Source organism: Scyliorhinus canicula, chromosome 15 (assembly GCF_902713615.1).
Source record: "Scyliorhinus canicula chromosome 15, sScyCan1.1, whole genome shotgun sequence".
NCBI lineage: Eukaryota > Metazoa > Chordata > Chondrichthyes > Carcharhiniformes > Scyliorhinidae > Scyliorhinus > Scyliorhinus canicula.
In genome coordinates, this window is record NC_052160.1 from 38,958,069 (window position 1) to 39,030,157 (window position 72,089).

At 49.6% G+C, this 72,089-nt stretch overlaps 1 protein-coding gene across 2 annotated transcripts; it reads right to left on the bottom strand.

Moving 5' to 3' along the window:
• Positions 1 to 6,382: 6,382 nt before the first annotated feature.
• On the bottom strand, positions 6,383 to 50,324 carry kdm8 (lysine (K)-specific demethylase 8). 2 transcript variants are annotated; one of them, XM_038820386.1, is made up of 8 exons: positions 50,237 to 50,324; positions 30,816 to 31,293; positions 26,758 to 26,930; positions 19,782 to 19,914; positions 18,763 to 18,813; positions 8,732 to 8,881; positions 7,489 to 7,581; positions 6,383 to 7,294 (listed from the first exon to the last, which is right to left on the bottom strand). In XM_038820386.1, the coding sequence occupies exons 2-8, from the start codon at positions 31,269 to 31,271 to the stop codon at positions 7,130 to 7,132; spliced, it is 1,221 nt and encodes a 406-aa protein (XP_038676314.1). In that variant the 5' UTR covers positions 31,272 to 31,293; positions 50,237 to 50,324; the 3' UTR covers positions 6,383 to 7,129. The 2 variants fall into 2 exon arrangements, with proteins under 2 accessions (XP_038676314.1, XP_038676313.1); XM_038820385.1 differs by having other exon boundaries at positions 50,197 to 50,248.
• Positions 50,325 to 72,089: the final 21,765 nt, after the last annotated feature.

The following is a 72,089-nucleotide window of genomic DNA, read 5'->3' on the forward strand; positions in this document are numbered from 1 at the left end:
AGCACCAAAAGTAGTGTGCTTTGCTGAATCCCCCTACCTCTGATTCAACAGCAATTTTGATTCACTTGTCATTTTTTAAAAATTTAGTGTACCCAATTGATTTTTTCCAATTAAGGGACAATTTAGCATGGCCAATCCACCTAGCCTGCACATGGATCATAGAATTTACAGTGCAGAAGGAGGCCATTCGGCCCATCGAGTCTGCACCGGCTCTTGGAAAGAGCACCCTACCCAAGGTCAACACCTCCACCCTATCCCCATAACCCAGTAACCCCACCCAACACTAAGGGCAATTTATCATGGCCAATCCACCTAACCTGCACATCTTTGGACTGTGGGAGGAAACCCACGCACACACGGGGAGGATGTGCAGACTCCGCACAGACAGTGACCCAAGCTGGAATCGAACCTGGGACCCTGGAGCTGTGAAGCCATTGTGCTATCCACAAGGCTACCATGCTGCCTTTGGGTTGTGGGGGCGAAACCCACGCAAACACAGGGAGAACGTGCAAACTGCTCACGGACAGTGACCCAGAGCCAGGATCGAACCTGGAACCTCGGTGCCGTGAGGCGACAGGGCTAACCCTGTGCCACCGTGCTGCCTTAGTTGTCATCTTTAACATAAAAATCCTGGTGACATGAAGAGGAAGAGGAACAGGATTTTCTCTGTTATTAATTCTCATATAGGCCAAAGAAAAGGTGAGCATCATGGAATGATATAGCACTGGTGGAAGCCATTGGGGTCTTGGTCATTTGAGAAAGCTATCCAATTAGTCCCACTCCCCTATCAAATCTTTTCCTTCAAATACTTATTCAATTTCCTTTGGAAGCTATTATCAAATCTGCTTCTATAACCGTTTCAGGCATAACATTCCAAATAATGCATTGGAAAACAGTTTCACCGTGGGCTGAATAATTTTGCCAGCACAATACTGCTCACCCCATTGGAAGAAATATTGGTGCTAGACTGACCAGTGTCACGTCTCCACCTCCCTTCAGCCTTTTAACCAGAAGAATTTAAAATAAACGCCTGCCCATATCACCCATATTATGATGTGGACAGTTTAATATTCAGGTTAACTGGCTTGTTAACAAGCTGAATTGCCATGCCCAAGTCCAGGTCATTAAATAGGATTCGATTAGATTATAAAATAGAATGATTATACATTATTGTGAAGCTGTAACTTGAGATGAGTTCGTTTCGGGATAATGATAAAATTATTGAAGGCTGTTGGTATCCAGGAACAATGCTCCCTGTACACTTCCCATCAAACACTCCTAGGGAGGTATAGCACGGATACAAAAGCAAATAAAACAGCAAAAAATGCTGGGGGGGGGGGAAATCGGCAAAGCATGCAGCGTCTGTGGAGAGAAACAGAGCTTTTCAGGTCGACGATCTTATATCAGAACTGAAGATAGATAAAATTTGGTAGCTATTAAGACAGTAGGAGGAATAAAATAAATTAAATGGTAGGGTGGAAGCCAGGGAAAATTAAACAAGATTTCATAATTCAAAAGCCAAAGAAAGTGATAATGGGTATAGTAAAGAAACAAAGGTTGCGTCCAGATGAGATGTGAATGGCTTCATAAAAAAAACTCTGAATACAACATGCAAGGATAAAGAAACAAGTTAGCAAAGAAAACAGAACAAGATGGAGTCAACGGTTATGATTTAAATTGATTGAATTCAGTATTGAGTCTAAAAAGCTGCAGAGTGCCAAGACGAAAGATACGGTGCTGTGTTCCTTGAGCTTGCGTTGGGCTTCATTGGAATAATGCAGCAGGCCATGGACATTAAAGTCAGAGTGGAAACAAGAGGGAAGAATTAAAATGACGAGAGCAGAGTCATGCTTGCAGACTGAAAGGTGTTCTTCTAAGTATTGTTAACAGTGACTACGATATACTAAAGTGGAACAAGTACGAGTAAATTATCGTTTCACTTGGAAGTATTTGGAGTCTTGAATGGTGAGAAAGGAGGAAGTGTTAGCAGTGAATGAGGAGTAGACAGTTCCTTCAGACCACTGAAAGGCAACGGCAGGGGATGCTGTCTTCAGTCACATGAGCTGGAGAAAATGGCAAAGGATGATATGTTGAATACAGAGGCTGGTGGGGATGAGGATAAACTTATGATTCTGGGAATTCTTGGTTGAGGAAATAGACATGTCAAAAGCATCGGTGTGGAAGGTTGTAACATCAACAGATGCGACGGAGAAACTGGGAGAATGAAATGGAGTCCGTGTAGGCTCCATCTGAGTTCTGGTTTATGGCTCTGTTTATCTTTGCACTGTTTAATGTTTATTTGCTCAGACTGTAATTGATTTAATTCTTACTCACAGATCATTGAGCAGGCCACAGAGTGTAATGGTAATGAACTCAAGAGATGTCTATTGATCAAGTATTTATACTAGTGACTGTCTTAACACTCCGGCCTCCTTACTCCAAGACCAGATCTTTCAGGCTCTGGTACCCTTGCCACAAACCACACACAAGATTTCAGATTTAACATGGTTTAACTATCACAGACAAACTAGTTCAGTGACTAGCTGCAAGTCTGGAGCTCACAGGCAGCATCCACCTATAACCTGCAGGACTGAAACACAGCCTAAAAGTGACTGGGGCAAAACTTTCTCATACGTAGATTGATCAGTGTCTAATGCCCACGCTGAGTGTTCTGGAGGCAGTGAGAATGACAACAAAAGGGAACAAAAGTAATTCTGAACAGCATGGACTGAATTTCAGCAACCCCATTCACTCCTTCCTGTTTTGCCTTCTGCAGTTTTTCTTTCATTTACAAGTTGTGGGCATCACTGGCTAAACCAGCATACATCGCCCATCCCAAATTGCCTTTGAGGTGGCCGTGGTGAGCTGCCTTCTGCAGTCCCAGAGGAGTAGCACACCCACAGTGCTGTTGTGGGATTGTGACCCAGTGACAGTGAGTAGCTTGGAGGGAGACTTCCAGGTGGTGGTGTTCCCTTGTGTCTGTTGCCCTTGTCCTTCTAAATGGTAAGACTCGTGGGTTTGGAAGGTGCTGTCTCAGAGACCTTGGTGAGTTCCTGCAATGCATCTTATAGATGGTGTACACAGCTGCCACAGTGCATCAGTGGTTGAGGGAGTGAATGTTTGTGAAAGGGTCAATCGAGCAGGCTACTTTGTAGTAGATGGCTTCAAGCACCTTGAGTGTTGTAGGAGCTGCATTCATCGTGCATGGACAGAGTATTCCATCACAATCCCGACTTGTGCCTTGTAGATAGTGGACAGGTTTTGGAGAGACAGGTGGTGAGTTGCTCATCGCAGGATCCCTCACCTCTGACCTGCTCTTGTAGCCACAGTAATTATATGACTGGTCCAGTTCAATTTCATTTTTTAAAAATAGAGTACCCAATCCTTTTTTTTTTTTTCGAATTAAGGGGCAACTTAGTGTGGCCAATTCACCTATCAGGCACATCTTTGGGTTGTGGGGGTGAATCCCACGCAGACACGGGCGAATGTGCAAACTCCACATGGACAGTGACCCGGGACTGGCTCTTTGGCGCCGTGAGGTAGCAGTGCTAACCAGTATGCCACCATGCCACGCTAGGTCCAGTTCAATTTCTGATCGATGAGAACCCCCTCAGGACATTGACAGCAATGGCAATGCCATTGAATGTCAAGTGGCAATGATTGTAGATGGTCATTGGCTTCCACTCGTGTGGTGAGAATATTACCACTCGTCAGTCCAAGCCTGGATATTGCCCGGGTCTTGTTGCATTTGGAAATGTAATGCTTCAGTATCTGAGGAATTGCAAACACTGCACAATCGTCAGTGAACATCCCACTGACAAAAGGAAGGTCATTAATGAAGCAGCTGAAGATGGTTGGGCCTAGGACAGTATCCTGAGGACCTCCTGCAGTAATGTCCTGGAACTGAGATAATTGACCTCCAACAACCACAAAGAACAAATTAAAGTACAGCACAGTAACAGGCCCTCCAAGCCTGTGCCGACCATGCTGCCCGTCTAACTAAAATCTTCTACACTTTCTGGGTCCGTATCCCCTCTATTCCTATCCTATTCATGTATTTGTCAAGATGCCCCTTAAATGTCACTATCGTCCCTGCTTCCACCACCACCTCTGGCAGCGAGTTCCAGGCACCCACTACCCTCTGTGTAAAATACTTGCCTCATACATCTCCTCTAAACCTGTCCCCTCGCACCTTAAACTTATGCCCCCGAGTAATTAACCCCTCTACCCTGGGGAAAAGCCTCTGACAATCCACTCTGTCTATGCCCCTCATAATTTTGTAGACCTCTATCAAGTCACCCCTCAACCTCTGTCGTTCCAGTGTGAACAAACCGAGTTTATTCAACCGTTCCTCATAGCTAATGCCCTCCATACCAGGTAACATCCTGTAAATCTCTTCTGCACCCTCTCTAAAGCCTCCACATCCTTCTGGTAATGTGGTGACCAGAATTGAACACTATACGCCAAGTGTGGCCTAACTAAGGTTCTATATAGCTGCAACATGACTTGCCAGTTCTTATACTCAATGCCCCGGCCAATGAAGGCAAGCATGCCATATGCCTTCTTGACTACCTTCTCCACCTGTGTTGCCCCTTTCAGTGACCTGTGGACCTGTACACCTATATCTCTCTGACTTTCAATACTCTTGAGGGTTCTACCATTCACTGTATATTCCCTACCTGCATTAGACCTTCCAAAATGCATGACCTCACATTTGTCCGGATTAAACTCCATCTGCCATCTCTCGTCCAAGCCTCCAAACGATCTAAATCCTGCTGTATCCTCTTGACAGTCATCATCGCTATCCGCAATTCCACCTACCTTTGTGTCGTCAACAAACTTACTAATCAGACCAGTTATATTTTTCTCCAAATCATTTATATATACTACGAACAGCAAAGGTCCCAGCACTGATCCCTGCAATTAGAAAAGCACCCTTCCATTGCTACTCTCTGCCTTCTATGACCTAGCCAGTTCTGTATCCACCTTGCCAGCTCACCCCTGATCCCGTGTGACTTCAACTTTTGTACCAGTCTACCATGAGGGACCTTGTCAAAGGCCTTACTGAAGTCCATATGGATAACATCCACTGCCCTACCTGTATCAATCACCTTTGTGACCTCTTCGAAAAACTCTTATCAAGTTAGTGAGTCACGACCTCCCCTTCACAAAACCATGCTGCCTCTTGCTAATACATCCATTTGCTTCCAAATGGGAGTAGATCCTGTCTCAAAGAATTCTCTCCAGTAATTTCCCTACCACTAACGTAAGGCTCACCGACCTGTAGTTCCCTGGATTATCCTTGCTACTCTTCTTAAACAAAGGAACAACACTGGCTATTCCCCAGTCCTCCGGGACATCACCTGAAGACAGTGAGGATCCAAAGATTTCTGTCAAGGCCTCAGCAATTTCCTCTCTAGCACAACCATCTTCCTTCGTCCTAGGTATTACTCCAACCAACAGTTGCCTCAATACCTCACCCAAGTGAATAACCAGCTTGTGGGAGTCTGAAGAGAGAGAGAGAGAGTTTGGGCTTGTTATTCAACCATGTGGAGTATCATGGTTCAGTCAAATTCCTGTCTTCACCCAATATTTTTAAACACAAACTATTCCAGGAGTGCAATTAGGGACCAAGAACCCTGGTTATTTTTACAACAAATCAATGACAGCTACCATGCATTTTACCATTCAGCTGGAAGTTAAGCACAAAGCTGAATACCGAATTGCTGGATACGAAAAATCAGTGTTCCACTGAACAAGCAGGCCTCAGGCTCTGCATGCAGAGACCGCGGTAATACCCACACCTGGCACCAGGTGTCAGTGCTGCATTGCTTTCAGGTTAATCCTTTCCATTCCATGCAGCTGAAGAAACCAAACTGTTATAACGTTATTTCTTGGTGAATCGCACAAACTATGGGATTCCAGCTCTGTGGCCAGTTGCTGTTCAAAATCAGCTCACTGAGCTGTGATAGCACGTGTTGCCTTTCTCCAAAATAAAGTTTAACTCAGCACAGATTGGGATGTGTCTGAGTCAGACCTTCTTAAAGTGGTTTATAACTGATTTTATAGTTCCTGTCGCTGATGTTCTGTGGAGAATTACAATGGCTAATTAACACAGCAAAATCCCACAAAACAGCAATGAGACAAATTACCCAATTAATCTGCTGGTTAAGGTGAGGGGAGGATTCTGTTCGTTGACTATTGCTAGGGATCTTTTATGTTTACCAAGCTGGGAGATGTTTGATTCCTTGGCCAAAGAATATTCCAATGGATACTGACACTGTTTAAACTGTGGCCAAAACTGGAAGAGGAAAAATGGTAGTCACCGTGGACCAGAGACCTTACAGGGAACTCTTTACCATATATTGCTGATGCGAAGAAGAACCAAACACGAAGCGTTTTATTGGACAGAATCATCTCCCAGTTTTACACACTTCCATTGGAGGGCGCCAGGGAAGCTCTCTGCATTTAAATACCTTTCCTCTCCCAGTAAGAATATTACATTCTCCTTTCGCTCTTCTGGGAGAAGATTTTGCAGTATCTTACATGCGCTGGACTCTCTAGCAGCTGCTTGGAGGCGTGACTGAAGAAAGGTTTGCTGTTAGTCCTGGGAGAATCTCTTCTGATCTTTGGCCCTCACATCCCTGAGCAGATCAAATGAGCTGCACTCATCTGTGATCTGGTCCAGATGAGATGTAGTTTAATCTGGGGGGAGGGTCAGTAGCTGCATTAAAAATTTCACTTTTTGATCAATAGCAGGCAAATGCTCAAAACTTGTACATGATGTGAAACAGTCTCTTATTCCATTTCTTCATCTGTCCCCTCTTCTGAACTGCTCACCGCCTCCTTTTTTCTTCCCTCTCTGCTCATCTTTCAGTCCTGGTTCTCTCTCTCCCCACCCCGTACTCCTCAGTCTGACTCTCTTTCTCTCTCTCTCGACGTTATTCCCTCTGTTGTTTTCCCTCTACGTTTCTCGCTGTCCCCATTCCTCCGTCCCTCGCTCTCTCTCAGTCTCTCAGATGTCCTCTCGGGGTGGTTGCTGGAATTCTCTGCTGCCACATTTCGCTCCAGGATTGAGAAATTGTCCACAACTCAATGTCCACATTCGATCCATTCCAGATAAAAATGGTCAAGACCACCAGAAGCTGACAGAAAAGCTGATGTCCAACGACCTCACATAATGCCAGTACTTCACCGGGATAAACAGGACGTCTCCTGGCCTCAGTGTACATTCCTGGAAATCAGCCAATTGAAATTCTGGAAAATTTACCAAATCCGGGTTCTCCACATCCACCTGAAAACAACAGAAATATTGGTAACCTGGTGCGGGGAGATGGAACGTGGATCAGACAATCAGCCCAACCTTGTCAGAAGAACACACTCTCAGTTAATAGCATCAACCAATTTTCACAAATGGGTTAGCATAGGGAGAGTGAAAGATTGGTCACCGTCTAATCACCCACTCCCTGTTGACAGCTGCTTTCCTACCTGACTGGTGTTGTGCAGTAGCTGTGTCGAATGAGGATGCAGCTTTGCAGTTTGTTCTGGGGAGTACAGGCGGATATATTTCTGTCCCACCACCTGCCAGAGAGAGGGAGTGGTTTCAATTTTCTCACACAGATAAAGGCAATTTACCAGCAGACTGTTTTACCTGCTCTCTTGTTGGGAGTCAGAGGCTGCCCCTCAGACCTAACAAAAATCTTCCTGTGTAAATTCAGGCAGAAAATGTGCTGGTGTGTGGAAAGAATTTCCAGCAATAAAATAAACTTTTCCCCTGCTTTGCTTCAATTAGTACCATCTCTTGCAGATTAATTTCTAATCCTTCTAGGATTCAGTAAATGATAAAATCTCCAACTGGATACACATTCAACATCATTCGAACAAATTCTTCGTTGTCATAAAACATGCCTGCACCAGACCCTGATTTACGTTTTATTGAAATCTTCAGTTCTCTAAGAGGACACCCGTATGATATACTGAATAGCAGTGCTCGCAATTCACAGCTCCCTTCAACTGGCAAGATTTGACTGGACATTGAGATTCAAGGCAGCCTCACATGACAGGCAGAGGGGAGTAGGCTTGTGTCTGCAGAAAACTAAACACAACACAGTCATTCCTTGAGAATATCAGGCCTGCAGCAGTGTGGATTGCAACCACCGCCTAGAGGAAGCCTGGTGCCCAGTAAATCATCTGGTTCAAATCAAAGTAGTGAGTCAGTAATGACACAGTGCAGACTGTATAACTTGACTCTATGCTGAGGAACTCCACACCTCCCTCACACTTCACTTCTGTCTCCAGTATACAGACGTTTAAATCCTTAGCATGGCGTCACTTAATCAATACTTTACTATATAGGCACAGGATAGACCAGCCTTCATGCTTCTCCTAGATCAACCATTCTGTTAAATGATTCTGGGGTTTTATTTGCACAATCCAGCTAAGATTCCTAACCAGCTGATCACTGTATGAAAACAATCCCTATACAATCCCATTCCTTTTATCCACAACCTGTCCCTCTCTCTGCGGTCATAAATTAATTTAAAATGATTTCCTTAATGCCTAACCTCAGCTTCTCTCCATCTCATTCTATCATTGGTCTGCCCCCAGCTATGGGTATAGGCAGTGCTTCTGGATCCTGACCATATCCTGGCCATTAGCTGAGATCGCTCACCATAACCTGACTTTACAATGCTGCTGTGTATTTGCAGTATCTGATTTGTTCCTCACTAACTTGTGTCAGGAAGTTGTGCTGTGGGTCCTGGTGTAAGGGAGAAACTGTTCCCTTTGGTCCAAACCAGGCATTTATAGTGATTTCATCTTCATTTCCAGCTCCTAGACAACAGTAATCTGGAATATCAATATCCCTCCGCAACTCTGGGATCTGTGGGAAAGAAAAACAACTGAATCAACTTCAAAGACATAGAGTCTGATCACACAGACAGGTACAACCCAGAGTCTGATCACACTGACAGGACAGGTACAACCCAGAGTCTGGTCACACTGACAGGTACAACCCAGAGACTGATCACACAGACAAGTACAACCCAGAGTCTGGTCACACTGACAGGTACAACCCAGAGTCTGATCACACAGACAGGTACAACCCAGAGTCTGATCACACTGACAAATACAGTAGTCTCCCTTTATAACGCGGGTGTTGGGGTCCAAGACAGCCACCATCCGAGCCACGGATATCCACGATGGTGGTTTTAAATTTATTTTAAAATCTATGCATGCGCTTCCCATTGTGAGTCTACGGGGGGGCGGGGGGAGAGGTCAGACCCCCGTAGACTCACAATGGGAAGCGCATGCATAGATTTTAAAATAAATTTAAAACCCCCATCGTGATCTAATTAAAACAACCCACAGAAACTTACCAGGAACTTACAAGGTCTTGCTATCTGCACCCCATCTGCCGCACGCGCTTGCACCCTGCGCTGCATGTCAGTTTCAAAGGCAAGGCTGGGATTCAGTTTTAGGTGTCAGGGCTGTCAACTTGGTGGTTTGGGAACAAGTGGCAGGGGGGTGTCGCATCTCTCCTCGGTCCCAAACCCCTGCAGTTCAGGCCTTTCTCCACACCGCCACCCCCCCACCCCACCCTACCTCAACCACTATGGAGGTACCAGCTGTAGCACTGCACTATCCACTTCCGGACGCTGTGTGAGCTGCTCCTCTCTCACTGAATCTCAGTGAGAGAGGAGCAGCCGGCAGTGTCAATTTCAGCCGGCAGTGTCAATTTCAGCGGCCGGCTCACTTTGATCCGGAGAGGGAAGCTGACAGTTGGGGTCCATAATATCCATAATGGGGGCCGTATATCGCGAACCGCGGTATTGCGGAGCGTGGTATAACGGGGGACTACTGTACAACCCAGATTCTGATCAGACAGACAGGTACAACCCAGAGTCTGATCACACTGACAGGTACAACCCAGAGTCTGATCACACAGACAGGTACAACCCAGAGTCTGATCACACAGACAATACAGGTACAACCCAGAGTCTGATCACACTGACAGACAGGTACAACCCAGAGTCTTATCACACTGACAGGTACACCCCAGAGTCTGATCACACTGACAGGTACAACCGAGAGTCTGATCACACTGACAGGACAGGTACAGCCCAGAGTCTTATCACACTGACGGGTACAACCCAGAGTCTGATCACACTGACAGGTACAACCCAGAGTTTGATCATACAGACAGTACAGGTACAACCCAGAGTCTGATCATACAGACAGTACAGGTACAACCCAGATTCTGATCATACAGACAGGCACACCCCAGAGTCTGATCACACTGACAGGTACAACCGAGAGTCTGATCACACTGACAGGTACAACCCAGAGTCTGATCGCACTAACAGACAGGTACAACCCAGATTCTGATCATACAGACAGGTACACCCCAGAGTCTGATCACACTGACAGGTACAACCCAGAGTCTGATCACACTGACAGACAGGTACAACCCAGAGTCTGATCACACTGACAGGTACAACCCAGAGTCTGATCGCACTAACAGACAGGTACAACCCAGATTCTGATCATACAGACAGGTACACCCCAGAGTCTGATCACACTGACAGGTACAACCCAGAGTCTGATCACACTGACAGGTACAACCCAGATTCTGATCAGATAGAAATGAAAATAAAATGAATGAAAATCGCTTATTGTCACGAGTAGGCTTCAATGAAGTTACTGTGAAAAGCCCCTAGTCGCCACAATCCGGCGCCTGTCCGGGGAGGCTGGTACGGGAATCGAACCGTGCTGCTGGCCTGCTTGGTCTGCTTTAAAAGCCAGCGATTTAGCTGAGTGAGCTAAACCAACCACTGACAGACAGGTACAACCCAGAGTCTGATCAAACAGCCAGGTACAACCCAGAGTCTGATCACACTGACAGGTACAACCCAGATTCTGATCATACAGACAGGTACACCCCAGATTCTGATCACACTGACAGGTACAACCCAGATTCTGATCATACAGACAGGTACACCCCAGATTCTGATCACACTGACGGGTACAACCCAGAGTCTGATCACACTGACAGGTACAACCCAGATTCTGATCACACTGACAGGTAGAACCCAGAGTCTGATCACACTGACAGACAGGTACCACCCAGAGTCTGATCACACTGACAGACAGGTACAACCCAGAGTTTGATCACACTGACAGGTACAACCCAGAGTCTGATCACACAGACAGTACAGGTACAACCCAGAGTCTGATCACACTGACAGGTACAGCCCAGAGTCTGATCACACTGACAGGTACAACCCAGAGTCTGATCACACTGACAGGTACAGCCCAGAGTCTGATCACACTGACAGGTACAACCCAGAGTCTGATCACACTGACAGGACAGGTACAACCCAGAGTCTGATCACACAGACAGGTACAACCCAGAGTCTGATCACACAGACAGTACAGGTACAACTCAGAGTCTGATCACACAGACAATACAGGTACAACCCAGAGTCTGATCACACAGACAGGTACAACCCAGAGTCTGATCACACAGACAGTACAGGTACAGCCCAGAGTCTGATCACACTGACAGGTACAACCCAGAGTCTGATCACACAGACAATACAGGTACAACCCAGAGTCTGATCACACTGACAGGTTCAACCCAGAGTCTGATCACACTGACAGGACAGGTGCAACCCAGAGTCTGATCACACTGACAGGTACAACCCAGAGTCTGATCACACTGACAGACAGGTACAACCCAGAGTCTGATCTCACTGACAGGACAGGTGCAACCCAGAGTCTGATCACACTGACAGACATGTACAACCCAGAGTCTGATCATACAGCCAGGTACAACCCAGAGTCTGATCACACTGACAGGTTCAACCCAGAGTCTGATCACACTGACAGGTACAACCCAGAGTCTGATCACACTGACAGACAGGTACAACCCAGAGTCTGATCATACAGCCAGGTACAACCGAGAGTCTGATCACACTGACTGGTACAACCCAGAGTCTGATCACACTGACGGGTACAACCCAGAGTCTGATCACACTGACAGGTACAACCCAGAGTCTGATCACACTGACTGGTACAACCCAGAGTCTGATCACACTGACAGGTACAACCCAGAGTCTGATCACACTGACAGGTACAACCCAGAGTCTGATCACACTGACAGGTACAACCCAGAGTCTGATCATACAGCCAGGTACAACCCAGAGTCTGATCACACTGACAGGTACAACCCAGAGTCTGATCACACTGACAATACAGGTACAACCCAGAGTCTGATCACACTAACGGGTAGAACCCAGAGTCTGATCACACTGACAGGACATGTACAGCCAAGAGTCTGATCACACTAACAGGTACTACCCAGATTCTGATCACACAGACAGGTACAACCCAGAGTCTGATCATACAGACAGTACAGGTACAACCCAGAGTCTGATCACACTGACAGGTACAACCCAGAGTCTGATCACACTAACAGACAGGTACAACCCAGATTCTGATCATACAGACAGGTACACCCCAGAGTCTGATCACACTGACAGGTACACCCCAGAGTCTGATCACACTGACAGGTACAACCCAGATTCTGATCACACTGACAGGTAGAACCCAGAGTCTGATCACACTGACAGACAGGTACAACCCAGAGTCTGATCACACTAACAGACAGGGACAACCCAGATTCTGATCAGACAGACAGGTACCACCCAGAGTCTGATCACACTGACAGACAGGTACAACCCAGAGTCTGATCATACAGCCAGGTACAACCCAGAATCTGATCTCACTAACAGACAGGTACAACCCAGAGTCTGATCACACAGACAATACAGGTACAACCCAGAGTCTGATCACACAGACAATACAGGTACAACCCAGAGTCTGATCACACAGACAGGTACAACCCAGAGTCTGATCACACAGACAATACAGGTACAACCCAGAGTCTGATCACACAGACAGGTACAACCCAGAGTCTGATCACACAGACAGTACAGGTACAACCCAGAGTCTGATCACACTGACAGGTACAGCCCAGAGTCTGATCACACTGACAGGTACAACCCAGAGTCTGATCACACTGACAGGTACAGCCCAGAGTCTGATCACACTGACAGGTACAACCCAGAGTCTGATCACACTGACAGGACAGGTACAACCCAGAGTCTGATCACACAGACAGGTACAACCCAGAGTCTGATCACACAGACAGTACAGGTACAACTCAGAGTCTGATCACACAGACAATACAGGTACAACCCAGAGTCTGATCACACAGACAGGTACAACCCAGAGTCTGATCACACAGACAGTACAGGTACAGCCCAGAGTCTGATCACACTGACAGGTACAACCCAGAGTCTGATCACACAGACAATACAGGTACAACCCAGAGTCTGATCACACTGACAGGTTCAACCCAGAGTCTGATCACACTGACAGGACAGGTGCAACCCAGAGTCTGATCACACTGACAGGTACAACCCAGAGTCTGATCACACTGACAGACAGGTACAACCCAGAGTCTGATCTCACCGACAGGACAGGTGCAACCCAGAGTCTGATCACACTGACAGACATGTACAACCCAGAGTCTGATCTCACTGACAGTACAGGTACAACCCAGAGTCTGATCACACTGACAGACAGGTACAACCCAGAGTCTGATCTCACTGACAGACAGGTACAACCCAGAGTCTGATCACACTGACAGGTTCAACCCAGAGTCTGATCACACTGACAGGTACAACCCAGAGTCTGATCACACTGACAGACAGGTACCACCCAGAGTCTGATCATACAGCCAGGTACAACCGAGAGTCTGATCACACTGACTGGTACAACCCAGAGTCTGATCACACTGACGGGTACAACCCAGAGTCTGATCACACTGACGGGTACAACCCAGAGTCTGATCACACTGACAGGTACAACCCAGAGTCTGATCACACTGACTGGTACAACCCAGAGTCTGATCACACTGACAGGTACAACCCAGAGTCTGATCACACTGACAGGTACAACCCAGAGTCTGATCACACTGACGGGTACAACCCAGAGTCTGATCACACTGACGGGTACAACCCAGAGTCTGATCACACAGACAATACAGGTACAACCCAGAGTCTGATCACACTAACGGGTAGAACCCAGAGTCTGATCACACTGACAGGACATGTACAGCCAAGAGTCTGATCACACTAACAGGTACTACCCAGATTCTGATCACACAGACAGGTACAACCCAGAGTCTGATCATACAGACAGTACAGGTACAACCCAGAGTCTGATCACACTGACAGGTACAACCCAGAGTCTGATCACACTAACAGACAGGTACAACCCAGATTCTGATCATACAGACAGGTACACCCCAGAGTCTGATCACACTGACAGGTACACCCCAGAGTCTGATCACACTGACAGGTACAACCCAGATTCTGATCACACTGACAGGTAGAACCCAGAGTCTGATCACACTGACAGACAGGTACAACCCAGAGTCTGATCACACTAACAGACAGGGACAACCCAGATTCTGATCAGACAGACAGGTACCACCCAGAGTCTGATCACACTGACAGACAGGTACAACCCAGAGTCTGATCATACAGCCAGGTACAACCCAGAATCTGATCTCACTAACAGACAGGTACAACCCAGAGTCTGATCACACAGACAATACAGGTACAACCCAGAGTCTGATCACACAGACAATACAGGTACAACCCAGAGTCTGATCACACAGACAGGTACAACCCAGAGTCTGATCATACAGACAGTACAGGTACAACCCAGAGTCTGATCACACTGACAGGTACAGCCCAGAGTCTGATCACACTGACAGGTACAGCCCAGAGTCTGATCACACTGACAGGTACAACCCAGAGTCTGATCACACTGACAGGACAGGTACAACCCAGAGTCTGATCACACTGACAGGTACAACCCAGAGTCTGATCATACAGCCAGGTGCAACCCAGAGTCTGATCACACTGACAGACAGGTACAACCCAGAGTCTGATCATACAGACAGGTACACCCCAGAGTCTGATCACACCGACAGGTACAACCGAGAGTCTGATCACACCGACAGGTACAACCGAGAGTCTGATCACACTGACTGGTACAACCCAGAGTCTGATCACACTGACGGGTACAACCCAGAGTCTGATCACACTGACAGACAGGTACAACCCAGAGTCTGATCACACTGACAGGACAGGTACAACCCAGAGTCTTATCACACTGACAGGTACAACCCAGAGTCTGATCATACAGCCAGGTGCAACCCAGAGTCTGATCACACTGACAGACAGGTACAACCCAGAGTCTGATCAGACAGACAGGTACAACCCAGAGTCTGATCATACAGACAGGTACACCCCAGAGTCTGATCACACCGACAGGTACAACCGAGAGTCTGATCACACTAACAGACAGGTACAACCCAGAGTCTGATCACACGGACAGGTACAACCGAGAGTCTGATCACACTGACGGGTACAACCCAGAGTCTGATCACACAGACAATACAGGTACAACCCAGAGTCTGATCACACTGACGGGTACAACCCAGAGTCTGATCACACAGACAATACAGGTACAACCCAGAGTCTGATCACACTAACGGGTAGAACCCAGAGTCTGATCACACTGACAGGACATGTACAGCCAAGAGTCTGATCACACTAACAGGTACTACCCAGATTCTGATCACACAGACAGGTACAACCCAGAGTCTGATCATACAGACAGTACAGGTACAACCCAGAGTCTGATCACACTGACAGGTACAACCCAGAGTAGATCACACAGACAGGTACAACCCAGTGTCTGATCAGACAGACAGGTACAACCCAGAGTCTGATCACACAGACAGTACAGGTACAACCCAGAGTCTGATCACAGAGACAGTACAGGTACAACCCAGAGTCTGATCACAGAGACAGTACAGGTACAACCCAGAGTCTGATCACACTGACAGGTACAGCCCAGAGTCTGATCACACTAACAGGTACTACCCAGATTCTGATCACACAGACAGGTACAACCCAGAGTCTGATCATACAGACAGTACAGGTACAACCCAGAGTCTGATCACACTGACAGGTACAACCCAGAGTCTGACCACACTGACAGGTACAACCCAGAGTCTGATCACACTGATAGACAGGTACAACCCAGAGTCTGTTCATACAGCCAGGTACAACCCAGAGTCTGATCACACTGATAGACAGGTACAACCCAGAGTCTGATCACAATGATAGACATGTACAACCCAGAGTCTGATCATACAGCCAGGTACAACCCAGAGTCTGATCACACTGACAGGACAGGTACAACCCAGAGTCTTATCACACTGACAGGTACAACCCAGAGTCTGATCATACAGCCAGGTACAACCCAGAGTCTGATCACACTGACAGGACAGGTACAACCCAGAGTCTTATCACACTGACAGGTGCAACCCAGAGTCTGATCAGACAGACAGGTACCACCCAGAGTCTGATCACACTGACAGACAGGTACAACCCAGAGTCTGATCATACAGACAGGTACACCCCAGAGTCTGATCACACCGACAGGTACAACCGAGAGTCTGATCACACTGACAGGTACACCCCAGAGTCTGATCACACTGACTGGTACAACCCAGAGTCTGATCACACTGACGGGTACAACCCAGAGTCTGATCACACTGACAGACAGGTACAACCCAGAGTCTGATCACACTGACAGACAGGTACACCCCAGAGTCTGATCACACCGACAGGTACAACCGAGAGTCTGATCACACTGACTGGTACAACCCAGAGTCTGATCACACTGACGGGTACAACCCAGAGTCTGATCACACTGACAGACAGGTACAACCCAGAGTCTGATCACACTGACAGGACAGGTACAACCCAGAGTCTTATCACACTGACAGGTACAACCCAGAGTCTGATCATACAGACAGGTACACCCCAGAGTCTGATCACACCGACAGGTACAACCGAGAGTCTGATCACACTAACAGACAGGTACAACCCAGAGTCTGATCACACCGACAGGTACAACCGAGAGTCTGATCACACTGACTGGTACAACCCAGAGTCTGATCACACTGACGGGTACAACCCAGAGTCTGATCACACAGACAATACAGGTACAACCCAGAGTCTGATCACACTGACGGGTACAACCCAGAGTCTGATCACACAGACAATACAGGTACAACCCAGAGTCTGATCACACAGACAGGTACAACCCAGAGTCTGATCACACTAACGGGTAGAACCCAGAGTCTGATCACACTGACAGGACATGTACAGCCAAGAGTCTGATCACACTAACAGGTACTACCCAGATTCTGATCACACAGACAGGTACAACCCAGAGTCTGATCATACAGACAGTACAGGTACAACCCAGAGTCTGATCACACTGACAGGTACAACCCAGAGTAGATCACACAGACAGGTACAACCCAGTGTCTGATCACACTAACAGACAGGTACAACCCAGATTCTGATCATACAGACAGGTACAACCCAGAGTCTGATCACACAGACAGTACAGGTACAACCCAGAGTCTGATCACAGAGACAGTACAGGTACAACCCAGAGTCTGATCACAGAGACAGTACAGGTACAACCCAGAGTCTGATCACACTGACAGGTACAGCCCAGAGTCTGATCACACTAACAGGTACTACCCAGATTCTGATCACACAGACAGGTACAACCCAGAGTCTGATCATACAGACAGTACAGGTACAACCCAGAGTCTGATCACACTGACAGGTACAACCCAGAGTCTGACCACACTGACAGGTACAACCCAGAGTCTGATCACACTGACAGACAGGTACAACCCAGAGTCTGTTCATACAGCCAGGTACAACCCAGAGTCTGATCACACTGATAGACAGGTACAACCCAGAGTCTGATCACAATGATAGACATGTACAACCCAGAGTCTGATCATACAGCCAGGTACAACCCAGAGTCTGATCACACTGACAGGACAGGTACAACCCAGAGTCTTATCACACTGACAGGTACAACCCAGAGTCTGATCATACAGACAGTACAGGTACAACCCAGAGTCAGATCACACTGACAGGTACAGCCCAGAGTCTGATCACACTGACAGGTACAACCCAGAGTCTGATCACACTGACAGGTACAACCCAGAGTCTGATCACACTGACAGGTACAACCCAGAGTCTGATCACACTGACAGGTACAACCCAGAGTCTGATCACACTGACAGGTACAACCCAGAGTCTGATCACACTGACAGGTACAACCCAGAGTCTGATCACACTGACAGGTACAACCCAGAGTCTAGTCACACTGACATGGTAGGTACAACCCTGAGTCTGATCACATTGACAGGAGAGGTACAACCCAGAGCCTGATTGTGCTGCCAAGGCAGGTACGACCCTCAATGTGAGACCATGTCAGAAACTCCCAGTACTGATGTTTGGGTATGAACAGTTTCAGGTTCAGTCTGATGGTTTGAGTGATCAAATAGTCTGGCAACCTCACTGTCTAGACTTACACAGACAGTGGGTGAATTGGCGAGAGGCTGCTGGTGCCCAAGGAATTACATTCTGTAATTAGAAAGCAATCAGGTGAAAGTGTGGAAGGAACTATTATAAAAATACAAAGGAACAGACACAAAGATGAGAAAATATGACTGGTAACTGTACCTAACCACTGCGCAGTCTTATTCCATGATGTGGAAAGGCAGAGAAAGTGACTCACCTGCTCAAATAGTTGATGCTGAGCTAGATATCCAATGGGGTTCTGATCCTCCTGTCGGGGTAAAACAGCAAATATAAAATGCACATTACAGAATGGGCATGCAACACAGGATGGAACACACATTCCCCCAGTTCCACACCTACTCAGTGACTAAAATCCCCATTTATGTAGAACAAGTTCCAGAATACGCACTAATAGATTTGGCTGAACATAATTTATGTTCTAAATAAATGGTGATGCTCCGATGATTGTGCCTGCAGAGTTTGCAGTTTTGGTGCAGACAGAAAAAGTAGTGTCTGACAGCTCTGAATGTGTTTGTAGATGATCCCCATTTAGGTAGAACTGGTTCCAGAAAATCCTCTCAAGGCCCTTGGCAAGTTAGAATCCCTTGCTCACTGAGAGCTGCAGAAGAATCCCATTGGCCTTTGTGCAAGGCTGGGGTTTATACGGTTAAGAAACCATTCTGCATTTGCACTACAGTGCTCTTCAAGACAGAATGGCACATTGGAGTCGATGGCAACTGAGCAGGAGAGGTGAAGGGCAAACGTGAAAGATGTTAGTGAAGCAGAGCCAAGACTATCAATGGGGAGCTGGAGTTCAGGAAGCTCTGCAAAGCAAGGTGCTGAGCCAGAAGGTTACAGGGTGAGAATTCTAGAGGTCAGGGTATAACCATGAGTATGTAATGAGTGGGCAGCAGAGAGGGGCTTATATGAGGGGATGGAAGGCTGGGGGAGATTTCTGGAGGAAAAGTGGTTAAGCCTTGAGATAGCAAAGGCCTGGGCTAGGTCAAGTGTTATTATGATAATTCCAGTTTAAAAAATGTGTCCTGGCAGTGTGAGGAGTCCACACTCTGAAGCTTTTCCATCAATAACTCATTTTTTAAATCTGCAAATTCTGCCCACAGAGCTCAGCAGCTCTGAAAAGTATTGTGTGACTGGTAACTGCAAATAGCGTGAATACGTGTAATTGACTTTGAAAATTATTGGGTGGGAACCGAGTGTTGATATCAGGAGACTAACCTGATCCAAAATATACTTTTCAATGAATTCATCCACAGTCATCAGGGTCTGGGACCATTGCTCATCTGTGTAACGAGAGCCCAGCTCTACCGGCACAGTGCGACAGCCTGCGATGTTCCGGATGTATTCCACACTGTGAAGAACACAGTCAATTTCTCAATAAAACTCAGGAGCATATATTTTGGACAAAATATAAGTCACCTAATAAATTGAAGAACTTCAATACTGGGAATACTTATTTTCTGTTAACATGAATCAGTACTCCCAGGATAGGTACAGCACAAGTTAGATAAAGTAAAGCTCTCTCTACGACTTCCGGTTGCGGCTATGACCAGATAAGTCGCACGTTTGGCTGCTCCTGCTACAAAGGTGTTTTCGGGCCGATTGGAGGGCCCCAACGGCGCTGTAAGGACAAATCCCGGTGGGGGAAGGCTCCCTGAAGAGAACCAGACCAACTTTATGGTCGGTACCCGGAGTGGGGTGGTAAAGAAAGCAACAGCAGCTCCCAAAAAAAAGCGGGGGAAGAAGACCAAAATGGCGGCCGGTGGCGCACCCGAGGAATGGAGGAAATGGGCGGAGGAGCAGCAGGCCGCTCTCCTGCGCTTCTTTACGGAGCTGAAAATGGAGCTCTTGGAGTCAATGAATGCGACGACCACCAGGCTGATGGGAGCCCAGGCGACCCAAGAGGCGTCGATTCGGGAGCTGCAACAGGAGATGACTGTGAGGGAGGAGGAGGCCACGGTCCTCGTGGGAAAGGTAGAGGTGCACGAGGCACTCCACCTGAAATGGCAGAGCCGTTTTGAGGAGCTGGATACCCGAATGAGGCGGAAGAACCTGAGGATCTTGGGCCTGGCAGAAGGCCTGGAGGGGTCAGACCTCCCGGGATATGTAGCAGAAATGCTGAGCTCCCTGATGGGGGCAGGGGCCGTCCCTTCGCCCCTGGAGCTGGAAGAGGCCTACAGGGTCATGGCTAGGAGGCCAAGAGCAAATGAGCCCCCGAGGGCGGTGCTGGTGCGGTTCCAGCGACTCAGCGATCGTGAGAGAGTGCTGGAGTGGGCCAAGAGGGAAAGGAGCAGCAAGTGGGAGAATTCGACGGTGAGGGTCTACCAGGACTGGAGTGCGGAGGTGGCAAAGCGGCGGGCCCGGTACAACCGGACGAAGGCGGTGCTACATGCAAAACGGATCAGGTTCGGAATGCTGCAGCCAGCGCGCTTGTGGGTCACCTACAGGAACCAACACCACTATTTTGAGTCCCCAGAGGAGGCGTGGGCCTTTGTACAGGAAGAGAAACTGGACTCGAATTAGACCCAGGGGATACTTGGCGGCCGTAGCCGCTCGGGTACTTTCAGCTGAATTCTTTGTTTGGATTTTGAACTCTTGCTGTGGTTTTTCTTCTGATGTTTTTTCCCCCTTTGCCAACTTCCCTTAGTTATTGTTATTGTGGTTATTCATGGTTATTTATGGTTATTTATGCTGTTTGGTAGAGGGCGACTGTTAAGTACATTGGTATTTGTTATTTATCTGTTATTTATAATGTTAAGTTGGGGAGGTGGGACGGGGGGGAGAGCAGATCGGGGATATGGGCTCCTAGGGGGGGTTCTTTTACAGGCATGGACGGGGATGGGGGTGGAACTGAAGATGGTGGGGTGGGGTGTGGCAGGGCGAAAGCGCGGGCTTTCCTCTGTTTTCCCGCGCGCGGGGCAGAGGAGGGGGGAGGGGAGGAGTGCGGGGCGTGGCTAGCAATGGCGACCTTTCCCGCGCTGGAGCGGGGCCAGGGAGGAGTGGCAAGGGGGGGGAGGCCCCCCCCCCCCGAGCCGGGGGGAGTCGGAGTGTGGCAGGAGCAGCCGGGTCAGCGTGAACCAGCTGACTTACGGGAGTACGATGGAGGGTACATCGCGGCTAGGAGGGGTCCTAGCCTGGGGGGGGGGGGGGAGGGGGGTTAGGGAGGGACACCGGGTTGCTGCTGAAAAGACCAGAAACGGGAAGTGGAGGACTGGAGAGGTGGGGGGAGGGGGACATCGTCATGGGGAGCGGGTTAGAAGGGGAGGGTCGACCCGGGGCGAGCAGGGAACAGGACATGGCTAATCGGCAGGGGAAGGGGGCGGGTCGTCCCGCGACCCGGCTGATCACTTGGAACGTGAGGGGGTTGAATGGGCCGGTCAAGAGATCAAGGGTATTCTCACACCTGAAGGGACTGAAGGCCGATGTAGCAATGTTACAGGAGACCCATTTGAAGGTAGTGGACCAGGTTCGCCTGAGAAGGGGGTGGGTGGGACAGGTGTTCCACTCTGGATTGGACGCAAAGAACCGGGGGGTGGCGATTCTGGTGGGAAAGAGGGTGTCGTTCGTGGCGGAGGAGGTGGTGGCGGATAAGGAGGGTAGGTATGTGATGGTGAAGGGTAAGCTGCAGGGGGAGAAAGTGGTGATGGTCAACGTATATGCCCCGAACTGGGATGACGCGGGTTTTATGAGGCGCCTATTGGGCCTCATTCCGGGACTGGAGGCAGGGGGCTTGATCATGGGGGGGGACTTTAACACAGTGCTGGACCCCGGGCTAGACAGATCGAGCTCAAGGACCAATAGGAGGCCGGCAGCGGCAGAAGTGCTGAGGGGGTACATGGAGCAGATGGGAGGAGTAGACCCATGGAGGTTTGGTAGGCCGAGGGCGAGGGAGTATTCCTTTTTCTCCCACGTCCATAGAGTGTACTCCAGAATCGATTTCTTCGTGTTGAGCAGGGGGCTGATCCCGAGGGTACGGGAGGCTGAGTACTCGGCCATTGCGATCTCTGATCATGCACCGCATTGGGTGGATGTGGAAATGGGGGAGGCGCGGGACCAGCGCCCGCTGTGGCGGCTGGATGTGGGGCTGTTAGCGGACGACGAGGTGTGTAAAAGGGTCCGGAAGAGCATTGAGAGCTATCTGGACTTGAACGACACGGGTGAGGTGCAGGTGGGGATGGTTTGGGAGGCCCTGAAGGCAGTGATCAGGGGAGAGCTGATCTCCATAAGGGCGCACAGAGAAAGAAAGGAGAGGCAGGAGAGGGAGAGGCTGGTGGGGGAGCTATTGGAAGTGGATAGGAGATATGCGGAGGCACCAGAGGAGGGGCTGCTGGGAGAACGGCGCAGCCTGCAGGTCAAGTTCGACCTGCTGACCACCAGGAAGGCAGAGACGCAGTGGAGAAGGGCACAGGGCGCGGTCTATGAGTATGGGGAAAAGGCGAGCAGGATGCTGGCACACCAGCTTCGCAAACGAGATGCGGCTAGGGAGATTGGGGGAGTGAAGGAGAGGGGCGGGAAGGTAGTGCAGAAGGGGCAAGAAGTGAACGGGGTCTTCAGGGATTTTTACAAGGAGTTGTATCGGTCTGAGCCGCCGACGAGGAGAGGGGGAATGGAGGACTTCCTAAACAAATTGAGGTTCCCAAGGGTCCAGGAGGGGCTGGTAGAAGGGCTGGGGGCGCCAATAGGGCTAGAGGAGCTAGTCAAGGGAATAGGTCAGATGCAAGCGGGGAAGGCGCCGGGGCCAGATGGGTTCCCGGTGGAATTCTATAAGAAAAATGTGGACTTGGTGGGACCGGTACTGGTACGAGCCTTTAATGAGGCGCGAGAGGGGGGGGTTCTGCCCCCGACAATGTCGCAGGCTCTGATCTCCCTGATATTGAAGCGGGATAAAGACCCCGTGCAGTGCGGGTCCTACAGGCCTATCTCGCTTCTGAACGTGGATGCCAAGTTGCTGGCAAAGATCCTGGCAGCTAGAATAGAGGATTGTGTGCCAGGGGTAATCCATGAGGACCAGACGGGGTTCGTGAAGGGGCGGCAGCTCAACACGAACGTGCGGAGACTGCTGAATGTAATTATGATGCCGGCAGTGGAGGGGGAGGCTGAGATAGTGGTAGCGCTGGACGCGGAGAAGGCATTCGATAGGGTGGAGTGGGAGTACCTGTGGGAGACGTTGGAACGGTTTGGGTTTGGGGAAGGGTTTATTAAGTGGGTGAAGTTGCTCTACTCGGCCCAGACGGCGAGTGTAGTGACAAACGGGAGGAGGTCGGAGTATTTCGGGCTCCACCGAGGGACCAGGCAGGGATGTCCCCTATCCCCCCTACTTTTCGCACTGGCGATTGAACCGTTGGCGATGGCACTGAGGGGTTCAGGGGGGTGGAGAGGACTGACTAGGGGAGGGGAGGAACATCGAGTATCGCTGTATGCGGATGATCTACTGCTGTACGTGGCAGACCCAGAAGGGGGAATGCCGGAGATAATGGAACTATTAGCAGAGTTTGGGGACTTTTCGGGGTACAAACTAAATTTGGGCAAAAGCGAGGTTTTTGTGATACACCCGGGGGACCAGGGAGAGGGTATTGGGAGACTCCCCTTCAAGCGAGCAGGAAAGAGCTTTAGGTACTTAGGGGTGCAGGTGGCAAGGAACTGGGGGACCCTCCACAAGTTGAACTTTTCCAGGCTGGTGGAACAGATGGAGGAGGAATTTAAGAGGTGGGACATGGTACCGTTGTCGCTGGCGGGGAGGGTGCAGTCAATCAAAATGACGGTCCTCCCAAGGTTCTTGTTTTTATTTCAGTGCTTGCCCATCTTCCTCCCTAGGGCCTTCTTCAAAAAGGTGACGAGTAGCATCATGAGCTACGTGTGGGCGCATGGCACCCCAAGGGTGAGGAGGGTCTTTTTGGAGCGGAGTAGGGACAGTGGAGGGCTGGCACTGCCCAATCTCTCGGGGTACTACTGGGCGGCAAATGTGTCAATGGTGCGCAAGTGGATGATGGAAGGGGAGGGGGCAGCTTGGAAACGAATGGAGAGGGCGTCCTGTGGCAACACAAGCCTGGGGGCCCTAGTAACGGCACCATGGCCGCTCCCCCCCGCGAGGTACACCACGAGCCCGGTGGTGGCGGCCACCCTCAAGATATGGGGGCAGTGGAGGCGACATAGGGGGGAAATGGGAGGTCTGTTGGCGGCGCCAATAAGAGGGAACCATAGATTCATCCCGGGGAACATCGACGGGGGATTTCAGAGCTGGTACAGGGTGGGCATACGGCAGCTGAAGGACCTGTTTATAGAGGGGAGGTTTGCGAGCCTGGGAGGGCTGGAGGAGAAGTTTGAGCTCCCCCCGGGAAACATGTTCAGATATTTACAAGTGAAGGCATTTGCTAGGCGGCAGGTGGAGGGGTTTCCCCTGCTCCCCAGTAAGGGGGCGAGTGATAGGGTGCTCTCGGGGGTCTGGGTCGGAGGGGGGAAGATATCAGACATCTACAAGATAATGCAGGAGGCGGAAGCAGCATCAGGGGAGGAGCTGAAAGCCAAGTGGGAAGGGGAGCTGGGAGAGCAGATAGAAGACGGGACGTGGGCGGATGCACTGGAGAAGGTCAACTCTTCCTCCTCGTGTGCGAGACTGAGCCTCATTCAATTTAAGGTGCTGCATAGAGCTCACATGACGGGGACAAGGATGAGCCGGTTCTTTGGGGGTGAGGACAGGTGTGTCAGATGTCTGGGAAGCCCAGCGAACCATGTGCATATGTTCTGGGCATGTCCGGTGCTGGAAGGGTTCTGGAAGGGGGTGGCAAGGACGGTGTCGAAGGTGGTGGGGTCCAGGGTCAAACCAGGATGGGGGCTTGCGATCTTTGGGGTCGGGGTAGAACCGGGAGTACAGGAGGCTAGGGAGGCCGGAATACTGGCCTTTGCGTCCCTAGTGGCTCGACGAAGGATATTAATTCAATGGAAGGACGCGAGGCCTCCAAGCGTTGAAACTTGGATTAACGATATGGCTAGCTATATTCAGCTAGAAAGGATCAAATTTGCCCTGAGAGGGTCGGTACAGGGATTCGCCAGGCGGTGGCAACCTTTCCTTGACTTTTTAGATCAGAGATAGACGTTCGGGGTCGTGGCAGCAGCAACCCGGGGGGGGGGGGGGGGGGGGGGGGGGGAGGGGGGGGGGGAGGGAGGGGGGGGGGAGGGAGGGAGGGGGGGGAGGGAGGGAGGGGGGGGGGAGGGAGGGAGGGAGGGGGGGAGGGAGGGAGGGAGGGGGGGGAGGGAGGGAGGGAGGGGGGGGAGGGAGGGAGGGGGGGGAGGGAGGGAGGGGGGGGAGGGGAGGGGGGGGCAGCAAGGGTCGTGGGGGGACATGCACGACTGTAACGCGGGCAAGTCTGCTCGCTGCTCATGTCTGAAACTGTAGGCTGCCTTGTTTGTTAAGGTTGCCTGGGGGGGGGGGGGGGGGGAGGACTGGTGCGCGCGAGAGGGCGGGCGAGGGAGGGACATTTGCCTAGAGGGATTGTGTTGTAAATAATTTAAAAATTAGTAGGGGTAAATGTTTGTATGGAAAAACTCTTTCAATAAAAATTATTTAAAAAAAAAAAAAGCTCTCTCTACGCTATTTTATCAGTCCAGCAATGGGGAATGGACTACTCTATCCGACAGAGGGGTAGCAGTGCTACACACACACACACACACACGCACAGCCACCCTCCTCACCCCCAAGTTAAGTAGGCAATTTCATTCCATCAACCTGATCCGGAAGCCACATCCCAAATAGAAAAATTACCGTTTAACTCAATACACCACCTAGTCTCTGTTCCACCTTCTGTGTTTTCCCATCACAGTACAAGGGCAGCAGTGACTGTCTCACTGCACCTGCTGCTTTGCTTGAATTGAGGGGGCCTGGATATTATTAACAGAAGAAAAATGACTGGGTTGTTGTTACCATGATGCATGGCATCATTACGTTGGAAGGTTACTGCAGATAGGGTAATTATTGCTCATTAATCAAACTCCTACCCAGAAAAGCTTGCAAAGGTGCACTGCACACAGCTTCCTGACAAATGTCCTTTACATCTTAACACTGGTACAGAATTAGTACTGTATCATTGCAATAACATCCCAGTTTACTCATTTGATTTAATTTTGAAGGATGGAGCTTGCTGACAGTTTATCCAATTTTTAGTACATTGAAATTCTCGATTGGCAAGCTGGTACCTACCTCCATTTGCAATCCCTCACAGCAGGCCAGTGATCAACAATGCCCTCTAGTATGACAGGTTTCTGTGGAACAAGGTACTGGGCTCTGAAATGTTCCAGTGAAGGGCATCGGACTCTTGGAATTGCCATTCCAGGTCTGATTTCTTGCGTCGAAGGAAGAACAGCACTTAGCTTCTGAAAATACAAAATCAATTACATTTTTCAACAAGTTTGCAACCTGTCAACAGTTACTGTTAATTCCGTGTTTTGATTTCTGCTGAATTGCCTGTAATTCATCAGGAATGCCCCGAGTGACTGGCCTTGGCCAGACTTCTCCATCCTTCAGTTTTTCCCTCTCATAGGATCACAGGAGTCACTGGATGGATAAAGATCAAGGTTCATCAAATTCTATCATGCAGGGTGGCACGGTGGCGTAGTGATTAGCACTACTGCCTCACGGCACCAAGGACCCGGGTTCGGCCCTGGGTCACTGTCCGTGTGAAGTTTGCACATTCTCCCAGTGTCTGCGTGGGTTTCACCCCATAACCGAAAGATGTGCAGGGTAGGTGGATTGGCCACGCTACATTGCCCCTTAATTGGGAAAGAAATAAAAAATAACAAAAAATTCTATCATGCTAGTCATCAAATGATGCAACAATAATTGACTTTCTGGCCAATCATAACTATGAATCTTGATCACTTAGTTAAAAACTCTGCCTCCACCAATCTTTTGAGGAAGAGAGTAGCAAAGACTCACAACCCTCAGAGAAAAAGTTTCTCCTCAGCTCGGTCTTAAATGGGCAACGTCTTGTTTTTAAACTGACCGTCCCCCCACCCTAGTTCTAGATTCTTCAACAGGAGAAATCCTCGCCGCATCCATCCTGCCAAATCCCCTCAGGATCTCGTATGTTTCAATCAAGTTGCCTTATTCTTCTAAAATCCAGATGATACAAACTTAACCTGACTAACATTTCCTCGTAAGACAACTCGCCCATTCCAGGTTATCAGTCCAGTAAACCTTCTCCGCATTGCTTCCAATGCATTACATTTCTTCCTTAAATACTGTGCTCAGTACTCCAGTTGTGATCTCACCAATGCCTTCCATAACCTCCCTACTCTTGCATTTAATTCCTCTCGCAATAAACAATAACATTCTATTTGCTTTCCTAATTACTTGCTGTATTTGCAGACTAACCTTTTGCGATTCATGTACCAGGACACCCAGATTCCTCTGCATCTCAGAGCTCTGCAATCTCTCTCCATTTAGAGATAATATGCCTCTTTTTTATTCTTCCTGCTAATATACACAATTTCATATTGCTGCCTCCAGTACCTCACCCAGCTGACCGCTAGTCACTTGACAGCTAAACGTACTGAGATTAACTGAGGTTTGAGCTTGGCCCTGTTCAATCGATCTTTTTTTAAATTTGTTCGTAGAATGTGAGTATTACTGACAAAGGCCAGCATGTTTGCCCATCCCTTGAGAAGACTGTGGTTAGCTGTAGTCCACCTGGTATGGATACACCCACAGTACTGTTGATGAGGGAATTCCAGGATTTTGACCTAGTTACTGTGAATGAACGGTGATATAGTTCCAAGTCAGGATGATATGTGATTGGTGGTGTTCCCATGTACTTGCCACCCTTGTTCTTCTAGGTAACTGAGGTCGTAGGCTTGGCGATGCTGCAGAAGAAGCCTTGGTGAATTGCTGCAATGCATCTTGTAACATTTAAAGTGGTGAATGGGTTATCAATCAAGCGGGTAGCGTTGCTCAGGATGGTGTTAAACCTTTTGAGTGTTGATGGTGTTAAACGTCTTGAGTGTTGTTGGAGCTGCACTCCAGGCAAATGCATTCGACTAACACGTGAGATTGAGCTTTGCAGACACTGGACAGACTTTGGGAAGTTAAGAGACGAGTCACTTGCCATAGAATTCCCAACATCTGACCTGCTCTTTTTCTGGCTGATCCAGTTAAGTTTGTGGTCAGGATGTTAATGGTGGGGATTCAGAGATAGTCATGCTGCTGAACTGCAAGGGGAGATGGTTAGTTTCCCTCTTGATGGAGATAGTCATTGTTTGTCACTTGTTTGGCATGAATGTCACTTGCCACTTATCAGTCCAAGATTCAGATATTTGTCAGCAAAGATGGCTGGATCAGGAGCTGATCACGGTATAGAAGCCAATGTAAAAATCCTACTGCCTTCCCCAACTTTGTGATAAGGGCTTCTGCCAACTGACATAATTATTTCTCACCGTGATTTTTCTGATTTCAGCCCATCTGGGAGAACACCAAATGGGAGTGGCATGTCCCTAAGGCATTTTAAAATATGTAAATCAAATTAGATTTTTTTTTTGCTTATTTAAAAATGAACTTTGCTGAGTCAAAAGATGGTCACAAGCCACCTGTTATTGTAAGGTGGCCATTAGGGCATTATATGGATTGCAATTGAAACATGTCCTGACATGTTCCTCATGGAATCTCACACCTGGGACTGTCACGGTCAATTTCAAAAATAAACTATTGAAAGAATATGGATGCCACTTGCATCTTTATCAGCTTACTCCTCCAGCAGAATCCAGGCCAGTAGCTACCCGGATATAGGTCATCAATATGGATAATGACTCTTTCAGAGGCTGGGACATTGTAAGACACAAAACAAAAGCCAGATCCAGACTCCAGATAAAGGTCCCTTAATGAACTCACTGTGGAGAGAGGAGGTTACGTGACTTGAGCGACCATTTTGAAATCACCACGTACAGTTGAAAACTCCAAAGCAGAGCGTCTGCTGATTTAACCTGCAAATATCTGGCTGACCAAGCAGCCTGCAACAAACCCTCCTCAAAGCTGGTTTATTTGGAAATCACTGGCTATTGCCTGCCTAGGAGACCAAGTTTCTGAATATCAACATCATCTCAATGTGTCGGCATCATCTTTTTAAATGTAAATTTAGAATACCCAATTTTTTCCAAATAAGGGGTAATTTAGCGTGGCCAATCCACCGACCCTGCATATCTTTGGGTTGTGGGGGTGAGACCCACGCAGACATGGAGAGAATGTGCAAACTCCATACGGACAGTGACCTGGTGCCAGGAACGAATGCGGGTCCTCAGCGCTAAGAGGCAGCAGTGCTAACCACTGCGCCACCTTGCCATCTGTGTCAGCATCACCTTTAAATTAATTCTACAATTCTGCCTTCAGGGAGGGATGCGCCCAAATTGGAACTTCTCTCTTCTCTTCCCCACCCCCCCAAAACAACCGCCCAAAATGGATTTGGACATTTTAGACACTTGCAAACATTGTGAACAGATATCTATTTCTGTTGTTCTTTTATTGTTAAATTATTCATTGTTGTAAAACCCCTCTTTCCTGACGCCTTACTGTATACTTGTGTCTATGTTTGAACTTGCAATCATTCCACATCCCCCACCCACATCCCCATTGTGCTCTGATTACACTGGGCAATAATACATGTCACTATGTGCTCTAGAGATAGGAAACATTATGAAGCAAAGTAAATTAATTTTTAGGTGTAGGATTGTTGATAACTAATGCTGCGACTTGGCAGTTTCACATTTCCATTTCCCATACCACCCATCATTTCACTTCTCTCATCGCTTTATAGCCAATTAGTATTGAATTATGGGCAATTGTGTCTTAGATTTGTGTTGTGAGAAACTGGTTTGAAATTATCACAAGCTCATTTCCCTTATGATCACCATACGCAGCAGCCTCGTCTCCCATTAGTCTACTCTTATCTGAATGCATCACCAATTCCGGGTCCCATCCCTGTAGGATTGAAGTAAGGAGAAAAACTGACCAAATTGTACAGCTACAATGTCATATCCAACACAGTTTCCCTCTTTTGGTTCTGATGAAGGGTCAAAAAACTTGCTGAGTTTTTCTGACGGGGGTGCCTCCCGACTGGGAATCAGGTACCGGGTTCAACTCTTTCGGTGCTACCAACTCGTGCCGTCAAACAGTATTTTGCTCATTTTATTTGATCAAATTGTTGGCTTATTGTCTACATTTTAAAAAATAATGATAAAACAGACAGAAATTTGGTCGAATAATAACAGTACCTTTCTGCTCGATTCCTGATGGGATGCAGCATCTTCTAAAGGTCTCTTCCCAGTGTTTTTGTGATGCTGAAGAATGTTGACTAGCCTGATGAGAATGTTGTCCAATATGGTCGCCCCCATCAACAATCCCATGTCACACGTTTTAATCGCCTCTCTAACAGCTGTCTCCTCCTTGCACAAACAGGCAGCTTTAAAAAGACAGCCATAAGAATAGACCCGTCTCCACTCCTTGTCCACCTCCCTCCAAGTTCCAATGTTGAGCTTTTCCCAGGAGAAGTCTATAATCGTCTGACTGAGCTGCAGACACTTGGCTATGTCCCGATCTTCATACAGTAACTCCACTGTTTGTCTCAATAAGAAAACAAGGCTCTTATCCACCGTTTTGTTGAACTCCAATCTTAAATCTTCTAACCTGGGTGGTAATACTGCCAGTACTTCATCCCAAAGACAAGGCATCTGTTAATGAGTTTCTCTTAATCTGTAAATTCAGTAAGAAAATAGACCTATGTTGTCATTTTAGGAGTTGATTGAAATACATTTCAGGAGTTTAAAACAATAAATAAATTATCCCAATTGTTTCAGGGACTCACACTTGGGTAAAGGTTTTGTCACATTCAGTAACTATGATGAGTTAAATGTTTGTGGGTGACTGTCCTGATCTTCACAGGCTCACTAGATATTCACTGCAGATATGATCCTCAACAAACCAGAACAAATTTTGCAAATACCGTTTTGATAAAATGGCAAAAGACAATGAATCAAGAGTTATGGATGGAAGCTATAGAGAGATTATCCACAAGATTCAAACAAAACTGGAATTACCCGTGCTCTCTTCTCAAGTTGTGACATTTTAATTTCTCCTGGAGACACTTTTGCTGGTGTCCCACAGTCTCAGACATGGTACCTTTTCCACATGGTCTTTTATCAGAGTATCTTTTGCTAAAACATTTGTTCATCCTTTGATGCATCCTCACATTAATTATTAATACACAAGGATTAATTGTTGATATCATGTGTTGTAAAGAGCTGTCCTTTACAACATTCAATGTTACTCAGTTAGCTATCAATATTTCAAACCAGAGGTTTCCTCGTTGGGATTGCCAACAAGCTCTGTTTTCGGAGGAGAAACTAGGATCCAGGAACAGGAATAATCCCTTTCTACCCGTCTCGTTTTTAAAAATCTCTTTTTGCTAGCTCCTTTTCTCAGGTTACAGCCAGTTTTCCCCTCTCTCTGCGCTAACATGCTGAGGTTGGCAGCTGCTTTCAGAGTTGAGAGTAGGAGCACGTTGATTTCTCTCTAATGGATAGAGATTGACCTGCAAGCTGTGACCCACTGGTGACAGCAATAATATTGCTGACATGCCAATCTGCACCAATTCAGTTGATGGACATTCAAAACTAATTTGATTACATTGTATATCAGCCTGTTAGAAGGGCATGTGTTTGAACTATCTCCTGCAATGCGACATACCAAATGACTCAGAGGAGGATTTTAAGAGGATGCATTTTACAGCTGAGTTCCTGTCTCATCCTCTGTCCACTTATGCTGTTTAAAAGGATAATTATTAATTCTAGCAAGCTGAAATAACAGAAGTTACAGCTCCTTCAGCTGGTAGATGCGCCAACCTGCAAACAACTGAGCCACACAGAGCAGAGATATCCCATGTTCGCTGCACAGCCAATGCCATTAGCTAATGGTGGGAAGGCTGATGGTAGGGATGCTGTTGCATTATTTACTCTGGGTTTGAGGGACAAATGAAGCACAGGCAAGGGCTTCCCTTGATGCTGATCACTATCTTTCAGTTCTTGAGGCAGGATAGTAGCAGAGGATTTGCATTTATACGGCACTTTCGAGAGCCTCAAGTACTTTTGAAGGGTAGTTACTGTTACAACTTGTATACCAGAGGTGAGATGAAAGCGACTTTGTTTGACATCAAGACAGCAACTTAGTGAGCACCAAGTAGCTTTAACAAAACTGAATTCAGTCTGGGGTGATAAAAAGTGGCACGTAAATGTTACGCAATGACCATCTCCAACAGGTTAAGATCTAACCATCACTACTTGACATTAAATGGCATTACCATCACTGAATCCCCCACCATCAACCAACATTCTGTGACTCACTTTTGACAGAAACTTATGCGGATCAGCCATATAAATACTGTGGCTCCAAGAGCAGATCAGAATCTGGGAATTCTGTGGCAAGTAACTCATTCCCAAAGCCTGTCCACCATTTACCAAACACAAGTCAGCAGTGAGGCGGAATACTCTCCACTTGACTGGATTAATGCAGTTCTCAAGAAGCTCAATTCCATCCAGGACAAAGCAGTCCGCTTGATCAGCACCCATCCACCACCTTAAATATTAACTGCCTCCACTACTAGCGCACATTAACTGCAGCATGTATCATATACAAAATGTACTACAGAAACCCGTCAAGGCTCCACAGAAAGCACCTTCCAAACCCACAACCTCTACCATCTGTAAGAAAAAACGCAGCAGGTGAATGGGAACACTACTGTCTTGCAAGAAATCCTCCAAGTCACACAGCATCCAGACTTGGAAATTTATCACCATTCCTTCGCAGTTGCCAAGTCAAACTCTTGGAAATCTCTCCTTAACAGCACTGTGGATGTACCTACACCATATGGACTGCAGTGGTTGAACAAAGCAGCTCATCACCAACTTCTCAAGGGCAATTAGGAATGGGCAACAAATGTGATGATCACATCCTACGGATGAACAAACAAAAATTTACAAAAGGCAGCAACTCTGACATTTCAATACTCCCTCAGTACTGCACGAGAGCAGCAGGTTTGATTTTTGTGCTCAGCAATGCTCATGCACTTTAGAAAAGAGCAAGGCATCACTTGAAATTCTGATTCCACCCAAAAAAAAAGCAGTCAGGGCAAGAGATGAGAGATGGATGGTCCTCCCCGTGTGATATAGAGATAGTACCCTGCAGCAACGCCTGCTCCCATTTTCTGTGGCTATTAACAACACAGTAAAGCACAGCAGTAACAGAGGAATCTGCTCCCTTTACAGCAATTAGGATCATGAAGCAATTCAGCAAATTCCCTCTATTAAGCAACATATTACCTAACTACACATCATAAAACTGGATTCTGAAAAGTTAATGGAATGATTACAAGGGTAATAATGTGCAGCTAGGGAACAGGTCTCTCTCTTTGCACAGCCCCACACATGGAGTCATTGTGCCAGCATCGGCAGGTAGTCTTCTAATTATACTAGGACTGTGTGAAAGTTAGTTAGGGCCTGTCTCAAGTCATCTTCAAGAGTGTCTGAATTAACAGAATACAACTGCTGGCAATTCAGCACAACCCTGCAGTCGACCGGGGCTACACGCACAGCACATTGGGGGATAGTTTAGCTCAGTTGGCTAGACAACTGGTTCATGATGCAGAGCAAGGCCAGCAGCGCAGGTTCAATTCCCATACTGGCTGAGGTTATTCATGAAGACACCCCCACCCCTGAGCACGGTGATCCTTAGGTTAAATTAAATCACCGCCAGTCAGTTCTTCCTCCTCAAAAGGGGAAGACAGCCCATGGTAATCTGGGACTATGGCGACTTTATCGTACCTTGTTACAAGCACGGCTGATGTGGGAAATGGAAAGAGAACAGACTTGCATTTATATAGTGCCCTTCACCATCTCAGGATGTTTTAAAGCATTTTACAGCCGATGCAATGCTTGTGTCAGTATTATGATGTAGGAAGCACTGCAGCCAGTTTGCATACATGCTCCCACAAACAACAATGTGATAGTGATCAGATAATCTGTTTTTGTAATGTTGATTGAGGGATAAATATTGGCCAGAACAGCAGGGAGAACTCTCCAACACCTCTTCGAAATAGTGTCATGTTTACATCCACTTGAGGGAAATTGAGGCACTATTTAACTTTGAAAGACTGCATCGTTGACAGTGTAACTCTCCCTTCGTATTGCACTGGAGAGTCAGCCTAGATAGATATGCTCTGAGCCGAGAGTGCTACCAACTAAGCTAGAGCCGAATGAAGTCTTAATGGTGACTTTGGAGGTGTTCTTTCGAGTCTGGAGATGGGAATTACTTTGCATCACGGTTACAGAAAGCCTAATTTTATGCTTTCTAGCTGACATAGGGCTGCTCGAGAACTGGCACCGAAAGTCACTAAATAAATAACACAAAACTGGCCTGTCAAGTGAACTGGGAACTTCTTGTATAGATTCCTTTTTGTGAGTGGATTGTTAATCTCTATATTTGTTTGTCTACGTTGTATGACACTTCCAATTGCAATATAGTATAAACAGATGTTCTTATCCGTATGTTCCTGGTTTATTCTAATACGTTTGACCTTCTCTCATTTGAGGGCTTCATTTATTCTGAAATTTGCAACATGCTCAAGTTTGCAATCGTTAAATTACACTTTGTTAAAATTATACATTCAGAATGTCAAGAAAGAGAAAGATATTTAAAGAAGTACTGAGCCAAAATGAACAGTGTGGTGTATTGGCCAGAAGTTGGGACTGTACCCTACTCTTTGAATCCTTGATGTTTTTTGTCGCTCAGGGGTGCTAGGGTCACTATGCCAAAAGGGCCAGAGTTTAGCCACTTTGTGAAAAACAAAACCATTTTGTAATGCACTTTCCACTCAGGATCCTATTTTGTTTCCTTGTCCTCTTCTAGCATTTAATGAAAGAACATACTGATTCTAGGGATGCCTGCAACTTTTATTGTTCTCCCAAGTGTTCTCTTAGAGGTGAAAAACTCAATAGCAATTCAACTGTGGGGGTGGGGGAAATCACAGCTGGGTCCAATTCTGTCCTAACCTGACATCTACATACATGCACTTTCAAGCAGGATTCACGGGGTTAATGATCTGAAGGACTAGGCTTCACAGATTTCCTCTCTGCCCGACCCAGATGTTCGAAGGGAAATAGGTACACTCAGATTGAGGTAAGCAAACTTAGTACAGAGCAGGAATTGAACCAGGGCTACTTCTGGTCTGCACAGTAGACCTATCCTCTGAACTAATGCAGCCGCCATGACAAATGATCCAGTGACACGAGTTCACAGCAGCTACGGAATTTTAACTCCAGCATAAAAAGTTAGTATCAGCCATGTGACCATGAAACTACCAGATTGTCACAAAAACATATCTATCTCTTTGGGAAAGTAATATGGCATGCCAAGCCAATCTGACCTATGTGTGCCTCCAGACCCACATCAATGCAACTGACTGTTAACTGTGTTCTGAAATGTCCTAGAAAGTCAATCAGCTGTATCAAACCACCACGTTAGTTCTAATAAGAATAAAACCGGACGATCCACCATTGACTTAGACACTGGACACAACAAAGGCACACCCAACCCAGTCAACTCTGCAAGGTCCTCCACACTATCAGGGGTTAATTGCCAAAATTAAGAGTGCTTGTCCCTCAGTTACGTCAAGGAACTGAATCATACCTTTTAACCAATGTTAACCAGACTCCTCCAATACCACCCTGGATACATCCCTGTCCCCTGACGGAACAGATGGCAAAAATGAAAATTAGCGAGGAGAAAGTGACGCTGAGCTCCTCAACATCGACTCTGGATTCTGTGAAGTCTCATGATGTTTAACTAAACATGGACAAAGAAACCTCCTTGTTACCACCCTCCTTCAGCTGATGATTCAGTGCTCCTGAAGCACTGAGCTTAGCAAGAGGACAGTATGTAGTACTCTGCATATGGGACTTCAGTGGCCATTACTAAGAATAACTTTGCAGCACAACTACTGACTAGGAAGTAGAGGATCAGAGGGACCTTGGTGTCCATGTGTTTATTTCTCCAAGACAGCAGTTGAGGTAGATAAAGTAAAGTAAGTTGAGGTAGATAAGGTGCTTAAGGCAAATGGGATACTTCCCTTTATTTGCTGAGGGATAAAATATAACAGCAGGAAGGTTATGATGGAGCTGTATGAAACACTGGTTAGGCCGTAGCTGGAGTACTGTGTGCAGTTCTGGTTGCCATACTATAGGAAAGAAATGATTGCAATAGAGAGGGTGTAGAGGAGATTCACCAGGATGTTACCTGGACTGGGACTATTCAACTATCAAGAGAAACTGGATAGGCTGGGGTTGTTTTCCTTGGAACAGAGAAGGCCGAGGTGCATGATATAATGGGAGGCACAGATAGGGTGGATAGGAAGCAACTTTTTCCCTTAGTGAAGGGGTCAATAATGAGGGGGAATAGAGGGAAGTTTAGAGGGACACGGGGGGGGGGGGGGAACCTTTTCACCCAGTGGATGGAACTCATGGCGGGTCCCCTCATAACATTTAAGAAGTATTTAGATAAACATTTGAAATGCCACAGCATACAAGGTTATGGGCCAAGTGCTGGAAAATGGGATCAGAGTTTTTAGGTGATCGATGGCCAGAACGGACACGATGGCCGAAGGGCCCGACTCTATGACTCTCATAAGTAGGAGGGCATGCCAATCGCAGCGCCGGGTACACCTAAAAATAAGATGTGAAGCTACACACAGGACTACATACATGCTAAATAGTGGAAGCAGCAAGCTTGGACAGGGCAAAGTGATCCGGCAACTAACATATCAGCTCAAAGCTCTGCAATCCTGCCACATCCAGTTGACAATTAAACAAATAATGGGAGGAGGTTGTTCCATGAACATCCCTATTTTCAATAATGGGAAATCTCAGGAGGTGAGTGAAAAATACAAGACTGGGTGGCATGGTGGCTCAATGGTTAGCACTGCTGACTCACGGCGCTGAGGACCCGGGATCGATCTTGGCCCCGGATCACTGTCTGTGAGCAGTTTGCACATTCTCCCTGTGTCTGTGTGGGTCTTACCCCCAGAACCCAAACATGTGCAAGCTAGGTGGATTGGCAATGTTAAATTGCCCCTTAATTGGGAAAAAATTGGGTATTCTAAATTATTTTTAGAAAGAAAAATACAAGACCGAAAGGTTTAAAACCCACTTCAGCCAGAAGTGCCAAGTGAATAATCCAACTAGGCTTCCTCCTCAGCTCCACGATGCCAGTCTTTAGCCAATTCCACATAGCAGCAAGGAACAGCAAACACACTGAATACAGCAAAGACTATAGGCTCCAACAACATCTGACTACAGTGTCAAATAATTGTGTTCCAGAATTAGCTGGGTTCCCAGCCAAACAGTTCCAGTGCAGTCACAACTTTGGCATCTACCTGACAAAATGAAACATGGCCCCAATATGTCTTGTTCATAAAGCAGGACAAATCCAATCTGGCCCCATTAGTCTACTCTTAATAATCAGAAAAGCAATGTAACGTATTATCCATCAACTATGCAACCCAGCAACATGACTAATGAATAATTAACTCTTAACTGATGTCCACAGTCTCAGAACTTTATTAGTCCTAAATAGATGAATAGGTTGGGAATAGAGGGATACGGACCACGGAAGTGTAGAAGATTTTAGTTTAGACGGGCAGCATGGTCGGCGCAGGCTTGGAAGGCCAAAGGGCCTGTTCCTGTGCTGTACTTTTCTTTGTTCTTTGTCCTCATCTCACCCAATAAGGACTTTCCAGGAGAGGTTACTCAGCACCAGTAGTGAGTGGGAACCCTGGCTGATTGTCCCCTTGAGAACCCACTAACACTGAATGCCCTTCAACCTTCCTCCACAATGCCACCCAGCTGAGATCAGGTAACTGAGCATAGGCCAAGAACTAAGCCTAGAACCTTCAAGTGTGTATGGCTTAGTTTCACTCTGCTTTAAATCTCTCCTGTTTCAGATCGATTAGATTTATAAAATCAACTCTACACTGTCCCAATGGAATGAATATGAAAATGAGACTGATAGCAACAAAGTCCATTTTCTGGAGACTCCTTATGCTTAAACTCGATAATTTGCTTGAAATGGCACTATACAAAGCCACAATGCTCTGATTAGTTTCTCCACAGTAGAGCATCAGGAATTATTGAGCAACCACACTGATTCCAGAATCAATGGTTTCATTCTAAAACTGTTCTTTCTAAAAGGCAAACCACATAATTTAATGCAAGGTAACTAATCTGCCAAGAGTCGGAACAATAACGCATGGTGTCAAAACTCACAACAGGATTCGAGCACATAATCTAGAGCCGATCATGTTGGTGTGGGGCTAGAGTAACATATAGGTCAAGCTAGGTAGTGTCAACACATTTCCTTCCTAAAGGACATTAGTGACAAAGAAATAGACAAGCTGCAAAAAAAGGTTTTGGATTGGGGGAAAGAGTAGATTTTAACAAAATAAGGCAGGATCTGACCACTGGAAAGAGTTACTTGTGGAAAAATCTACAGAAGAGCAGAGGAGGGGGGCGGCATTCAAAGATGAAATAGGGAGGGTACAGTCCCAATACGTTCCCTCTAGGGTAATAGGCAGGTGTAACAAACTAGAGAACCATGGATGACCAGAGACATTCAGGATACGATGAGAAGGAAAGGACATTAGTGACAAAGAAATAGACAAGCTGCAAAAAAAGGTTTTGGATTGGGGGAAAGAGTAGATTTTAACAAAATAAGGCAGGATCTGACCACTGGAAAGAGTTACTTGTGGAAAAATCTACAGAAGAGCAGAGGAGAGGGGGGGGGGGGGGGGGGGGGGGGCGGCATTCAAAGATGAAATAGGGAGGGTACAGTCCCAATACGTTCCCTCTAGGGTAATAGGCAAGTGTAACAAACTAGAGAACCATGGATGACCAGAGACATTCAGGATACGATGAGAAGGAAATGAGAGGCTTTTAACAAATATTGATTGATTGATACTTATTGTTACATGTACCGAAGTACAGTGCAGGGGAAATATATGGGGAGCAAGTCGGCAGGGGCATTAGTGGAGTACATAAAGTGCAGGATGGAGCTTAAGAAATCAGTTAGGAGAGCAAAGAGGGGATATGAGAAAGCTCTGGCTGGTAAAAGTAGGGAAAATCCCAAGATATTCTATAAATATATCAATGGGAAGAGGATAACCAGGGAGAAAGTAAGGTCCATTAAGGACCCAGGGGGAAATCTGTGAGTGGAGGCAGAGGACATTGGTAGAGTGTTGAATGAATATTTCACATCTGACTTCACCCAAGAGAATGAGGAGATAGTTATGGAACTCAGGGAAAGAGAGCCCGAGGTCTTGAGCAAATTGTCATAGGGAGTGACAAGGTATTAACGAGTTTAAAAGTGGACACATCTCCAGGCCTGATGAATTCTGTCCCAGGCTGCTGTGGGAGGTGAGGGAGGAGATTGCCAGACTCTGACACAATTTTTTTATTCCTCTCTGGCCACGGGGGTGGTGCCAGAGGACTGGAGAACAGCTAATGTTGTCCCACTATTTAAGGAAGGTTGTAGAAACAAGCCAGGGAACTACAGACTAGTGAACCTTATGTCAGTGGTTGGGAAACTACTGGAGGAGATTCTGAAGGAGATAATCTATCTCCACTTGGAGAGGCAAGGTTAGATCAGGGATAGTCAGCATGGCTTTGTCGGAGGGAGTTCATGCCTAACAAATGCTTTGAGCAAGTAACCATATAGATGAGGGTAGTGCAGTTGATGTAGTTTACATGGATTTCAGCAAAGCCTTTGACAGGGTCCCACATGGGAGACGTATTAAGAAGGCACATGGGATACAGGGTGATTTGATAAAGTGGATTCATAATTGACAGGAGACAGAGGGCGATGATAGACGGCTGCCTTAGTGTCTGGAAGCCAGTGACCAGTGGCGTACCACAGGGATCCATGCTGGGCCCCCTATTGTTTGTCATTTGTATAAATTACATAGATGACTACGTGGGGGGTAAGATCACTAAATTTGCGGATGGCACAGAGATTAGCCGGGTAGTTAACACTGAGTTTTCAAAAAATTTAGAGTACCCAATTATTTTTTTCCAAACCCTTTGGGTTTTCCTTTATTCTACCCGCAACGCTTTTTCATGCACTCTCTTGGTTTTCACCATTTCCTTTTTATCTTCCGCCCTGCACTTTTCATATTCCTCTTGGGACATATCGAGCCCTCTGTATCTGCCAAAAGCTCCTCTTTTTTCTTATTAACCCTGAGCTTTATGTCCCTTGACATCCAGTGTTCTCTGGTCTTAGCCTCACCCTTTGTCTTTACGGTAACATATTTGCCATATATTCTTGTTACCTCCTTAAAGGCCTCCCACTGATCTGACACAGTTCTATCTGCAAGTAACTGCTCCCAGTCCACTTGGGCCAAATCTTATCTTCGTAAAATTGGCCTTTCCCCAGTTAAGAACTTTTATTACCAGACCATCCTTATCTTTTTCCATAACTATTCTAAATCTATCTGAATTATGATCACGGGCGGCATGAAAGGCGCAGTGGAGTTTGCACATTCTCCCCGTGTCTGCGTGGGTCTCAGCCCCACAACCCAAAGATGTGCAGGGTACAAAGAACAAAGAAAATTACAGCACAGGAACAGGCCCTTTGGCCCTCCCAGCCTGCGCCGATCCAGATCCTTTATCTAAACCTGTTGCCTATTAAAAGGGTAAGCAGATTGGCCATGCTAAATTGCCCTTAATTGGGGGAAAAAAGAATTGGGTAGTCTAAATTTATATTAAAAACATAATTATGGTCACTATCTACAAAATGCTCACCTACTGATATCCTTCCATCTGACTCGGCTGATTTCCAAACATTAGGCCCTTCTTGGGCGTTTTATGTACTGGCTAAAAATGTCATCCTTGATGCAATTTAAGAATTTTTCTCCCTCCCTACCTTCCACACTTAAAACTATTCCAGTTGATATTTAGGTAGTTAAAATCCCCTACTACTACTGCCTATTTCATGTTTGATCCTCTATCTCTCCCTGACAGTTTGGGGGCCAATAGTACAGACCCAACAGCATGGTTGTGTTTTTTTACTACTATAATATAGCCTCATTTGATAATCCTTCCAGGATATTGTCCCTCTTCACTGCTATAATTGATTCCCTGATCAATATTGCAACCCCCCTCCTCTTCTGTCCCCCTCTTTATCTTGTCTGAATGCCCCATAATGAATAATGTTGAGTTGCCAAATCTGTCCCTCTTTCGACCAAGTCTCAGACATAGCTATGATATAATAATAATTGCTTATTGTCACAAGTAGGCTTCAATGAAGTTACTGTGAAAAGTCCCTAGTCGCCACATTCCGGTGCCTATTCAGGGAGGCCGGTACGGGAATTGAACCCGGGCTGCTGGCCTTGTTCTGCATTACAAGCTAGCTGTTTAGCCCACTGTGCTAAACCAGCCCCTATTTATACTCTCACGCGCCAATCAGTGCCCTCAGCTCACCTGTCTTATTTCTCAGGCTTCTTTCATTAAAATATATTCCATTTAACCTTGCTAGACTCACTCCCAGAAGGGTCACTGCTTAAGGTGAAGTTTGAACCAGTGCCGGGAGACGGTTAACACTGTCCTCTGAATCAAATGCTGAAATTGCCAATCCCTATAAACAGTGCAGCTTTCCATTCCAATAAGATTCTCTTTCCAGAAACATAATGTTCATAAATTAATAAAGCGCAGGATATAAAATAGCAAAAACCTCTTCCCGGTCTTTCCACGCAATAATTTTCTAATTCCATTTTAAATAAATCGGTGCAGATTTTAAATGTGCATTGTTGTTTTATAAAATCTTATTAAGAGCTGCAGCAAACGTGCATGCTGAAAGGATCTGGAAATAAGATTTAAGTACTCGTTTTTCTGAGATGAATTGATTTTTTAAGTGACAGCATCTGTTTGTTTATATTTCATTTGCAGCTAATTCGTCCCAGGGTGGCTGTTTCTGGCTGTTTGGTGAATATTAACCAGCTGTCACAATTAGGCACGGCAAATCCAATGAGCTCATGCATAAAGGAGTTTCTGGACATAGTTTAGAAGTGATAAAACATTTTAAAACTGCTGCCCATTTGTACTTTCCAAAACTGTGATAAATGAATCTTATGTTGGTTAAAGAGATGGAGATGTATTAAGGAACATGGTATAATTTGAAGTGTGTTAAATGCTCCTGGCAAGCTTTTCACTGTAGACCACAGCTCAGTGCCACTCATCCGCTACACCACTTCAACAGAATCAGTTTCTTTTGCCATCTTTCCTTTTCATCTCACAAGAGCAGACCCTAGATGGCATACAGATTCATGAGTAGTACCAACCCAAATCATCATGTGTGATGACAGACAGGAGCATAAGCAACCACAGACAGCATTATGGCTTAGCATGCTCTTGCCCTTGCAGGGTCCCCATACATATTTTTCCAGTCAGAGTCTTTGGAAAGCAATCAGGAGCTTGGATTCTAAATTATATTTTTCTTCTCTGTGGTTTAGAGGCATTGAGACTAACTGTCCTGGCCACGACACTGTTTACTGTCTCTTCCAGTTTAATGTCCCTTCCAATTTAGTGTTATTTGCAAATTTGGATACGTATTCTACTAATCCCTCATCCAAGTCATGAATATATATGGTGAAAAGCTGAGGCTGCAATACAGAATCCAAGCAGGGAACAAAGCTTGTCACATGTATCACTTAGTATATGTTATATTATCCCTAATCTCTCTCTTCTACTTCCAAAGGAATTACCAGCCCAGAATTGAGTGGTTTTATACCCATTAAGAAAAATGAAGATGCTGGGGTTTGTTTCTCTAGAAAAGAGAAGCCCAAGGGAGATGCTGACAGTGACTAGGATTATGAAAGTGTAGTTTTAGAGAAGATCTAGAGTTGAACTAGAGATGATCTAGAGTAGAAGTTGTAGAGAAGTTGCAGAGAAGGATCAGGGGCTGGTTTAGCACACTGGGCTAAATCGCTGGCTTTTAAAGCAGACCAAGGCAGGCCAGCAGCACTGTTCAATTCCCGTACCAGCCTTCTCGAACAGGCGCTGGAATGTGGCGACTAGGGGCTTTTCACAGTAACTTCATTTGAAGTCTACTTGTGACAATAAGCGATTTTCATTTCATTTCATTTCAGATACTTCTACTTATGGGGAGACCAAAACTAGGATAATTATATAAATGTAAATAGTCACTGGCAATCACATCTTTTAAGCTGAATGCTATTCTTATTCAAGTATTTTATTTTTTCTGACACATTCCTGTACAGAATTCTTAGCTGTAACGCGCTGTTGGGCTTTTTAATCACACCATTTGACATATTGTGGACTCACCTCCTGCCCATGGTACTCCATCTTTATCCCTCCGACTAGTAAAGTTTTGTCATAGACAGGCAAACATTTTCATCATCAACAGCCTCTACTCTTTATTTTTGTTCTTCTCAAGTTGACTCTTTTCTTCCCCTAATTTAGAACGGGCTTTTCCTTTCATGTTTCTCTGTTTTCAAGCAGCCAGAGAGGTAGATTTTGCAGGCACGTTTACCATCAAACCCCTGAATGATGAGGAGCACGCTCACCGCCAAGCCCCTGAATGATGAGGAGCACGCTCACCGCCAAGCCCCTGAATGAGGAGGGAAGCTTTACCGCCAAGCCCCTGAATGAGGAGGGAAGCTTCACCGCCAAGCCCCTGAATGATGAGGGCAGCTTCACCGCCAAGCCCCTGAATGATGAGGGCAGCTTCACCGCCAAGCCCCCGAATGATGAGGGCAGCTTCACCACCAAGCCCCCGAATGATGAGGGCAGCTTCACCGCCAAGCCCCCGAATGAAGGCCAGCTTTACCGCCAAGCTCCCGAATGATGAGGGCAGCTTCACCGCCAAGCCCCCGAATGAAGGCCAGCTTTACCGCCAAGCCCCTGAATGAGAGTAGCTTCACCGCCAAGCCCCCGAATGATGAGGGCAGCTTCACCGCCAAGCCCCCGAATGAAGGCCAGCTTTACCACCAAGCCCCTGAAAGGAGGGCAACTTTACCGCCAAGCCCCCGAATGGAGAGGGCAGCTTTACCGCCAAGCCCCTGAATGATGAGGGAGACTTTACCGCCAAGCTCCCGAATGATGAGGGAAGCTTCACCGCCAAGCCCCCGAATGATGAGGGCAGCTTCACCGCCAAGCCCCCGAATGGAGAGGGCAGCTTCACCGCCAAGCCCCCGAATGATGAGGACAGCTTTACCGCCAAGCTCCCGAATGATGAGGGCAGCTTACCGCCAAGCCCCCGAATGATGAGGGCAGCTTTACCGCCAAGCCCCCGAATGATGAGGGAAGCTTCACCGCCAAGCCCCCGAATGAAGGCCAGCTTTACCGCCAAGCTCCCGAATGATGAGGGCAGGTTTACCGCCAAGCCCCTGAATGATGAGGGAAGCTTTACCGCCAAGCCCCTGAATGATGAGGGAAGCTTCACCGCCAAGCCCCCGAATGATGAGGGCAGCTTCACCGCCAAGCCCCCGAATGATGAGGGCAGCTTCACCGCCAAGCCCCCGAATGAAGGCCAGCTTCACCGCCAAGCCCCCGAATGAAGGCCAGCTTTACCGCCAAGCCTCCGAATGAAGGCCAGCTTTACCGCCAAGCTCCCGAATGATGAGGGCAGCTTTACCGCCAAGCCCCTGAATGGAGAGGGCAGCTTTACCGCCAAGCCCCTGAATGGAGAGGGGCAGCTTTACCATTAAGCCCCTGAATGGAGAGGGCAACTTTACCATCAAGCCCCTGAATGGAGAGGGCAGCTTCACCGCCAAGCCCCCGAATGAAGGCCAGCTTTACCGCCAAGCCCCCGAATGAAGGCCAGCTTTACCGCCAAGCTCCCGAATGTTGAGGGCAGCTTTACCGCCAAGCCCCCGAATGGAGAGGGCAGCTTTACCGCCAAGCCCCCGAATGGAGAGGGCAGCTTTACCACCAAGCCCCCGAATGATGAGGGCAGGTTTACCGTCAAGCCCCTGAATGGAGAGGGCAACTTTACCGCCAAGCCCCCGAATGGAGAGGGCAGCTTTACCGCCAAGCCCCTGAATAGAGAGGACAGATTTACCGCCAAGCCCCTGAATAGAGAGGACAGATTTACCGCCAAGCCCCTGAATAGAGAGGACAGATTTACCGCCAAGCCCCTGAATAGAGAGGACAGATTTACCGCCAAGCCCCTGAATAGAGAGGACAGATTTACAGCAAAGCTCCTGAATCAGGAAGACTGGTTTGCAGCGAAGCTCCTGAATTGTGAGGACAGGTTTACAGTGAAGGCCCAGAATGAGGAGGGCAGGGTTACAGCTGAGGTGATCGTACTGAAATATACAAGATTCTGATAGGTCTGCGTGGGCTGAATGCTGAGGGGATGGTTCCCTTTGTGAGAATAACAACAGCAGGAGGAGTTCCTTTTGTGGCCTTTAACTGGCACCACACTTTAGGAAGGATGAGAGCGCACAGAGGAGATTCACAAGAATGGTTTCAGGGATAAGGAACTACTTTTAAAAAGGGGTTGTAGCTGTGTACTTGGAAAATCTCAATGCTATCATGCACAATCACCATGTTTTTGTCAAAGGGAAATCGTGTTTGACTGTTTTGCAGAGTTCTTTGAGGCAGTAACTAGCAACGTGGATAAAAGGGAACCTGTGTGTGTGCTATAATTAAGAGTTCCACAGAGCATTTGACAAGGTGTCACATCAAAATTTACTAAACAGATAAGAGCTCATGGTGTAGGGGATAATGGGTAGAGGATGGGTTAGCTAACAGGAAACAGAGAGTAGACATAAATAGATATTTTTGGGGTTGGCAAGATGTCATGAATGGAGTATCACAGCAATTAGTGTTTGGGCCTCAAGTATTTACAATCTACATAAATTATTTGGATGAAAAGACCGAATGTATAGTTGCTAAATTTGCTGATGACACAAAGATGGATGGGACGTAAAGCGTCTGCAAAGGGACATAGCTGAAGTGAGTGGGCAAAAACTTGGCAGATGGAATATAATGTGTGAAAATGTGAACTTGTCCACTTTGGCAAGAGAAGATAATCAGTATATTATCAAAATGGAGACTGCAGAACTCAGAAATATAGAGTGAGGGTGTCCTGATACATGAATCACAAAAAAGTTAATATGCAGATGGGGTGAGTCATTAGGAGGGCTGTCATGTATTGCAAGGAGAATGGAATATAAAATTAGGGATATTTTGGTACAGTTGTAGAGAGCATTGGCGAGACCATGTCTGGAGTACTATATACAGTTTTGGTCTCCTTACTTAAGGAAGGATATAATTGCATTAGAAGCAGTTCTGAGAAGGTTACTTGACTAATTGTTGGCATGAGGGGGTTATCTTATGAGGCAAGGCTTGACACGTTGTGCCTGTATCTACTGGGGTTTAGAAAAATGAGAGGTGATCTCATTGAAACAAGATACTGAGAGGGCTTGACAGAGTGGATGCTGAAAGGGTGTTTCCCCTTGTGGGAGAGACTATAGCTGGGAGAGGGGGCGAAAGGAGTTCAAAAATAAGGGGTCTCCTTTATTCAATGGAGAGGAGGAGCCATTTTTTTCACCTGAGGGTCAAGAGTCTGTGGAATTCTCTCCCCAGAAAGGGATTGGGATAGGGTCATTGAATATTTTTTAAGGCAGAGGTAGACCGATTCTTAACTAATTATGGAATAAAAAGGTGTCATACAAAATAGGAGCAGGAGGTCACTTGGCACTTCGAGCCAGCTCTCCTATTGGAACATCCTTCTTGTATCTACCCAGTCTAGACCTGTTAGAATGTCATAGGTCTCTGTGAGATCCCCCTCATTCTTCTAAACTCCAGCGAGTAGAATCCTAACTCTCTTCATACATCTGTCCTGCCATTCCAGGAATCAGTCTGGTAAACCTTCTCTGCAATCCCTCTAACGAACATTCTTCCTCAGCAAGAAGACCAAAACTGCAAACAATATTCCAGGTGTGGCCTCACCAAGGTCCTGTATAATTGTTGCAAGACATCCATGCTCCTGCTCTCGAATCCTCTTGCGATGAAGGCCAACATACCATTGGCCCTCTTTACTGTCTGCTGGACCTGCTTACTTACCTTCAGTGACTGGTGTGCGAGGACACCCACGTCTCGTTGCACATTCCCCTCTCTCAATCTATAGCCATTCAGATAATAATCTGCTTTCCCTTTTATGCTACCAAAGTGGATAACCTTACATTTATCCAAATTATACTGCATCTGCCATTCATTTCCAAAACACTCAACTTGCCAAAATCATACTGACGATCTCTGCATCCATCTCCCAGCTCACCCTCCCATCCAGCCATGTGTAATCTGCAGATTTGGAGATATTTAGTTCCTTCATCTTAATCAATAATATATATTGTGTAGCTGGGATCCCAGCATCGATCCCCACGGTACCCATAGTCGCTACCTTCCATTTGGAAAAATACCCATTTATTCCTACTCTCTTTCCTGTCTGCCAATCAGTTTTCTAACCATCTCAATCTACTACCCCTAATCCCTTGTGCTTTAATTTTTACACATTAATCTCTTATGTGGGACTTTGTCAAAAGCCTTCTTCAAATTCAAATAAACCACATCCACTGGCTTCCCCTCATCAACTCTCCCAGTTACATCCTCAAAGAATTCTAGTAGATTTGTCAAGCATGCTTTCCCTTTCATAAACCCATGCTGACTCTCTGATCTGGCCACTGTATTCCAAATGCTCTGCTATAGAATCTTTGATAATAGATTCTAGAATTCTCCCCACGACCGACATCAGGCTGACTGGTCTATAATTCCCTGCTTTCTCTCCCTGCTCCCTCTTTAATTTGCTACCCTCTCATCTATACAGTAAAAAGTCTTACAACACCAGGTTAAAGTCCAACAGGTTTGTTTCAAATAACTAGCTTTAGGAGCACTGCTCCTTCCTCAGATTTACCTGAGGAAGGAGCACTGCATCTCCACATCATGGCTCTAATCTAGGAACTGTTCTAGAGTCTATAGAATCTTGGAAGATGACCACCAATGCATCCACTATTTCTAAAGCCACTTCTTTAAGTACTCTGGAGGGTAGATTATCAGGCCGTGGGGATTTAGCGCCCTTCAATCTCATCAGTTTCCTCATTTCTCTATTAATACTAGTATAATTGCCTTTTTAAATTTAGAATGCTCAATTACTTTTTTTTACCAAGGGGCAATTTAGTGTGGCCAATCCACATAGCCTGCACATCTTTGGGTTGTGGGGGGAAACCCACGCAGACACGGGGAGAACAGATTGACCCGGGCCAGGATCGAGCACGGGTTCTCAGCGCCGTGATGCAGCAGTGCTAACCACTGCGCCACCGTGCTGCCAGTACTAACAATAGCATGGGTAGGCAGTACCATTGGGGTCACAGACAAATCAGCTATGATCTTACTGAATAGTACAGAAGAATCAAGGGGCCGAACGGCCTACTCCTAATTCTACATTCAGTTTTGTGGTCAGATTGGAGATGATGAGGTTGTACTTCTCAGAGAAAAGAAGGTTAAGGTGAGATTTGATAGGAGGTGTTCAAAATCATGGGGGAGTCCTGGACAAGGTAGATAGGGAGTAACGGTTCCCATTGGTGGAAATGTCAAGAACCAGAGGAAATTGATTTATGATGACTGGCAAAAGAAGCAACAGTGACATTAGGAAAAACATTTTGTGCAAGTGGCTAGGATTTGGAACGCACTGCCCGAGTGTGCCATGGGAAAGATTCAACCAGCTTTCGAAAGGGAATTAGATAATTGCTTTGACAAAAAGAGACTTGCATGGTTACGAGAAAATTGCTCGATAAGTGCGACTAGGTAAATTGCTTTTTACTGACGTCTGTCACAGACAAGACCGACTAAATGGCATCCTGTGCTGTAACCATTCTATGTCAAGTCATGGCATGTGTAGGGGTGGGGCAGCATACTATGAGGACATGTCAGGTGACCAATGGCTGGAGAGACAGGCAGAGACAGCATCATTTGAATTTACATGTTAATTGACCAATAGCAGCAGTGTGGGCTCGGGAACCACAAGAATGTCAGGTAACTAATAGAAATCAGTGTAGCACAAGGGCCCTGTGAGGTCCTGTTGGGCAGGAAGTGATGCAATGAAAACCAGGCTTACGTCCACCCAGAGTTGGGAACCTTACAAGCATAAGAGGAAATGGGCAAAATAAAACATGACAGATATAAATTAGAAATCAATAATGTTTTTATGACATTATGTTTCATCATATCATAGCTACCAAAACTCTAATTGTGTTATATTATTCCAATAAGATTCAGAAACTGTTCATTGAAATGTATACGAGTGCCACACCACTCACTACTGTACTACAGTCTGTCAAACTAATGACCAGTCCTCTGTACATGGTGTGATCTGAGCGATGTATTTTACACATTTACAGCAGGAGTCTAAAAGTGTGATTATTTCGAACTTATGGAAACCAGAAGACATAATAAAACATTGACATGTGTAGCATTAAACATCCACATTGCGCTCAGATATTGAAAATAGGTTTTCTGTTCTCCCACCCCACTATATTACCAGCCTCTATCACCGGCGCCATTTTACTATTCAACTCTACCTTTTCCTCTCGCCCCGCGCCACAAATTGAACGCAATTTCTGATGATGTCATCCACCTCTGTGCACACGTTCCGTTCACGCCGCGGCTCGGCGCGCCAGAGTGGGTGACGCACGCTGCGGCCTGACGCCACAGGACCGCCTGCGTAGGCGGTCGAAGGGTGCGTCAGAGGGGACGTGCTCGTGCACGTTCGTGGAGCAAAGCCTCTGTGAGGTTCCTGAGCAGAACCAGCAGGGGCTTCAGTCAAAGAGCCCTGTCGAAAAGAAAAACATCAAATGTTGGAAATGTCAGGGCAGGGAGTGAGATGCCCTGTTGGGTTGTCTTTTGCTAATTCAGTGGCTAGGCATTCCTAGCCAAACATTACTCCCTCTTTTCAACTAGACCACACAGCACAGTCTGCACAGATAAGCTCCCTCCTGTCTTATTGCCTACAATTCAGCATGCTTCACACTTAATTCGCTGCAAAGCAATAGGATCACGGAAGATGTTGTATAAATGCAAAAATAAAATGCAAATCTTTCATACATGACAAGCATCTTATGTTTCTATTTTAGAACTTCAACATTTACTTCCCCAGATACACAATTCGGCGCAATTCAGAAAAGAGCTGAATATGAAGAACACAAAAAGCCTTTTTTTCTCTTGATTGTAGTATACAATCACTCCACTTAAGCACCCAGGCCTTACCAAAAAGAAGTGCTCAGTTATAGATTTGGGGAAGTGCCAAGTGTGCAGAGAGGTATTGTTGGATTTTAATCAACTAAACTACACAATCCAGGAGCACAGCACTGACAAGCTTCCTGCACAGCCACAATAGTCTACCAACTGAGACATTTATTGGCTTTCAGACTCTGGAGTAGAGTGGGAAGAATCGGAAACCAATTTATCCAGGTCCCATCAATGCAACAGGCTTTGTGGTCGATTTTTACTCTGGACCTGCTTCTGACAGTTAAATACAGGGAAATCTAACCCCACTACCTTCCATCCTCACCACAAACAAAGTACTGTGACGCAGAGTATGAGAGGAGCAGTGGGGTCATTAACAGTGAGATGGTGTGAGAGGAGCAGTGGGGTCATTAACAGTGAGAAGGTGTGAAAGGAGCAGTAGGGTCTGTGGTGAATTATAAACATTAATAATCCACACTGTATTGTACAACATGTGTTGAGCCTGTACCTGGTACGAGATCATGTGTAGTTGCGCGGCTCTACCCATAGTGGGAGATGAGGTGCTTGTACTGGGCTCCACCCTTGGCTCCGCCCATGGCTCCTCCCCCTAACCGGAAGTATAAAGGTTGCTGTTGTGAGCCTGCCTGCCAGTTCATCTAGAGTTCATCTCGTCACAGGCAGGCTCTGATGTAATACGATTAAAACCACTGTTCGCTTCTAACCACGTGTCGTGTGAATTGATGGTCTCATCAATTTAATCCTCTTAAGAAACAGTAAGGAATGACCATGGAATCAGCCCTCAAACCTGATCGACTGGAACACGACCCACAGGATGCAGAGGCGAAATAAATCTTTTCACACTGGCTCCGATGTTTTAAGGCCTACCTGGCTGAAGCAAGCACTACAGAAACTACGGAGGAGCAGAAACTCAACCTATTGCACGCAAGGGTGAGCCATCGTATATCAACTCAACTTAATTGTACCGGCTCATATATAGAGGCCCTGGCCCTACTCGACAGAATGTACGTGAGGCCCGTCAATGAGGTTTACGCGCGCCACGTTTTTACAACTCGCCACCAGCACCCCACGGAATCGCTAGAAGAATTCCTAAGAGACTTAAAAGCCTTATCCCGGGACTGTAATTACCAGGCTGTAAATGCTGCAGAACATAGGGAACTCGCTGTCCGCGATGTATTTGTTGCAGGCCTCAGATCCAATTACGTGCACCAGCGGTTGCTTGAGAAGGGGGCCCAAAACTTAGAAGACAATGTAGAACTCGCCACTACTATGGAGGTCTCGTTCTGCAGCCTCACCTCGTTCCCCGCGGACTCCGCGACCGCGTCATGGGCCCCCGACCAGCGACTACCCCAGGCATGCGCCGCGTGGCCACTCAGCCACTATGCTACTCCAGCCTGCCACTTTTGTGGCCAGCCCCAGCACCCGCGGCAGCACTGCCCGGCCCGCAACGCGACCTGCAGCAGCTGCGGTCGCAAAGGGCACTATGCCAGAGTATGTCTGCCGAAGAGAGCTCCAGCCTCAAACCCTCCTGCAGCCCAGAGCACTCGCTCCCTGAATTCGCAGGCCCGCATGCCCCGTAACGCTGCGGCCTGTACTCCGACTCTGCCCCCCAACCGCCACGTGCGACCCATGGGAGCCGCCATCTTGGCAACCCCCCACCATGCGGCCGGCCACGTGCGACTCGTGGGGGCTGCCATCTTGGACGCCATCTTCCTCGCCGCCCACCACGTGCGATCCACAGGGGTGGCCATCTTGGGCTCCATCCTCTCCAAACTCAGCAACCCAGATCGAAGACTGCGACCTCAGCGGGCATTCATCACGGGGCCACTCCAGCACAGCTGATCGAGCCGCCGACTACCCACAACTCAGCGCGGTCACGTTGGACCAGTCGCGCCCAAAACACCTGCGCAACTCCATGATGACCGTTAAAATCAACGGGTACAGTACACCGTGCCTCTTCGACTCCGGAAGCACCGAGAGCTTCGTACACCCAGATCTGGTAAGACGCTGTTCGCTCCCTGTTTTTCCTGCATGGCAAACTATCTCCCTCGCTTTGGGCTCCCACTCTGTTCACCTCCAAGGGCGCACCGTCGCGACCCTAACGATCCAAGGCGCTAGCTACTCTAATTTTCAACTATACGTCCTGCCCGAACTCTGCGCCCCACTCTTACTGGGACTCATCTTCCAGTGTAACCTCAAAAGTCTGACTCTCAGCTTCGGCGGACCCCTACCCCCACTCACCATCTGCAGCCTAGCCACGCTGCAAATCTCCCCCCTCTACTCTTTGCCAATCTCACTCCGGACTGTAAACCCGTAGCTACTCGCAGCAGGCGGTACAGCCTGCAGGACAGGGTGTTTATCAGAACCGAGGTCCGGAGGCTCAGACGTGAGGGGATCATAGAGGCCAGTAACAGCCCCTGGAGATCTCAGGTGGTAGTCGTCAAGACCGGGGAAAAATTCCGCATGGACGTGGACTATAGTCAGACCATTAATCGGTTTAAGCTCCTCGATGCGTACCCACTCCCCAGGATTGCAGACATGGTGAATCAGATTGCCCAGTATCGTATTTTCTCCACGGTGGATCTGAAGTCTGCAAACCACCAGCTCCCAATCCGCCCGGAGGATCGCCACTACATGGCATTCGAGGCCGATGGCCGCCTCTTCCATTTCCTCTGGGTTCCCTTTGGCGTCACGAACGGGGTCTCGGTGTTCCAACGAGCAATGGACCGAATGGTGGACCAGTACGAGCTGCGGGCCACGTTTCCGTACTTGGATAACGTCACCATCTGCGGCTATGACCAGCAGGACCATGATGCCAACCTCCATCGATTTCTCCAGATGGCCCAGAAACTCAACCTCACTTACAACATGGAGAAATGCGTTTTCCGCACGACCAGGCTAGCCATCCTCTGCTACGTCGTGGAAAACGGAGTCCTTGTCCCCGACCGTGTGCGCCCCCTCTTAGAACTCCCTCTCCCTCATTGTCCCAGGGCCCTCAAATGGTGCCTGGGATTCTTTTCATGCTATGCCCAGTGGGTCCCTCAATATGCGACAAAGCCCACCCACTATTTGAGGCCACACTTTTCCCCCTGTCGGCTGAGGCTCGCCAGGCCTTCAACTGCATCAAGGAGGACATCGCCAAAGCGGCCATGCGGGCAGTGGATGAATCCATCCCTTTTCAGGTTGAGAGCGATGCCTCAGAGGTCGCTCTTGCAGCCACATTGAACCAGGCAGGAAGACATAGAACATAGAACATAGAACAGTACAGCACAGAACAGGCCCTTCGGCCCTCAATGTTGTGCCGAGCCATGATCACCCTACTCAAACCCACGTATCCACCCTATACCCATAACCCAACAGCCCCCCCCCCCAACCTTACTTTTATTAGGACACTACGGGCAATTTAGCATGGCCAATCCACCTAACCCGCACATCTTTGGACTGTGGAGAAATGCGCACAGGGCCAGTCGCATTTTTCTCCAGAACCCTCTCCGCTTCAGAACTTCGACACTCCTCGGTCGAAAAGGAAGCACAAGCCATTGTGGAGACTGTACGTCACTGGAGGCACTACCTCGCAGGTAGAAGGTTCACCCTCATCACCGACCAAAGATCGGTTGCCTTCATGTTTGACAACTCGCAAAGGGGCAAAATTAAAATGATAAAGTCCTGAGGTGGAGGATCGAACTCTCCACCTACAAATACGATATCATGTATCGACCGGGGAAGCTCAACGAGCCTCCAGATGCCCTGTCCCGCGGCACGTGTGCCAGCACGCAGAGCGACCGCCTGAAAGCCATCCACAATGACCTCTGCCACCCGGGGGTCACCCGGCTCGCCCACTACGTCAAAGCCCAAAATCTACCTTTCTCCACTGAGGAGGTAAAAGCCATCACCAGGGATTGCCCGGTCTGTGCGGAGTGCAAACCGCACTTCTATAGACCAGACAGAGCCCACCTGATCAAGGCTTCTCGGCCCTTTGAACGCCATCGATTTCAAAGGGCCACTTCCCTCGAATAATCGGAATGTTTACTTCCTGAATGTCATCGAAGAGTTCTCCTGCTTCCCTTTTGCTATTCCGTGCCCCGATATGACCTCCCACACAGTCATTAGGGCCCTGCGTAGTATCTTCACCCTTTTTGGTTTCCCCAGCTACGTACACAGCGACCGGGGTTCGTCCTTCATGAGCGACGAGCTGCGTCAGTACCTGCTCGACAAGGGCATTGCCTCGACCAGGACTACCAGCTATAACCCCAGGGGGAACGGGCAGGTGGAGAGGGAGAATGCGACGGTCTGGAAGACCGTCCTACTGACCCTCCGGTCCAGGAATCTCCCGGTTTCCCATTGGCAGGAAGTCCTCCCCGAACCGCTCCACGCTATTAGGTCCCTCCTATGTACCACCACCAACCAGACCCCTCACGAACGGCTCTTTGCTTTTTCCAGGGGCACTACCACGGGGGCTTCACTCCCAGCATGGTTGAAGACACTGGGCCCGGTACTTCTCCAGAAGCACGTCAGGGCACACAAAACTGACCCACTCATAGAGAAAGTGCTTCTACTATACTCAAACCCCCAAAACGCCTTCATAAAGTACCCTGACGGCCGTCAGGACACTGTATCCCTCCAGGACCTAGCGCCGGCAAGATCGAATCCCACCACTACCACCGCCGAGGTACCCCTCACACTACACCCCACCCAACTCTTTGTGCCCCACGCCCCCGCACCTACCGGGTCGCTACACATGTTCCGCACACCCGCGCCCACAAGCTTCTAGCGCACCCAGTCCCCAGTCGAACCAGACGGGTACGAAGCTCGGACAGAATCACCCCCGGAGACCGCCATCGTACCCCAACCAACCGTGATCGCCCAGCCACCAGAAGAGGCTGTAACCCCGGTGCTCCGCCGATCACAACGAACAACTCGACCACCGGACAGCCTCAATTTGTAACCATCACCCCTGCCGGACTTGATTTTTTCACAGGGGATGAATGTGGTGAATTATAAACACTAATAATCCACACTGTATTGTACAACATGTGTTGAGCCTGTACCTTGTACTAGATCATGTGTAGTTGTGCGGCTCTACCCATAGGGGGAGATGAGGAGCTGGTACTGGGCTCCACCCTTGGCTCCGCCCATGGCTCCGGCCATGGCTCCTCCCCCTAACCGGAAGTATAAAGGTTGCTGTTGTGAGCCTGCCTGCCAGTTCATCCAGAGTTCATCTTGTCACAGGCAGGCTCTGTTGTAAGACGATTAAAACCACTGTTCGCTTCTAACCACGTGTCGTGTGAATTGATGGTCTCATCAGGGTCATTAACAGTGAGAGGGTGTGAGAGGAGCAGTGGGGTCATTAACAGTGAGAGAGAAGCAGTGGGCCCATTAACAGTGAGAGTGTGTGAGAGGAGCAGTGGGGCCATTAACAGTGAGAGAGAAGCAGTGGGGTCATTAACGGTGAGAGAGAGTGAGAGGAGCAGTGGGCCCATTAACGGTGAGAGAGTGTGAGAGGAGCAGTGGGCCCATTAACAGTGAGAGAGTGTGAGAGAAGCAGTGGGGTCATTAACAGTGAGAGAGAGTGAGAGGAGCAGTGGGGTCATGAACAGTGAGAGAGTGTGAGAGGAGCAGTGGGCCCATTAACGGTGAGAGAGTGTGAGAGGAGCAGTGGGCCCATTAACAGTGAGAGAGTGTGAGAGGAGCAGTGGGCCCATTAACAGTGAGAGAGTGTGAGAGGAGCAGTGGGCCCATTAACAGTGAGAGAGTGTGAGAGGAGCAGTGGGGCCATTAACAGTGAGAGAGTGTGAGAGGAGCAGTGGGGTCATTATCAGTGAGAGAGTGTCAGAGGAGCAGTGGGCCCATTAACAGTGAGAGAGTGTGAGAGGAGCAGTGGGGCCATTAACAGTGAGAGAGTGTGAGAGGAGCAGTGGGCCCATTAACAGTGAGAGAGTGTGAGAGGAGCAGTGGGCCCATTAACAGTGAGAGAGTGTGAGAGGAGCAGTGGGCCCATTAACAGTGAGAGAGTGTGAGAGGAGCAGTGGGCCCATTAACGATGAGAGAGTGTGAGAGGAGCAGAGGGCCCATTAACAGTGAGAGAGAGTGAGAGGAGCAGTGGGCCCATTAACAGTGAGAGAGTGTGAGAGGAGCAGTGGGGCCATTAACAGTGAGAGAGTGTGAGAGGAGCAGTGGGCCCATTAACAGTGAGAGAGTGTGAGAGGAGCAGTGGGCCCATTAACAGTGAGAGAGTGTGAGAGGAGCAGTGGGCCCATTAACAGTGAGAGAGTGTGAGAGGAGCAGTGGGCCCATTAACGATGAGAGAGTGTGAGAGGAGCAGAGGGCCCATTAACAGTGAGAGAGAGTGAGAGGAGCAGTGGGCCCATTAACAGTGAGAGAGTGTGAGAGGAGCAGTGGGCCCATTAACGGTGAGAGAGTGTGAGAGGAGCAGTGGGGCCATTAACAGTGAGAGAGTGTGAGAGGAGCAGTGGGCCCATTAACAGTGAGAGAGTGTGAGAGGAGCAGTGGGCCCATTAACGATGAGAGAGTGTGAGAGGAGCAGTGGGCCCATGAACAGTGAGAGTGTGAGAGGAGCAGTGGGGCCATTAACAGTGAGAGAGAGTGAGAGGAGCAGTGGGGCCATTAACGGTGAGAGAGTGTGAGAGGAGCAGTGGGGCAATTAACAGTGAGAGAGTGTGAGAGGAGCAGTGGGGCCATTAACAGTGAGAGAGTGTGAGAGGAGCAGTGGGCCCATTAACAGTGAGAGAGTGTGAGAGGAGCAGTGGGGTCATGAACAGTGAGAGAGAAGCAGTGGGCCCATGAACAGTGAGAGAGTGTGAGAGGAGCAGTGGGGTCATTAACGGTGAGAGAGTGTGAGAGGAGCAGTGGGCCCATGAACAGTGAGAGAGAAGCAGTGGGCCCATGAACAGTGAGAGAGTGTGAGAGGAGCAGTGGGCCCATGAACAGTGAGAGAGTGTGAGAGGAGCAGTGGGGCCATTAACAGTGAGAGGGTGTGAGAGGAGCAGTGGGGTCATTAACGGTGAGAGTGTGTGAGAGGAGCAGTGGGCCCATTAACGGTGAGAGAGTGTGAGAGGAGCAGTGGGGCCATTAACAGTGTGAGAGGAGCAGTGGGGCCATTAACAGTGAGAGGGTGAGAGAGGAGCAGTGGGCCCATTAACAGTGAGAGAGTGTGAGAGGAGCAGTGGGCCCATTAACAGTGAGAGAGTGTGAGAGGAGCAGTGGGCCCATTAACAGTGAGAGAGTGTGAGAGGAGCAGTGGGCCCATTAACGATGAGAGAGTGTGAGAGGAGCAGAGGGCCCATTAACAGTGAGAGAGAGTGAGAGGAGCAGTGGGCCCATTAACAGTGAGAGAGTGTGAGAGGAGCAGTGGGGCCATTAACAGTGAGAGAGTGTGAGAGGAGCAGTGGGCCCATTAACAGTGAGAGAGTGTGAGAGGAGCAGTGGGCCCATTAACAGTGAGAGAGTGTGAGAGGAGCAGTGGGCCCATTAACGATGAGAGAGTGTGAGAGGAGCAGAGGGCCCATTAACAGTGAGAGAGAGTGAGAGGAGCAGTGGGCCCATTAACAGTGAGAGAGTGTGAGAGGAGCAGTGGGCCCATTAACGATGAGAGAGTGTGAGAGGAGCAGTGGGGCCATTAACAGTGAGAGAGTGTGAGAGGAGCAGTGGGCCCATTAACAGTGAGAGAGTGTGAGAGGAGCAGTGGGCCCATTAACGATGAGAGAGTGTGAGAGGAGCAGTGGGCCCATGAACAGTGAGAGTGTGAGAGGAGCAGTGGGGCCATTAACAGTGAGAGAGAGTGAGAGGAGCAGTGGGCCCATTAACGATGAGAGAGTGTGAGAGGAGCAGAGGGCCCATTAACAGTGAGAGAGAGTGAGAGGAGCAGTGGGCCCATTAACAGTGAGAGAGTGTGAGAGGAGCAGTGGGCCCATTAACGATGAGAGAGTGTGAGAGGAGCAGTGGGGCCATTAACAGTGAGAGAGTGTGAGAGGAGCAGTGGGCCCATTAACAGTGAGAGAGTGTGAGAGGAGCAGTGGGCCCATTAACGATGAGAGAGTGTGAGAGGAGCAGTGGGCCCATGAACAGTGAGAGTGTGAGAGGAGCAGTGGGGCCATTAACAGTGAGAGAGAGTGAGAGGAGCAGTGGGGCCATTAACGGTGAGAGAGTGTGAGAGGAGCAGTGGGGCAATTAACAGTGAGAGAGTGTGAGAGGAGCAGTGGGGCCATTAACAGTGAGAGAGTGTGAGAGGAGCAGTGGGCCCATTAACGGTGAGAGAGTGTGAGAGGAGCAGTGGGGTCATGAACAGTGAGAGAGAAGCAGTGGGCCCATGAACAGTGAGAGAGTGTGAGAGGAGCAGTGGGGTCATTAACGGTGAGAGAGTGTGAGAGGAGCAGTGGGCCCATGAACAGTGAGAGAGAAGCAGTGGGCCCATGAACAGTGAGAGAGTGTGAGAGGAGCAGTGGGCCCATGAACAGTGAGAGAGTGTGAGAGGAGCAGTGGGGCCATTAACAGTGAGAGGGTGTGAGAGGAGCAGTGGGGTCATTAACGGTGAGAGTGTGTGAGAGGAGCAGTGGGCCCATTAACGGTGAGAGAGTGTGAGAGGAGCAGTGGGGCCATTAACAGTGTGAGAGGAGCAGTGGGGCCATTAACAGTGAGAGGGTGAGAGAGGAGCAGTGGGCCCATTAACAGTGAGAGAGTGTGAGAGGAGCAGTGGGCCCATTAACAGTGAGAGAGTGTGAGAGGAGCAGTGGGCCCATTAACAGTGAGAGAGTGTGAGAGGAGCAGTGGGCCCATTAACGATGAGAGAGTGTGAGAGGAGCAGTGGGCCCATTAACAGTGAGAGAGAGTGAGAGGAGCAGTGGGCCCATTAACAGTGAGAGAGTGTGAGAGGAGCAGTGGGGCCATTAACAGTGAGAGAGTGTGAGAGGAGCAGTGGGCCCATTAACAGTGAGAGAGTGTGAGAGGAGCAGTGGGCCCATTAACAGTGAGAGAGTGTGAGAGGAGCAGTGGGCCCATTAACGATGAGAGAGTGTGAGAGGAGCAGAGGGCCCATTAACAGTGAGAGAGAGTGAGAGGAGCAGTGGGCCCATTAACAGTGAGAGAGTGTGAGAGGAGCAGTGGGCCCATTAACGATGAGAGAGTGTGAGAGGAGCAGTGGGGCCATTAACAGTGAGAGAGTGTGAGAGGAGCAGTGGGCCCATTAACAGTGAGAGAGTGTGAGAGGAGCAGTGGGCCCATTAACGATGAGAGAGTGTGAGAGGAGCAGTGGGCCCATGAACAGTGAGAGTGTGAGAGGAGCAGTGGGGCCATTAACAGTGAGAGAGAGTGAGAGGAGCAGTGGGGCCATTAACGGTGAGAGAGTGTGAGAGGAGCAGTGGGGCCATTAACAGTGAGAGAGTGTGAGAGGAGCAGTGGGGCCATTAACAGTGAGAGAGTGTGAGAGGAGCAGTGGGCCCATTAACGGTGAGAGAGTGTGAGAGGAGCAGTGGGGTCATGAACAGTGAGAGAGAAGCAGTGGGCCCATGAACAGTGAGAGAGTGTGAGAGGAGCAGTGGGGTCATTAACGGTGAGAGAGTGTGAGAGGAGCAGTGGGCCCATGAACAGTGAGAGAGAAGCAGTGGGCCCATGAACAGTGAGAGAGTGTGAGAGGAGCAGTGGGCCCATGAACAGTGAGAGAGTGTGAGAGGAGCAGTGGGGCCATTAACAGTGAGAGGGTGTGAGAGGAGCAGTGGGGTCATTAACGGTGAGAGTGTGTGAGAGGAGCAGTGGGCCCATTAATGGTGAGAGAGTGTGAGAGGAGCAGTGGGGCCATTAACAGTGTGAGAGGAGCAGTGGGGCCATTAACAGTGAGAGGGTGAGAGAGGAGCAGTGGGGTCATTATCAGTGAGAGAGTGTGAGAGGAGCAGTGGGCCCATGAACAGTGAGAGAGTGTGAGAGGAGAAGTGGGCCCATGAACAGTGAGAGAGTGTGAGAGGAGAAGTGGGGTCATGAACAGTGAGAGAGTGTCAGAGGAGCAGTGGGGACATGAACAGTGAGAGAGGAGCAGTGGGCCCATTAACAGTGAGAGTGTGTGAGAGGAGCAGTGGGCCCATTAACAGTGAGAGAGTGTGAGAGGAGCAGTGGGGCCATTAATGGTGAGAGTGTGTGAGAGGAGCAGTGGGCCCATTAACAGTGAGAGAGTGTGAGAGGAGCAGTGGGCCCATTAACAGTGAGAGAGTGTGAGAGGAGAAGTGGGGTCATGAACAGTGAGAGAGTGTCAGAGGAGCAGTGGGGACATGAACAGTGAGAGAGGAGCAGAGGGCCCATTAACAGTGAGAGTGTGTGAGAGGAGCAGTGGGCCCATTAACGGTGAGAGAGTGTCAGAGGAGCAGTGGGGTCATTAACAGTGAGAGGGTGTGAGAGGAGCAGTGGGGCCATTAACGGTGAGAGAGTGTGAGAGGAGCAGTGGGGCCATTAACAGTGAGAGTGTGTGAAAGGAGCAGTGGGGCCATTAACAGTGAGAGTGTGTGAGAGGAGGGGGGACATTAACAGTGAGAGTGTGTGAGAGAAGCAGTGGGGTCATTAACAGTGAGAGAGTGTGAGAGGAGCAGTGGGGCCATTAACAGTGAGAGTGTGAGAGGAGCAGTGGGCCCATTAACGATGAGAGAGTGTGAGAGGAGCAGTGGGGCCATTAACAGTGAGAGTGTGAGAGGAGCAGTGGGGTCATTAGTAGCGGCGATGACGTAGTAAGCCGCGCATTTGGGAGCTCCCGCTTTAAACGGACGTTTCGGCTCTTTTTAGAGCTCAAAACGGAGTTTCTTCGATGTCTCCCGGGAGATGGTGTTGTGATCAACTTTCTCCTCATTTAATGCATCTGTTTTCTGTTTGGGGGCATGGTTTGAGTTTTGTATTTTGCAGGGGGGTCGGGGTTGGGGGTTTGTTGTATTCTGTAGGGGGTTGGGGGTATGGAGTGGGGCTGGTATTTGGGAGCTGCGTCAGAAGGGTGTGGTGGGGCAGTGCGAAAGCGCAGGCTTTCCTCTGGTTTCCCGCGTTGCGGGGCTGTGGGGTGGAGATGATGACGGGGGGGGGGGGGGGGCCTTTACTGGCTCCTTCCCGCGCTGGAGCGGTGCCTTGAGGAGTGACAGGAGGGGGGACGATCCCACTTTGGGAGGGATCGGGTTTTGGCGGGAGTTTCCGGGGTCAGCAGAAGTTAGCTGACCCACGGAAGTACAATGGAGGACAGGCCACTGCTAGGAGGGTTCCTAGGCTGGGGGGGGGAGGGAGGGGGGGGGGATGGGGAATACCGGGTTGCTGCTGGCAGGGTCAGGAAGGAGCTGGTGTGGGCCGGGGGGACAGAGATGAGGTGCTGTCGCCGTGGGGACTGGGTTGGGCAGGGGGTGCTGGCCTGGGGCGGGCAGTCGACGGGCTATGGCTAGTCGGTGGGGGAGGGGCGCAAGATGCCCTCTGATCTGGTTCGTCACCTGGAATGCGAGAGGACTGAATGGGCCGGTGAAGCGGTCTAGGGTACTTGCTCATCTGAGGGGGCTAAAGGCAGATGTGGCAATGCTTCAGGAGACCCACCTGAAGGTGGCGGGCCAGATCTGTCTGAGGAAGGGGTGGGTGGGGCAGGTTTTCCACTCCGGGTTGGATGTGAAGAACCGGGGGGTGGCGATTCTGGTGGGGAAAAATGTGTCGTTTGAGGCATCTGAGGTGGTGGCGGATAAGGGGGGTAGGTTTGTCATGGTAAGGGGCAGGCTACAGGGAGAGAAGGTGGTACTTGTTAGTGTGTATGCCCCAAATTGGGACAATGCGGGCTTTATGAGGCGTATGCTGGGACGTGTCCCGGATCTAGAGGCGGGAGGTCTGATTATGGGGGGGTGGGGACTTCAATACGGTGTTGGATGCTTCACTGGATCGGTCCAGTTCAAGGACGGGTAGGAGGCCGGCGGCGGCCAAGGTGCTGAGGGGGTTTATGGAACAGATGGGAGGGGTGGATCCATGGAGGTTTGTGAGGCCGAGGGCACGGGAGTATTCCTTTTTCTTTCATGTACATAGGGTTTATTCTCGGATAGACTTCTTTGTGGTGAGTAGGGGACTGATTCCGAGAGTGGAGGAGGTCGAGTATTCGGCCATTGTAATCTCCGACCACGCTCCGCATTGGATGGATTTGGAGATGGGGGAGGTGCGGGACCAGCGCCCGTTGTGGCGGTTGGATGTGGGGTTGTTGGCAGAGGAAGAGGTGTGCAGGAGGGTCCGGGCAAGTATTGAGGGGTACCTCGAGGTGAATGATACGGGGGAGGTCCGGGTGGGGATGGTTTGGGAAGCCCTGAAGGCAGTGATTCGTGGGGAGCTGATATCCATCCGGGCACACAGGGAGAGGAGCGAGAGGAGTGAGAGGGATAGACTGGAGGGGAAGATCCTGGAGGTAGATAGGAGGTACGCGGAGGCACCAGAGGAGGGATTGTTGGGGGAGAGGCGCAGCCTACAGGCTAAATTTGATTTGTTGACCACTAGAAAGGCGGAGGCACAGTGGAGGAAGGCACAAGGGGCAGTGTACGAACATGGTGAAAAGGCGAGTAGGATGCTGGCTCATCAGCTCCGCAAGCGGGATGCGGCTAAGGAAATTGCTGGAGTGAGGGATAAGAGTGGGAATGTGGTGCGGAAGGGGGTAGTGGTGAATGAGGTCTTCAAGGACTTTTACGGGGAACTGTACCGGTCGGAGCCAACGGGGGAGAGGAGGGGAATGGAGAGTTTTCTCGACGGGCTATCTTTCCCGAAGGTGCAGGAGGTGCAGGTGGAGGGGTTGGGGGCGCCGATTGAGCTGGAGGAGCTGGTTAAGGGGATCGGGCAGATGCAGTCAGGGAAGGCGCCGGGGCCGGATGGGTTCCTGGTGGAATTTTATAAAACGTTTGTGGACCTAGTGGGCCCCCTGTTGGTGCGAACACTTAATGAGGCGTGGGACAGGGGGGGGGGGGGGGGGGGGGCACGGACGACATTGCCCCCGACGATGTCGCGGGCTCTGATTTCTTTAATCTTAAAGAGGGACAAGGACCCCCAGCAGTGTGGTTTGTACAGGCCCATATCTCTCCTTAATGTAGATGCCAAGGTGCTGGCAAAGATCCTGGCCACCAGGATAGAGGACTGTGTGCCAGGGGTTGTACACGAGGACCAGACAGGTTTTGTTAAGGGAACACGAATGTGCGGAGGTTGTTGAATGTCATCATGATGCCGGCGATTGAGGGGGAGACTGAGATAGTTGTGATGCTGGATGCGGAGAAGGCCTTCGATAGAGTGGAGTGGGGGTACTTATGGGAGGTGTTGGGGAGGTTTGGATTTGGTGAAGGGTTTATTAGATGGTTGAGGCTACTGTATGAGGCACCGATGGCGTGTGTGTCCACGAATGGGAGGAGGTCAGAGTACTTCCGGCTTTACCGAGGGACCAGGCAGGGTTGCCCCCTGTCCCCCTTGTTGTTTGCATTGGCAATCGAACCGTTGGCGATGGCGTTGAGGGATTCAGGAAGGTGGAAGGGTTTGGTGCGGGGTGGGGAGGAACATAGGGTGTAGTTGTATGTCGATGACCTGCTACTGTATGTGGCGGACCCAGTGGGAGGGATGCCGGGGGTGATGGAGCTGCTAGCTGAGTTTGGGACCTTTTCAGGCTATAAACTAAATCTAGGCAAGAGTGAGGTGTTTGTGGTGCACCCTGGGGACCAGGAGGAGGGAATTGGTAGGCTCCCGCTTAAGAGGGCTGGGGAGAGTTTTAGGTACCTGGGGGTGCAGGTGGCCAGGGACTGGGGGACTCTTCACAAGCATAAGTTCACCAGGCTTGTGGATCAGATGGAGGAGGAGTTCAAAAGGTGGGACATGTTGCCATTGTCGTTGGCGGGGAGGGTGCAGTCCGTCAAAATGACGGTGCTTCCGAGGTTCTTGTTCCTCTTTCAGTGCCTGCCCATCTTCGTCCCCAGGGCCTTCTTTAGGAGGGTGACTAGCAGTATTTTGAGCTTTGTGTGGGCGCATGGGACTCCGAGAGTGAAGAGGGTTTTCCTGGAGCGAGGGAGGGATAGAGGCGGGCTGGCGCTGCCCAACCTGTTGAGGTACTATTGGGCGGCCAATGTGTCAATGGTGCGTAAATGGGTGATGGAGGGGGGGGGGGTGCGGCGTGGAAAAGAATGGAGATGGCATCTTGTAGAGGTACGAGCCTGGGTGCCTTGGTAACGGCGCCGTTGTCGCTCTCTCCTAAGAGGTATACCACGAGCCCGGTGGTGGCGGCGACCCTAAGAATCTGGGGACAGTGGAGACGGCATAGGGGGAAACGGGGCTCGATGGAGGCTCCATTAGGTGGAAATCATCGGTTCATCCCAGGGAACACTGATGGGGGATTTAGGGGGTGGTATAGGGTGGGCATCAGTAAATTGAGGGACCTGTTTATTGACGGGAGGTTTGCGGGCCTGGGGGAATTGGAAGATAAATTTGGGCTCCCCCAAGGGAACATGTTCAGATACTTGCAGGTAAAGGCGTTTGCTAGGCGACAGGTAGAGGGATTCCCTCTGCTGCCCTCGCGGGGGACGATGGACAGAGTGCGTTCATGGGTGTGGGTCGGAGAGGGGAAGGTGTCTGGCATTTATAAGGTAATGCAGGAGGTGGAAGAGTCGTCAGTGGAGGAGCTGAAGGCTAAATGGGAGGAGGAACTAGGGGAGCAGATAGAGGACGGGACTTGGGCGGATGCCTTGGAGAGGGTTAACTCTTCCTCTTCATGTGCGAGGCTTAGTCTCATCCAATTTAAGGTGCTGCATAGGGTCCATATGTCTGTGATTCGGATGAGTAGGTTCTTTGGGGGTGAGGACAGGTGCACCAGGTGTTCGGAGAGTCCAGCGAATCATTCCCATATGTTCTGGGCATGCCCGGCACTGGACAAATTCTGGAAGGGGGTGGCGAGGGCGGTGTCGAGGGTGGTTGGATCCAGGGTCAAACCAGGTTGGGGACTCGCGATTTTTGGAGTTGCGGCGGAGCCAGGAGTGCAGGAAGCCAAAGAGGCCGGTGTTTTGGCCTTTGCGTCCCTAGTAGCCCGGCGGAGGATCTTGCTGCAGTGGAAGGATACGAGGCCCCCAAGTGTGGAGACCTGGATCAGTGACATGGCGGGATTTATAATTGGAGAGGGTCAAATTTGCCCTGAGAGGATCAGTACAAGGGTTCTATAAACGGTGGCAGCCTTTTCTGGACTTCCTGGCTCAAAGATAGGTATCTTGGTCAATGGCAGCAGCAACCCGGGGAGGAGGGGAAGGGGGGAGGGGGGGGGGGGGAGGAAGGTGTTCTTTATTTTTTTCTATGGTTATTTAACTTAATATTGTGTTAATTTAGTTTTTGTTAATATGTTTTGTTGTTCATTGAGGTTGGGTGAATGTTTATGACTGTTATTGTTATTTTTGGTATTTTATTGCTGTTCGTTGTTGTTATATAAATACAAAATTTTTCAATAAAAATTATTTTTTAAAAAAAGAGTGAGAAGGTGTGAGAGGAGCAGTGGGCCCATTAACGGTGAGAGAGAGTGAGAGGAGCAGTGGGCCCATTAACAGTGAGAGAGTGTGAGAGGAGCAGTGGGCCCATTAACGGTGAGAGAGAGTGAGAGGAGCAGTGGGCCCATTAACAGTGAGAGAGTGTGAGAGGAGCAGTGGGCCCATTAATGGTGAGAGAGAGTGAGAGGAGCAGTGGGCCCATTAACAGTAAGAGAGTGTCAGAGGAGCAGTGGGTTCATTAACGGTGAGAGAGTGTGAGAGGAGCAGTGGGGTCATTAACGGTGAGAGAGTGTGAGCGGAGCAGTGGGGTCATTAACAGTGAGAGAGAAGCAGTGGGGTCTGATGTACCATCAATTGTACGCAAGGCGAGTGATTTACCAAAATCCGGCTTTAATAGACTAGAACACAGCTCTGCGATCGTTTACAATGGAAAGGACGATCGTCAGGCGTCTGACCATTTATACCTCATTAATAGAGGCGTGGTTAACTCAGCCTCTCGGCCAATCGGTCGAGAGGCACATGACCGACCAGGGCCAATGGTAAGCCGACGTTCTGGCCCAATGGCAGACAGGTATGTAGATCATATCACCACATTCACCCTTTGCGGAGAAGGAAGGTGGGGGGGGGGGGTGTGAACGAGACCCAGGGTGGGGGGGGGGGGGAGAACTGGTGATATGTGTAGCCGTCGGGAGAATAAATTTTCTCTCCTTACCCTTATCGAATTTGGGGGTTTCCCACTGGCCCAGACATAACGATATTTACAAAAAACAAAAGTCCATGGGGCTGTAGAACTCTAGAAGGATTCGATCAGTCTTTTGGTGGTCCTTGATGTCCTGGCAGAGCGCCGCAGTGGAGGAGTTGACGTCGGATCGGCCGATGGTCCTGCTGATGTCCTGGAGTCCGGGAGCGATGGACTTCGAGTAGTCTCCGTCACCTGAGCTGGCCGCGGAGACTCCATGGATGAGGGATGGGGAAGCTGAGTGGGGTGCTGGGGTGAAAAAGGGGGGGGGGGGTCTGTGGTGGGGGGGCGCACGCCGGCGGGTGCCAGGTCCCGGAGGGAGACCGTGTCCTGCCGACCGTCGGGGTACTCCACATACGCGTACTGCGGGTTAGCGTGGAGTAACTGGACATGCTCCACCAACGGGTCGGACTTGTGCACCCGCACATGCTTCCGGAGCAAGATGGGCCCGGGGGTGACCAGCCACGTCGGGAGAGGGGATCCGGAGGATCACCTCTTGCCATCGGGAAATAGGGAGATTTCTAGACCGGAGGGCCAGTAGTATGGTCTTCCAGATGGTACCATTCTCCCGCTCGACCTGTCCATTACCCCGAGGGTTATAGCTGGTCGTCCTGCTAGAGGCGATGCCCCTGTCGAGCAGGAATTGACGCAGCTCGTCGCTCATAAATGAGGACCCCCGATCGCTGTGTATGTACGTGGGGTAGCCGAACAGTGAGAAGATGGAGAGTAGGGCCTTAATGACGGTCGATGTGGTCATGTCGGGACAGGGAATGGCGAAGGGGAAGCGGGAGTATTCGTCGATAACCGCCAGGAAGTAAATGTTGCGGTTGTTAGAGGGAAGGGGCCCCTTGAAGTCAATGCTAAGACGTTCGAAGGGGCGGGATGCTTTGATCAGGTGTGCACGCTCGGGGCGGTAGAAGTGCAGTTTGCACTCGGCGCAGATGTGGCAGTCACGGGTTACTGACCTGACTTCCTCGATGGAGTAGGGCAGGTTGCGGGCCTTAATGAAGTGGTGTAGGCGGGTCACCCCTGGATGGCAGAGGTCTGCGTGGAGGGAGCGGGGGCGGTCTGTCTGCGCGCTGGCGCAGGTACCGCAGGACAGGGCATCAGGAGGCTCATTGAGCTTCCCAGGACGATACAAGATATCATAGTTGTACGTTGTCAACTCGATCCGCCACCGTAAAATCTTGTCATTTTTGATCTTGCCCCTTTGTGCATTATCAAACATGAAGGCTACTGACCGTTGGTCTGTGAAGAGGGTAAACCTCCTTCCGGCCAAATAGTGCCTCCAACGTTGCATGGCTTCGACTATGGCCTGGGCTTCCTTTTCCACAGAGGGGTGGCGGAGTCTGGAAGCCTGGAGAGTTCTGGAGAAGAAGGCCACGGGTCTGCCCGCTTGGTTCAGGGTGGCCGCCAGAGCTACTCCTGATGCGTCGCTCTCGACCTGGAAGGGGAGGGCCTTGTCGATGGCGCGCATCGTGGCCTTTGCGATGTCCGCTTTGATGCGGCTAAAGGCCTGGCAGGCCTCCGTCAACGGCGGGAAGGTCGTGGTTTGCATGGGGGGACGGGCTCTGTCAGCGTAGTTGGGAACCCATTGGGCATAGTATGCGAAGGACCCCAGGCAGCGTTTGAGGGATTTGGGGGTATTGGGGAGAGGGAGTTCCATCAGGGGGCGCATGCGTTCGGGGTCGGGGCCTATCACTCCTTTACGCACTATGTAGCCGAGGATGGCTAGGCGGTCGGTGCTAAACATGCACATTTATCCTTATTGTACGTGGTGGTAAGCGGACTTAAGGTCCACAGTGGAGAAGACCTTGTATGTCGCAATCTCGTTTACCATGATGGAAATACGGGGGAGAGGATACGCGTCCAGTTGCGTAAACCGATTGATGGTTTGGCTATAATCGATGACCATCCGGTTTTTCTCCCCAGTCCGGACCACCAGCACTTGGGCTCGCCAGGGGACTGTTGCTGGCCTCGATGACCCCTTCCGTCAGCCACCTCTGGACCTCGGACCTGATGAAGGATCGGTCCTGGGCGCTGTACCGTCTACTCCGTGTGGCGACGGGTTTGCAATCGGGGGTGAGATTAGCAAACAGGGAGGGGGGGGTCCACTTTGAGGGACGCGAGGCTGCAGACAGTGAGGGGGGGTATAGGGCCGCCGAATTGAAAGGTCAAGCTCTACAGGTTGCACTGGAAGTCCAGTCCTAGGAGTGCCGGTGCGCAAAGGTCAGGGAGGACAAGGCATTTATAATTTTTAAAAACCTTCCCTTGGACCGTGAGGTCCGCGATGCAGCACCCGGTGATGTGGACGGAGTGCGAACCTGAGGCTAACCTGATTTTGTGTGTTACGGGATGGACAGGGAGCGCGCAGCGTCTTACCGTGTCAGGGTGAACGAAGCTTTCCGTGCTCCCGGAGTCCAGCAGGCAGTCCGTCTCGTGGCCGTTGAGGTGGATCAGCGTTGTCGTTTTGGCGAGCGTGCGTGGACGTGACTGGTCGAGTTGAACGGCCGCGAGCCGTGGAGAAAATCCGTCGTCGCCGTCCGAGTCGATGCTGGAGGGACCTTGCGTGGCAGTCCCGGAAGTCGGTGGCCAGGATCCATATGTGAAGTCTGCGCCACACGATGGCGGCGCCCAGGACCCCCACGTGGGGTCGGCGCCCCAAGATGGCGGCGCCCAGGAAGCCCTCGTGGCCGCTGGGGGCGGGGCTAGCGTTGCCGGCAAGCCGGGTGGAGCAGCTGCGAGCGGAGGAGGTGAAGCGCGCAGGCCGGGTGCAGGAGGCCGGGGGCGGGGGGAGCAGATTCGCGCGGCGGGCAGGTAGGGACCGGGAGGGCCCGGAGAGGCGAGCCGGTCGGACGCCGGGGCCCGGGGGCGGGGGGGAGAAACGTGCGCGGCAGGCAGGCAGGGACCAGGAGGGGCCGGGGAGGCGCGCAGGACGGGCGCCGGGGCCCGGGGGCAGGGGGAGAAACGTGCGCCGCGGGCCGGCAGATACCTGGAGGGGCCGGGCAGGCGCGCAGGACGGGCGCCGGGGCCCGGGTGCGGGGGGGAGAGGTACGCGCGGCGGGCAGGCAGGGACCGGGAGGGCCCGGAGAGGCGAGCCGGTCGGGCGCAGGGCCCGGGGGCGGGGGGGGGGAGAGGTATTCGCGGCGGGCAGGCAGGGACCGGGAGGGCCCGGAGAGGCGAGCCGGTCGGGCGCCAGGGCCCGGGGGCGGTGGGGGGGGGGAGAGGTATTCGCGGCGGGCAGGCAGGGACTGGGAGGGCCTGGGGAGGTGCGCTTGTCGGCCGGCGGGGCGCGAGTCGGGAGGAGCTGGGTGAGGTGGAGCGGCTCTGGGGCGCGAGTCGGGAGCGGCTGGGGCGGCCCTGGGGGAGAGAGAAAGGCACACAGGCCGGTCGCAGAGGCCTGGGGCAGGGGGTGGGGGGGGGGGGGGGGGGAGTGCTGTGCAGCTTCCAGAAGCGCCGCAGCCAGCGTTTTGGCCTGGCAGACCGTGGAGTAGTGGCCCTTCTTCCCGCAGCTCTTACAGAGGGCGGAGCGGGCTGGGCAGCGCGAGCGAGGGTGTTTTGCGTACCCGCAAAAGTAGCAGCGGGGCCCCACGGATTTATCGGGGCGTCCCGTGGCACAAGCCTGAGGGAGGTTGGGAGCGGCGGGTGGCGGGTGGGAAGCGTGCCAGGAGGCCTGGCCAGGGTCATAGGTGCGAGCGCTTTGATCTGCGACCTCCAGGGAGGCGGAGAGAGTCAGCGTCTCAGTTAAACTGAGTTCGTCTCTTTCCAGCATCCGCTGGCGGATCACGGGGGACAGCATCCCAGCTACGTAAGCGTCTCTGATCAGTAGCTCCATGTGCTCTGTAGCCGAGACCGCTACACAGGAGCAACTTCTCCCCAGGGCATAGAGGGCCCAGGCGTATTGGCTTAGAGACTCACCGGGGATCTGCTTTCTGGTGGCCAGCAGATGTCGACCGAATACCCTGTTGACCGGTTTGATGAATTGTCCTTTTAGCTTTTGTATAGCGTCATCATAATTCGTTTCATCTTTGATTATTGCGTAGGCGTCGATACCCACGCTGGAGTGGAGGACGTGCAGCTTCTGTGCCCCGGTGGGGGGGGGGGGGGGGGGGGGGGTTGTAGATGCTAGGAACCCTTCGAGGCAAGTCAGCCAGAGTTGGAAAAGTTCTGCAGAGTTCGGAGTTTGCGGGCTGATGCGGAGGCATTCGGGCTTGATGCGGAACTCCATCTTCAAAGTCGTAGTCTATTAAATTGATGTACCATCAATTTTACGCGAGGCAAGTGATTTACCAAAGTCCGGCTTTAATAGACTAGAACACAGCTCTGCGATCGTCTACAATGGAAAGGACGATCGTCAGGCGTCTGACCATTTATACCTCGTTAATAGAGGCGTGGTTAAGTCAGCCTCTCGGCCAATCGGTCGAGAGGCACATGACCGACCAGGTCCAATGGTAAGCCGACGTGAGAGGAGCAGTGGGGTCATTAACAGTGAGAGAGAAGCAGTGGGGTCATTAACAGTGAGAGATTGTGAGAGAAGCAGTGGGCCCATTAACAGTGAGAGAGAGTGAGAGGAGCAGTGGGGCCCATTAACAGTGAGAGAGTGTGAGAGGAGCAGTGGGGCCATTAATGGTGAGGTGGTGAGAGGAGCAGGGGCCATAACAGTGCAGGAGTGTGAGAGGAGCAGTGGGCCCTTAAACAGTGGGAGAGAGTGAGAGGAGCAGTGGGACCATTAACAGTGAGAGAGTGTGAGAGGAGCAGTGGGCCCATTAATGGTTGAGAGTGTGTGAGGAGGGGCAGTGGGCCCATTAACAGTTGAGAGAGTGTGAGAGGAGCCAGTGGGCCCATTAACAGTGAGAGAGTGTGAGAGGAAGCAGTCGGGCCCCATTAATGGTGAGAGTTGTTGTGGAGAGGAGCAGTGGGCCCATTAACCAGTGAGAGAGT

Excerpts from the sequence above, each read along its gene's own strand:
- kdm8 (XM_038820386.1), bottom strand. The coding sequence starts at position 31,271 with ATGCCTTGTCTTTGGGATGAAGTACTGGCAGTATTACCACCCAGGTTA. Across the intron at positions 26,931-30,815 it reads ATCAGGAATCGAGCAGAAAG|AAGCTAAGTGCTGTTCTTCC; the intron begins GTACTGTTATTA and ends TTGTATTTTCAG. Across the intron at positions 19,915-26,757 it reads GTGAGGGATTGCAAATGGAG|TGTGGAATACATCCGGAACA; the intron begins GTAGGTACCAGC and ends TGTTCTTCACAG.